This window comes from Lissotriton vulgaris, chromosome 1_1 (genome assembly GCF_964263255.1).
Source record: "Lissotriton vulgaris chromosome 1_1, aLisVul1.2, whole genome shotgun sequence".
Taxonomy (NCBI): Eukaryota; Metazoa; Chordata; class Amphibia; order Caudata; family Salamandridae; genus Lissotriton; species Lissotriton vulgaris.
Window position 1 is genome coordinate 653,904,102 of NC_141685.1, and position 72,089 is coordinate 653,976,190.

Genomic DNA, 72,089 nt, shown 5'->3' on the forward strand with positions numbered 1-72,089 from the left:
GCAGACAGGGGAGTTGATTCATAGGGTGAAAGTAGTAGTACATCTGGGAATGTGGCCACGGCGGCACCGTAGTCGCAGTGTCCGTTAGCCCCTGCTTACTGATCCATTTTGACAGCCACTGTAACTGTGAGCTAGGTAATTCAATCCCATATTAGTGACTGCTAGTCCGCCGCTGCACGTGGACGGATACATTTAGCTTAACGCTATTTGCGGCCTGCCTTTGTTCCAGGTGTAATCACAAAGGAAGCCTTCCAATCTCTGGAGATTTTTGTCAGGGACACATATTGTGAGGTGGGAGAATCAATATACCAGTCGCGGTAGAAGTATACTTTTTGTCAAGCTGACACGACACATCACACCCAATGGCAGCGTTATCCAAAAGTGGACTTGCGCTCTGTTTGCCGTTATTGGCTGCACCAGATTGCCCTCATTTACATCTGTGGGTATTCTGAATATGTATACGCCTAAGTAGTTGAACATGGATGGATACCAAGCCAACGTGGGTCCATTAATAGTGAGAGCTGTGTCAGTCACTCCACTGGTAAATGAATACACTCCAGACTTCGTCCACTTCACTTTGAGTCCAGACAATTGTTGAAAGAGCTGGAAAAAGTCTACTCTGTCTGGTGGTATAGCCCGCATGTCTCTGACATATAGAAGTAGTACTTCCGCAAATAGCGAGACCTTGTGTAGCTCGTAGCCTAATGGTATACCCCAGTCACCACCACTATCTCAGAGTAATGCCACCAGGGGGTCCATAGCTAGGTAGTAAAGAAATGGGGTCAACGGTCAGTCTTGCCGTGTCCCTTGTCTGAATCTTAAGGCATCAGAGATTAACATCCCTGTCTTGACCCGTACCGTAGGACGTTCATAAAGGACACTGAACATCTGTATGTACTCATCCCCTATATCATATGTACGCAAGGCCGTTGCAAGATAAAGGCCCCTCTAGAGAATCAAAAGCTTGCTCCAAATTGAGAACTAGGCCCCCAGATTGCAGCCAGTCGGGTGAAGCATACATGTGCACACTTAACAACCTTCGTATGTTGACGGAACTGCTTCTTGTAGAGACAAATGCATTCTGGTGGTGGTGGATTAGTGTCTTTACTAACGGGGCTAAGCGTTTGGCCAGCGCAGAGTACAATATTTTGTAGTCTGTACTAAGGAGTGCTAGGGTGTGATAGGAGCCGAAGAGTTGATGCTCTCAAACCGGATTAAGTAAGGAGACAATGTTCGCCTTGTTTTGGGTGGTTGTGAGCAGGGAGTATTTAATATCGGCTGCGTATAGAGCCAGTTACTGTGGGAGTAAGATGTCTTAGTGTGCCTTGGAATATTGGGTGGCATAACCAGCCGTGCCTGGTGATTTGACAATGCCTAATGAATAAATGCTGTCTCTAACTTCCTCTGGTATGTGTGGAGCATGTAGCTCCTCTTGCTGCTCGGGAGTGTGCTGCAGTAACTTGATTCCTGCCTGGACAGACTGAAGTTAAGCCGGCATGTACTGCGCTTGGGACTGGTACAACTGTGTGAGATGTGAATTCCTCATGTATGGCTGCCTGGGTGTATACCACAGTATCCTGCATTATAGGTACAGACGTGATTGGCAGAGCAAAACGTATCCTGCTGGATCAGTCATGAGGGGAACTTGCCTGCCTTGTCACCCTGCTGATGGGTTTTGCAGAGTGTGCTGCATAATTTAAACCATGTCATCTGTCCTGTAGCCGAGAATGATCCTCTTGCTCTCGGGACAGGGTGTCCATGGTGTTCATAGTCTCCTCCTGCTCAAGTGTGTCTAAGCGTTGTTCATTTCTGAGCAGGGCCTTCTCCAGCTGCTTGTGCATGCCTGCGTACGTGTGTAGTCAGTGGCCAGGTATCACCAGTTTGAAGGCGTCCCATTCAATTTGTGTTGTGGAGGCCGTTGCAACGTTGGCATCAAAATATTTACCAAGGGCGTTGGCTAATGACCCATGGAAGGGTGCATCTAATGAAACATCAGGATGTAGTCACCAAGTGTGATTAGGGGTATGATAATTTCGAACTGAAGATCTAGAGTATGGGGATCATGGTCCACGTGGGTCCAGCCCAGTTTATGCATTGAGTCTACATAGGGAAATGGGGTAGCAGATGCCATGAAGCGGTCGAGGCATACATGCAGCCTGTGAGCTCCTGAGTAATGGGAGTACACTCTGTCAGTCGGGTGTAGGTGTCTACATGCATCAGCCCGGTGCCATTGCCTAGCCCAAACAGTCAGTGCACTCATGGCATGAATTGTGTTTGTGCATGGGGGGGTGAAAGGTTTTGTCCAGCCCTACATCCAATACACTATTTTAATTACCTCCCAGCGGCCTAGGGACATTGTGCCATTGAGCTAGTATTAGCAAAATATGATTGAGAACGCCCCCTGTTCCATGTTGGGTGCATACAGCGAGGAAAGTACTACAGGCCAGCTGTCTATTATGGCATGCACTGCTACATACCTGGATTTGGTGACTATTTTGAAGTCCGTGACTTGAAAGGGGACCCCCAGTCTGACCCATCTTAGTTCCACTCATGCATACACTGAGTATCCCTTGGCATACAACTGTCACAGCCAATGACGATGTAAATGTGGCAGTTCAGTTTTTGACAAATGATTTTCCTGTAGCTGTGCTATCTGTATATGGTGTTGTTTGAGATAGGAGTACATTTCATAACAACTTGACGGAGTGTGTATGCCCCGCCCATTTAATGTGCCCATTTTAAGGGAGTTCATAGTAGGTGAAGAGTGTAAACAAATAGAGAGCACATGTGCATGTAGACTTTGCAACCAGTAAATGTGGTCGCAATGTTGGCTACCCTGGCACTAAGTGTTTGAAAGCTGACCTTCTACAGATGTTAGATGGCAATGCAAACAGTACAAAAAAGGATAAGTAATACAAAAGGGCGAATTTGCAACAGTCAATCATCCAAACCTTGTACCAAGGCTACAATGACAGAGGGGTGTGTGCTACGCACCGCGTGATGGACAAAGGAAATGCAAGTGTCTTGATTGGTTCTTGGAATGGCCACAGCTGCCAGGCAGTTGCAAGTTGGCATGTGCCGCACGGTGCAACATCCCAGCCCGATGATGCATACAGACATATGGAGAACGTGTGAGAGCGCAGCTTGACGAATGAGAGGACCCTCAGGGTCGTCATGGAGTCAGTGATCGTGACACAGCCAAACTGCAAGTATGTTGGAGTTCACAGGGATTGTGACATAAGACAGTTCAGGATAGGCATGCCATGACCGCTGGCCCCAGTAGTTAGAAAGTGTGTGTCACCCAATTGGCGCACAAGTGCAGCTTCTTAGGCAATGTAGCTCGACATTTGTGGAGTGACATTAGGCAGTTTGTGAGACTATTCAGATGCCTGTGGGTCTTTGGAGGAGTTATTCTTGCTGATCTGGTTCTGTCGGCTCATGGTAGAGGCAAGGACATCTAGCTGAGAGCCTGTGATGTCCGCTGTGGCCTTGAGTACCTTGCGACATTCAATATACGGTTGGTTCTAATCTGGTCCTGCAGATAGTGAGGTCTTAGATTGCCTCCGCCTTTTACCAGCATGGCTGTGGCGGGAGGATGCATTGTGCGACTGCTGTTGCGGATTAGTGGGCACAGTCTCAGTGTTTGCAGAGGCATATGAGTCCACCCATTCTTCCGCCTGTTCTGGTGTTTGAAAAAAGTGAGTATTTCCCTTTGCTACTACACGTAGACGCGCTGGGAACAGGATAGAGTACTGAAGCTTGTATTGCCTAAGACATTTCTTGACTGCCTTGAATGAGTATTTGTGTTTTTTGACCTGTAACGTGTAGTACGGTATGAACATTTTGATTGATTGACAACCTGAATGTCTTGTAGTTTTCTAGTTTATTGCATTATGGCATCCTTGTCCCTGTAGTTGAGGATGCGGATCAAGAACGTTGGTGGGTTCAAACCCGTTGGCAATGGTCTTGTACTCACCCTGTGTGCGCGTTCTACTACGAAGCAAGATGGGAGAGTGCCTTTAGGTGGCATATAGAAGGGACGAATCTCAGTGTACACAGCTGGATCTTTCCCCTCCTGGCCTTCCGGGATGCCCACCATGCGTACGTTGTTGTGTTGTTTCCGTCTTTCGGCATCCTCGGCTCTGTTTTCTAGCAACTCAACATGGTTGAGTAAGTTTTGTATATGTAGGTCTGCAGCTGCAACCTCCTGGGCAATGTCAGCAATGTCAGCTTTTGCAGGAGTGGTGTGATCTAACAGTTTGTGATGATCTGCACGTAGATGTGTGAGGTCTATAGCCACCTTTAACAATTTTGTTTTCTAAGGAAGAGCATACTTGCTTTAGCGACTCATCCAGCTTTTCAACTGCTGCTAAAAGTGCATCCAGCTTGCCAGAGGTGTAATTCATTGTGGTTTGCATTGCCATTTTACTTGATTTGCTCTTGAAGGACAAAGGTGAGGTCAGTGTGCCTCCTGCTCCCACCCTGGCACGAGTGCCATGTGACATGTGGCTGGGGTCTCAGCCACATGTTGCCTCCTGGCGTGGACTAGGTGGGGCTTCAGAATGTCCACCCGTCGCAGAAGAAGCAGTCACACCAGGGCAGCACCATACAGCAGGGAGTGCAGGCTGAACTATAGGGCACCTGGAGATCTGCATTACAGGCGGGACACCAGGTTGGCAGGTTGGTGGACAGTGTCCAGCTGGAGAGTGCGGTGTTGTTTGCTAAAGGGGTGGAGGCCTTGACTACACTACAATGGCAGAATGAATATGCAACCGCTTCCATCTGTGGGCGCAAAACTGTGCTTCGCATCCGCAATGAGAGTCTGGTTGGCTGGCAAAGTGTCTGTTACAAGTCACTTGTTGTGTGGTTGCAGTATGGCACGGGTACTGAGCGTCTGTTTCCGCAAGTATCAGTGTTTCTCTGGCATCGAGTCCTCCCCCTCACAGTTGTGCACCCACGCCAAAGGGAGAGCAGTTGGTGAGTGCCCGGACAAGGCCGCAGTCATAGCTAGTCCACACAACAGAGGGGAGAAGTGTGGGTGGAAATGAGGATGTGCGGAGACTTTTTTTGTGTCGGGGCCAGCAGAGGCACCGCGATATCACCCAAGCACACAAGATCACAAAGAAGCTTCGGCTATCTCCCGGGGCTGACCACCAGACCAGCAGTGCCCAGGATCAGACAGTAAAAGGTAAGGAGAGGTCGGGGTGGGGGCGGGGATGTCCTGATGCACTGCGACTCATCGGGACCCACCACCGGTTTGTCCCAAGTCTGTGTCCCCACATTCACCGAGCACCCGTTTAACAGCAGGACTCTTGGAGGATTCCGTAGTCCATCTAGGGGTCACTTTCCCGACTATGGGAGCGTAGTGGTCCATCACGGGATATAGGGTGTGACAGGCATCAGTGCGCAGGACCACTCAAGCACACCGAGGGTTGGCATCAGGGTCCAAGTTGCTACAATGGTCTGGTCCGGTGGAGCAGATGTCCAGGGAAAAGTTTGCACTCCCCTGTGCATTGTGGCCCGAGTCCTCCTCCCAGTGGCACCGTAATGGTAACTGCACCACTTGGCACAGCCTGGTGGGCGGAGCTCATCCGTAGCCTCACGTAGCCAGCGACTCAGATGTTATGAGCACACTCTGCTGTTCAGGAGTCCCTGGCTCAGCATTGCAATGAGTAGGCCTTGATCTTCCTTTAAATTAGCTTCAGGGCTGCAGCGTGTAGTTGTGCCGCCGCTCATCAAGAAGTGCAGCAGGTCAGGAAAGAAAGGATGCATGTGCCCATTGAAAGGAAGCTCCCGGCGGCGCTGTACCCAAGCACGTCTGCACTCTATTAGCCACCACACATGTCACGCCATGTTGGCATATGTCACAAGTGGGCTATCAGTAATGATTTATTTTTTTACATGTGCTACTCACCCATGGGGGACACATGACAAACGGCCATCACTTTCTGTACCAGGTGTGTGTGTACCTGCATGTGTATTGTCAGATCTTGATGTTACGTAGTGGTTTATATGCAATGGGAGATGTGTCTCACTGGTAGCTATGAATGAGCCAGGTGTCTGTGTGTATCCTCACATGGTTGTCCAGCTGTAGGAGGTGTCTTCACCCATGCATGGTTCTCTTTTGGAGATGTTGGTGTTTTTCTTGTGTCTGTGGTGGTGGTGGTCCATCAGCTTTGGCAAGCAGCTGGTCAACACATTTATAGTACACCTTATTGATCTGTTTGTGGTAATGGCTTCCAGGCTAATGTCTTGTGACAGACAGATAAATGGTGTGACCCCGTTTGACGCCCCAGTTCCCTTTTTTGTCCAAAATGTGGCACAATTTTCATATTGTGGCACATCTCACGCCCCATTTCCATATTTGCCCCCAATTCCACACCCAAATTACATATTGTGCCTCATTTCAGGCCCCATTTCAATATTTGCCCCGAACTCCACACCCGAATTTCATATTGTGCCACATTTCACGCCCCATTTCAATATTTGCCCCCAACTTGATGCCCATATTTCATATTGTGCCACATTTCATGCCCCATTTCCATATTTGCCCCCACACTTGATGCCCAAATTTCATATTGTGCCACATTTCACGCCCCATTTCCATATTTGCCACCCAACTTAATGCCCAATTTTCATGTTGTGCAACATTTCACACCATATTTGCATATTTCCAAACATTACATGCCCTCTTTGCAGCTCTTACCAGATTCCACACATACATCTTCGGGGCATATGATTGAGAACCTCATTGTCATTATCGCCATCTGAGCAGCTGTTAACCGCCAGTAAAACAGCGACAATGGGCTTGCTAATATGCGTAATATATTTCCAATACAAGCCCAGGTTAGATATCTTGCACATCTAACCCGGGCTTCTATAGGAATTTTAACAAGCAGATTAGCAAGCCCATTATTGCAATTTTAGGGACAGTTTCCTGACGCTAAGAGAGACATTTTTTTACAAGGTTCTGGATAACATGCCCCATTGTATATTGGAAGGTTGTATGCACTATTAGCATCACTCCTTAATTTGACATTTCACACTACGTACACCTTCCAATATACCATGATTTGGGCAATGACAACAGAGTCTAATTCTCATCCTCATCACAGATAACACCCTAGTTTGCTTGTATTGAACTTAGGGGACACAACATTTTAACATTGGCTAGCATAAGTAGCACAATGAAGACTCTAGTCTTATACATTTGACACACTGCAAAGCATATCTGTACTGTGGACACATTCCCAACATCAATGGAGTAGTGTTTTTTCTTACCACACGTAACCGTTTTATGAGTACAGTGCCCATGGCAGACAGTGACACAGAGACATGGTATGTATTTTTGACATTTTATTTGACACACAGCACGTGTGTGGTCATCTTGCTATGACATACATCGGAGGGGGACCGTCACAAACTGACAGTGTCAGTCAAAGAAATTGTTTATAATTCTGTTCCTTCGTGCAAGTCCATCTGCATTTGTTGTGGTGTGTACAGCTCCAGCCTCTTCTTTGTCCTCATCTTCATCTGGTGGTGCAGGCACTTGTATCCATGGAGCTTTTGTAACACAAATATGTTATGCAACACACAACATGCCATGATGATTTTGTTGACCATTTCTGGGCTGTACAGAAGGATGCCACCTGTGATGTCCAAGCAACGAAAATGTGACTTTAACACGCCAAATGTGCGCTCCACAATGGACCTTGTGCCTCTGTGTGCCGCATTATACTGCCTCTGGCCTTGGATGGTGGGGTTTTGTAGGGGTGTTATCATCCATGGTCTGAGTGCATTTCCTCGGCCCCCTGTGACATATAAGGGAAAGATGAACACATAATTGGCTGTGCTAGATGTGTTGTTGATGTAGATGGATTTGTGTGTTGACATTTATGTTATGTTGTTTCTCGTGTTGGCCATGTGTTGCTTCTGAATGCTTTAGTGCATGTTAGCAAATAATATTGTCTCTCTGCTGTTACTCCCTCCAATGCCCAACATCTAATTGGTGCGCAGCTCAGCTGCATTAGTGGCTCTTCTCCCATCTGCCACTGACACTAATCCACCAAATGCACTGTCATTACCATTTGCAATGTAGGATGCAGTAGAACACACAACACACAGTTGACACTCTGTGCTGCTGCAGCTGGCCAGCCTGCAGCCACGCACAACACATGCTGTTTCCTGTCATGAGCTGACACAAAACAACAGTTAGCTACTCCTTACATGCATGGACCAATGTGGGCTTGTTCGCTTCACCAACACCACCAACTTCAGCAGATGCAAGACCCTCCACTCCCTGTACTACGTGCTCCTTCCTGGCTTAGACTCCAACTCATATGCCATGACTGCTCAACATACATTGTCCATGTTGACATATGACATGTTGTCTGACATTAGGCTGACCAGGGTTGTCACCACACTGAGCCACAAGGCAGGCACACCTTAGACTTCTCGTTATGCACACCTAGGGCCAGCACATTTGCACCTGTCCGCACCTAGCCAGGACCAGGCACCAATTTCCTGCCAGTCGTACAACCCATCAAAGCATTGAGTACACGGCAAATGAACTGCAGATCAGGACTCCAATGTTTGGAAATGCATGGCAGCAATGCATCCTGGGTGACAAGGAAACTTTAAATGGTGAACACTGCAACAAGGAGATCTCACACTTTATTACGGTCACACAACTGGGTAGAGACCTGTGTTTCCTCCAGCTGAAATGTCCATCCATTGCCTAACATAAATATGTAGACCACAACATACTCAAGGGACAAAAGCCCAAATGAGATGCTCATTGCAGAGACATTGCTTGTTGATAATTCCACCCCTGACATCCTTGATGCTGTACCCAAAGGCTATGGGATCACAAGACAGGGTCAGGTAGGGCAAAGAAGGGGTGGTGTAGTAATAAGTTACAAATTATCTTTCACATGCTGAATGAGACAGACATGTTCAAATGTGAAGGATATTTTTCCACACTCACCATCATTGACGATAACAACATAGCATGCTTCCTGATTTCCCGCACCACTGGCCCTGGATATAATTTTTTTCAGTAGCCGTAGGTATTCAGTGAGACATAGAGCAATCTGACACAATGTATTAATCATCTTAGGATATCTCAACATATACTTTGATGATGTTGAGAAATCAGAGGTACCAATAGTCTGATGGAATCATGGTGCTCTATCTGACACAAATGAGACATTGCTCACACACACCAATCAGGCCACTTCCTGGATAATATCTTCAATGACATGACAAGCATGGAATTTTAAATACTCATGGCCAGTTCCATGGTCCTACCACCATACTATCCCTTTTGACATCCCACGTCACTATGTAACAACATGCAAACACAATGACACAGTGACCCACAGGCAGTGGGATGATTTATGACAAAGACATTTGCACTGGCTTTACATGTAAATGAACCCATATTGGGTAAGGGCACTGACATGGCCAACAGACAAGCAGAAACCTGGTTCACAGTGGCACTCAATGAGTTTTCACCATGGTCCACTGACAATGCCAGGTGAGCTATAGCCTCTGCACCCTGGTTGAACTAAAACTTACAATAGGCAAAAGCAAAGATGCAAACAGCTGACACGCATATGGCATAACAACTGTCAAAGTTAAGGAGGCTTACAAGCAGGTACAATCACAGTGTAACAAACTGATAGGGCGGTCACCGCAACTTTTTTGACATGGAAATTGATATGTCTGAATACTCATCTGCAAACATGTTTAGCTTACTGAAAGTCTTACAATGAGATGTGAGATAGACTCAGCCCCCTCATACATCTGAGGAGTCCTGTAATAGATTATTCAATTCTTTGTCAGGAAAGGAGACAGAGATTTCTGTCAACTTTCCTCTGGAGGCTCACCAGGGCATTGACACCATACCCACTATGGATATGCCAGTCTAAGGAGTAAACTTAGACGAGTTTGGAGTGCTAGCAACAGATGTGATTAGCAACTGTTATCATAACAGGCTCACTGCAGGATCCTGCACACACTGAAATTTAGATGCAGGTAAGTCACTGCATCATGCCATTAATGTTATTACTGTTCTCCCACTCATTCCAATAATAAAAAGTCCCCTTCAAATATCAACAAGACATGGTCTGTCCATTGAGATGAAACCTCACATTGACCATGAAGTGCATTAGTTTTTGCGGCCCATTTCAACGCTACCTTTCATGGTGAATAGTTGCTGTACGAGGTTAATCTACAGCTCACTAACCATTGCACTGAGAATGCCCCACTACACATATCCCAATCTTGTTTCCAAGCTGCACTCTCCACTGAAACTGCGTTGCTCTTACCTAGTGAAACCCTGGGACAACGAGCAGCTGTGGGTCAAACTGATGCACAGATCTGGTTGCTTTTCAGTACAGCATTTGACACCGTCTCTCATGGGCTAATTCTCCTGTGACTGGAGTCATGTGTAGTCAAGAGCTTAGCCCTTAGAGGGAAGAGTTATTTCATTACATCAAGGGTGTTCATATGTTACAAGCAAGATTCTCTTCTGACAGTACTCCCCTCCTACATGGAGACCCTCAGGACTCAATATTGAACACAAAACTGTTTGATCTTTATTTTTAACCGCTTTCCAGCATGGTGTGGGAGCGCTGGGTCTCAATTTTATCATACGCTGATGATACTCTGCTTATCTTCACACTGTTCCAAAAGCCAGACCTCATCGCCTAACAATTTTCCACGTGTATGGAGGCTGTTACTGCATGGATAGCTAATCACTGCCTAAAACTTAATGGCAGTTCAACAGAGGTGATGATCCTAGGAGGAGCGTCATTTGTATGGGCATCTGCCTGGTGGCCTCATACGCTTGGCCAACTCCCAATGCACAAAACAGATGGGAATTACTTTCTTACATGGCATGACTCCAAATTTCATATGAGAGACAAATTAGGAAAGGGACATGGGCATATTTAGGAACACTGCAAGTCCTGAGTCAGGTCCGGGACCTACTTCCCATCAAGGCCAGCAAACCGTAGTACATGCAGTGCTCACATCTCATATTGATTTGGGGAATCTCTTGTACGTTGGCGTATCAAAGGGTTGACCTGAGAAAAATACTACCTATTGAATATGCAGCAGCTTGCATTGTGAATATCCTACCACAGATTGGGTCATATTATCAAGTACGATTCAGAAAAGGGGGTGGTGATGAACAGAGTGTCTGAATTAAGCAGACCACTCTTACCCAGTCCAAAGATCAGGGCTTGATCCATCACCGTTATTTATCTCAGTGCACCATCCCAGCTCAGAACCTGGCTATATGCAAATCAGTCTGTCCCTGGCCCAGTGCATCATGGGAACAGGGCAGACTAAACTACCAAGCCAATTCTTCACCAGAAAGGAGACAAGCTACCGGGGACCGGTTTCTGGCATTTCAGCCGTCTTCGGCCCGGCTTGCTTGAATCCTGATGGTGCAGTGAGAAAGGGACTCATGTCTGAGTATACCCTGCCACACCTATAGTGGCCAAAAACGATTCAGAAAAGGGGGTGGTGATGAACAGAGTGTCTGAATTAAGCAGACCACTCTTACCCAGTCCAAAGATCAGGGCTTGATTCATCACCGTTATTTATCTCACTGCACCATCCCAGCTCAGAACCTGGCTATATGCAAATCAGTCTGTCCCTGGCCCAGTGCATCATGGGAACAGGGCAGACTAAACTACCAAGCCAATTCTTCACCAGAAAGGAGACAAGCTACCGGGGACCGGTTTCTGGCATTTCAGCCGTCTTCGGCCCGGCTTGCTTGAATCCTGATGGTGCAGTGAGAAAGGGACTCATGTCTGAGTATACCCTGCCACACCTATAGTGGCCAAAAACTATTCAGAAAAGGGGGTGGTGATGAACAGAGTGTCTGAATTAAGCAGACCACTCTTACCCAGTCCAAAGATCAGGGCTTGATCCATCACCGTTATTTATCTCACTGCACCATCCCAGCTCAGAACCTGGCTATATGCAAATCAGTCTGTCCCTGGCCCAGTGCATCATGGGAACAGGGCAGACTAAACCACCTAGCCAATTCTTCACCAGAAAGGAGACAAGCTACCGGGGACCGGTTTCTGACATTTCAGCCGTCTTCGGCCCGGCTTGCTTGAATCCTGATGGTGCAGTGAGAAAGGGACTCATGTCTGAGTATACCCTGCCACACCTATAGTGGCCAAAAACGATTCAGAAAAGGGGGTGGTGATGAACAGAGTGTCTGAATTAAGCAGACCACTCTTACCCAGTCCAAAGATCAGGGCTTGATCCATCACCGTTATTTATCTCACTGCACCATCCCAGCTCAGAACCTGGCAATATGCAAATCAGTCTGTCCCTGGCCCAGTGCATCATGGGAACAGGGCAGACTAAACTACCAAGCCAATTATTCACCAGAAAGGAGACAAGCTACCGGGGACCGGTTTCTGGCATTTCAGCCGTCTTCGGCCCGGCTTGCTTGAATCCTGATGGTGCAGTGAGAAAGGGACTCATGTCTGAGTATACTCTGCCACACCTATAGTGGCCAAAAACGATTCAGAAAAGGGGGTGGTGATGAACAGAGTGTCTGAATTAAGCAGACCACTCCTACCCAGTCCGACGGAGGCTGAAATGCCATAAGCCGGTCCCCAGAAGCTTGTTTCCTTCCCAGTGTAAGAATTGGCTTGGTAGTTTGGTTTGCCCTGTTCCCAACATGCACTGGGACAGGAACAGACTAATTTGCATATAGCCAGGTTCTGAACTGGGATGGTGCAGTGAGCTAAAAAACGGTGTTGGATCTAGCCCTGATCTCTTGACTGGGTGAGAGTATTCTGCTTAATTCAGAAACCCGGTCCATCACCACCCCTTGTTGTTAAATATTTTGTCCACCCTAAGCGTGGAAGGGTATACTCAGATGTGAGTCCCTTGCTCATTGCACCATCAGGATTCAAGCAAGCCGGGCCTACGACGGCTGAAATGACAGAAACCGGTCCCCGGAAGCTTGTTTCCTTCCCAGTGTAAGAATTGGCTTGGTAGTTTGGTTTGCCCTGTTCCCAACATGCACTGGGACAGGAACAGAGTAATTTGCATATAGCCAGGTTCTGAACTGGGATGGTGCAGTGAGCTAAAAAACGGTGTTGGATCTAGCCCTGATCTCTTGACTGGGTGAGAGTATTCTGCTTAATTCAGAAACTCGGTCCATCACCACCCCTTGTTGTTAAATATTTTGTCCACCCTAAGCGTGGAAGGGTATACTCAGATGTGAGTCCCTTGCTCATTGCACCATCAGGATTCAAGCAAGCCGGGCCGACGACGGCTGAAATGCCAGAAACCGGTCCCCGGAAGCTTGTTTTCTTCCCAGTGTAAGAATTGGCTTGGTAGTTTGGTTTGCCCTGTTCCCAACATGCACTGGGACAGGAACAGACTAATGTGCATATAGCCAGGTTCTGAACTGGGATGGTGCAGTGAGCTAAAAAATGGTGTTGGATCTAGCCCTGATCTCTTGACTGGGTGAGAGTATTCTGCTTAATTCAGAAACTCGGTCCATCACCACCCCTTGTTGTTAAATATTTTGTCCACCCTAAGCCTGGAAGGGTATACTCAGATGTGAGTCCCTTGCTCATTGCACCATCAGGATTCAAGCAAGCCAGGCCGACGACGGCTGAAATGACAGAAACCGGTCCCCGGAAGCTTGTTTCCTTCCCAGTGTAAGAATTGGCTTGGTAGTTTGGTTTGCCCTGTTCCCAACATGCACTGAGACAGGAACAGACTAATTTGCATATAGCCAGGTTCTGAACTGGGATGGTGCAGTGAGCTAAAAAACGGTGTTGGATCTAGCCCTGATCTCTTGACTGGGTGAGAGTATTCTGCTTAATTCAGAAACTCGCTCCATCACCACCCCTTGTAGATAAATATTATCTAGTACAGCATTTGATTTGTTGCTGAAAACTGCCACTAAACCGGCGATAATTTTGACACTGGTCTTCTTTTGATAATATGCCCCTCATACTTTTGGCTGCCAGACATTGGGGCTTGTTGCCAGTGGTGCTGAGCACTGAGCCATGGGATGCCGCCTTTTGTAAAAGGCTAATTACATGGCTCTTTGCAAAATGCATTGGGAACTGACAGACATGCAGGCTGTTTCTTCTAAATTGCTCCACCATCTGAGTATCTGCTATTATCTCACGGACAAACCAGCGGGGTGAACATACACTTTACAAAGGATGCACGTGAGACTAATTTTGTTGCATGTACCTACAGGTGTACCCATATAGTGGCCGGCATATGCCTCGCCTGCCTCTGCATCCTCCATGCAGCCTTCAAATGTTTTCCCACATTGTTGTGTGCTACTGGGTCACACACAGTAGGTGATGTCAAGCTGGGCTACATTTGCATCCTATATGGCAACACGTCCACATCTGCTGAGGGATTCATCCTGCTTGTCCAGCACGACACATGCACGGTGGGACTTGCGTTTCAAATTTCTTTGTAAGTAATGTTTCTCCATCGCACATGCATGTTTCCAACCTCTCACCACATTTGCTTAGGGGGGGCTAGGGTCTACACCTTAGAGTGAGGTTGATCGGAGTATCTAGCTACAGTTCCCACAGTTCATGGTGTTAGTGTGTCTGGTGTGGGGTGATGTTGTTTGACCTGTTGTATGGGATATTGTGACATTGACATTTGCACATTTCTGTTTTGCATGTGTGTAATGTTGATGCAAGTTGTATGTTGTATTGGTACTTACCAACTAGGACTGTATTTCCATATGTCCCATCCTGGAAGCGCTGATTTATGATGGAATGTTGGAAGATGTACGAATCCTGCACACTCCCTGAGAACTTGGCTATGACATAGGTGAACAGTCCGCGGTGGTCCACTATCGCATGCACATTCATGGAGTGAGTGTGCTTTCTATTGCGATATATGTGTGCACTGTCTATTGCGCCCAGAACTTGTGGGAATCCTGCTATGGCGTAGAATCCTTGCTTGACCAGGAGCTGTTCCTGCACGGTGTTGGGGAAGTAGAGTTTCTGGGGTATCAGGCTGATTATGCCATCCAACACAGTTGGGAGGAATATTGAGAAGTATACCTGTGAGACTCCTCCAACTCTGGCTGTTGTAGGTTGAAATGTCCCTGAGGCCAAGAAATACAGCACGGCCAGCAGCTTAGTTTGAAGGGGGATATTAGTTATCCACTGGGTTGGTGGTGTCAGCTGAGGGCTATCTGGTTCAGGATGTATTCAATGGATGTCCTTTCGAGCCTGTTGTGGGCTATGACATCCTCTGGTGTCAAGTCACCAAGGCTGAGACATCTGCGCAGGGGCCTCTGTCATCTTTGGCACAGGTTTGGTGGTGGTCCAGGAAATGGTATCGGTGGCAGTGGTGGTTGTTGCCTTTGTGGGACTCCTAGCTGTATGATTAGTGCCTCCATGGCATCTGCAAGTCCCCAGCTTTGTGTCTGGGCTGGTCTCGCTTGTTTGACTCCTTTTATCTCCAGTTTTTCATTTTTAGAACTGGTTTCAGTAGTTCTTATTTATCTCCAGCTAAGGGGCCTCAGTGCGACTTTTTTTTATCGCTAAGCAGGTCCAGGCGATCATTGCTAATATGGCGATGGTATGTTAGAGACTTTTTTCGCTGGATTTTGCGAGGGTACGCCTACTTCGCATATCAGTAGCGATATTTATCGCTACCATGCATGGCAATAGTTGAAATGGTAGTTATTGCCGAAAAACTGTCGCTAACAGTAGTTAGTGACAGGTTGCTAATAGTGCGATAAAAATATTGCCGCTTTAGCGACAAAATGTGTCGCTAAAGCGGCGATATTGCCGTTGCTAATATGCCCCCACATTTGAATTGTTTCTCCTATTCCTGCTTTAGAAGCAGTGACTAAGGCAAGTGTACCAAATTCTAAAGTTTTACATCCCTTTGGATTCAATGTGCTACTTCTTTGGCATTGGCTGATGTCACATATATCTTTGATCCTGCTCTCCAAACACAGGAGTTTTTACAGTATGAACATGTTCATCCTCCTACGTTGTCCTTACTTCCTATGGAAGAGTACAACTGTATCATTTACACCGATGGCTCGGCTCTATCGGACATCGGGTCCAAACATGCTTCTTCTCCGGCTTGTGCTATTGTTGCTGGTTAGATTGTAAATGGTGAATTTAAGTCTTCCATTGTGCATATGCAAGCACTTGGAGAATGTACAGCACAATTGGTGGAGTTGCGTGCTCTTGTTCTAGCTCTCGAGTTTGCAGATCCTAATGTGAATACTCTTATTGTGTGCGATTCTTACTACTGTGTCCAGTATTTGAATGACAACTTATTCTTTTGGTCTCAAAATGATTCTCGAGACTCTAAGGGCCGCACAATAAATCATAAAATGCTGTTGGTTCTGCCACTAACACACGTTATTCATACTCTTGGCCATCAGCATGTGGGAGCACATCCTGTTGGTAATTCTTCGGCTGACGAGGCAGCCAAATCTGCAGGAGCCATGTGTTCCGTTGCAGCAGTTACAAGGTCCATGACTAAGATAGATAATGAGATTCTAGCAGTTAAAGCTGCTACAAAGGATGGAACTGCTGACCCATAGGGCTTCAGTTGGGTATCAGTCAGTCAGTCAGTTGGGTATCAGCTGATTCCCAACATGGACCGCAGACTTCGATTGATCATAGCAGAACATGAGGGCATGGCTTCTGCACATGTTGGAGTGCCGGCGAAAGTGTCTATTCTACAACAATAATATTGATGGTGGGGTTTATATAAACAAACTTGTAGTTATGTTCTTTCTTGTGACATTTGTCAACAAATAAAATTTTCTACGGTTTCACGTCCAACACAAACACAGCTATGTATATCAAATCAGACATTTGGCTGTATATATCTTGATCACTGCGGTCCATTGACTTCTGATAGTGCATATAAATATATTTTTGTTGCAGTTGATTCATGCACTAGATTCCTCTGGATTTGACCACAGCGCAGGACAGACGCTCAAAATGTCATTAGAGATTTATGTTTCTTTGTCGGGACGTTTGCCTGTGGCACCTTCCATTTGGACCAGGGTCCAGCATTGGCCTCTAAGGCGTAAAAGGACGCGATGAAGTCTTTGGGGGTGCCAGTGCAGTTTTCATCTCCATACAGGCCTGAGGGCAATTCTATAGTCGAGCAAATGAACCGTGACTTAAAGCATTCTTTGACAGCTGGAGTCTTAGGTACTGGCAGGAACTGGTTGGATCATTTGTATGGGGTACAATGTGCACTTTATAATCTCCCCAGAAGATGTCTGGGTGGGCGGACCCCATACAAAATCCTTTTTGGCATTGAAATGTTTGTGCCTGACCATGACAGTCTAGAAGTGGTGGCCGCGGCTGCCACTTTTGACATAGATAACCATTCCTCAATGTTGCAGGCCCTTCAAAAGACATGTGACAGTTATGCTACTGAACGTATACTCTCTTCCACTGACACAGCAATGCTGATTCCTTTTGCCGGCTGGCTTACTAATATTGACAATCTGGTACAAAAAAGGCTGGAAATCAAAAAAGAATGTAGTCCCTCTTACCGTGCACCGGTCCCTGTTCTTGGATTGAAGGGTGCTCGTTCAGTGATCCTACCACCTTTGCCTGGTCGCAAAGACAATAGATACATTTTAATTGATAATGTCAAGCTGCACCTTTTGGCCGATTCTGAATAGTGTGACAGCTGCATCTTCAACTAATCCCTGTGTCGTTGATGGTGATTTGGAATATCTGGCTAGTCTTTCACCTGCTGTGCCTTCATACACAGTGCCTTCCAACGTGGACGTTGAGTACACCTATCCTGCTGATGAGTTCCATATTGAAGTATTAGACAGTGCTTTGCAACATGATGCTGCGCTGCCGCCGGTACTAGACAATTGGTGCAAGCCGGTATTTTGAGGACTGTACAAGCTTCTCATATGACTCTTCTTCATCTTCTTCTGTGCAAACCCCACCATCAAAGACAAGTATTTTCATCTTTGGCTCAAAAAGACTTACTTGGTCCCACCCTGGACCTACATCCGGTTGGTGCTTATCCTGATTTTCCTTTCCTTTTTATGTCAATTGGATTTGTGACAGTGTTCTTCTTACTAATCAATGGTCATTATTTGCCAGAACGCTTTGATGTAAAGTAGGTCGATGGTATTCTGGCTCCCCATACATCATCTCAAAACATGAAATGTAATCAAGCACTTGTGAACATTTCAGCTTTCCTGGTTGCAGATGGCATTGTCTTGAATAAAGTGGCATTCGAAATTCATGGTCCGACGGAGGTCCTCAATATGCGTTTCACATCTTCTTAGGAGATGTGGTAAAACACGACATACATTCTGATGATTGGGATGTACAAACAGTACATTCATTGTTTTATGATTTGAAATATTATGCTGCTTTTAATGCTGAAGGTTTGTATTTAAATACTGCAAATTATGCTGATTTATTTTGTTATCAACATTATGGCCACTATTTCATGCAAAAAACAAACACATTAAGACCTACTATTAATTACACGCAGTGGGAACATTGTCTGAATCCCTTACGGGAAAGTTCACAAATACTTAAAAATAAGTTCACCTGTTTCACTGATTACACAACACGTCCAATCCAGACTACTATTTCTTTAAATTGAAATTGCTGCATCAATCTAAACTTATTTTGACTCACACAAAGTTAATATATTCAAAATCATTTAGAACTCAATTGGCCTTACATGCGTATGATCACTGGAGGAATACCATTGATTTAAAATCAATTTAGGGCTCTGAGATTTGGCCAGATTTGATACCAAGTCGAATATTCTTTTTTAAATGACCCGGTTCACCAAACAACTTGTTTGGGCCTGGCTCCTGCCAAAAATTGAACTACACCTTCTATTCCATCATTGGCTGAATATGATAGTTGGCATCAATACACAAATTATACAGTAGATGTCTTACATGCTCAGTTTTAAAATTACAGTTTCAATATCTCTGATGTTGACCCTTCAATTGGGTTGTTGTGGCAAACCAACTATAATGCTTTTCACCTGTGTTTTATAATGCAACAACAGGTTTCACACAAACTAGACCTGATGCCCCATACCCACATTCACACTCGGTCACCACATTTTCAGTGGGAAAATTGTGTTAACAATGGTTGGAACACTTCCCTCTGTTATCTGTCAAATAATAGCTGTCACTCTATCAAACGAAATTAATTTGGCAGATTTTCTCTTGGGTCCTAAATCTCCCAGATCCAAAAGATTTATCTATGCAACAAATAATGAATTATGGAATCTTTCTCAATTTAAAGCATCAACCCTTCTGCGCCAAATTAACAAAGCTAATTTGGAAAAAGTTCTTGCAGTAGTCAATAATAGCATAAATACACTGTCTTCCCGCATTTATACTTTACATAATATTGTTTCATCTGTTATTGATATTGTTCAAAATGATGTTTCTGTGTTATATCATGGTCAGAATCAATTATGATCTGTAATGCAATTTGCATTGACGGTACAGACACTCAAAATGGGGAAAGTACCATAGGATTATTTGAATGCTCCTGCTTTGTTTTAACCACATAATCTACCTGAGAAACAGAGATTCATGTCCATGAAAGATGCTACATACACGTATTGAACAATTGGCGCACCTGCCCTTTTCCGTAGCGGATATCGATTCCGCTGTATGGTTGATCCATGGCGTTATCTCTACACCTTTTTCACTGTTTCAATTTAAATCTTGCATGGAAAATTTACCAATTGGCAGTTTTGAACCATTGGGTAGTTCTTTCTTGCACAAATTATGGTCCCTTCCATTTACTTACAGATGTCAGCAGGAGGATACAGATGTTTTCCTTACAGGGTAAGACTGCAATTCCGCAGTAGAACACTCCCTAATTTGCAAACAAGTTCAGTCACACAGCGCTTGTAATGTGTCCGTACCTAATCTGGCTTGTTTTTTGAAAGGAACGCCAGTTCCGACAATAATTCCCGCTCTCACATTGCTTTCTAAAGGCAGTTATCTTATTTTGAACAACAATGACTGCTGTGGCTTACGGGCAGGCATCCCGTATATAGTAACGGTTTTACAGCGTATTGTTTGTTGTAAAAATGCGCTTTTCCCACCCCCACGTGAGGCTGTAGATGGTTCACTTTGGCTATCCTTTCCAAATTTGTAAAGTTGCCAGGAATGAATGCGTAAGTGTTGTTAATCTTATTTAAGGTTTTAATCTTTTTAATATTGGGGGCGGAAGGCAGGCGGGAGGTGCGCGAGCGGGAGGGGGGCTGTTGCCACGTAATGGAAATTTGTGGAGAGGCACGGAAATTGGTAATACGGAAATATATATATCTATATATCTATATATATATATTACCTACTGGCAGTCGCCAGTAGGTATATATAGTTAGGATTTTTTCTCTATGGGACTTTTGAAAATTCTATGTCTAATAACTTTGGCGTTTGTGGACGGAATCGGCTGAAATTTTCAGGAAAATGGCACATTTTGTTTCTGAGCAGCCCCTTAAAAATTTGGGGGGGTTTCATCAAGGGGGGGCCGAGAAAAAAGGGGGGGCCCAAACCGCGTTTTCTCCCATACGTTTTTCCATAGGGCGTTTGGCCTCACTTTTAGCTCGAACGGCTGAATGGATTTGCACGAAACTTGGCAAAATTGTAGGGACTGTTAGCCCGATGTGCCTTTGCTGGGTCTCAATATATGTGCTTCAGTGGATTTTGAGAAATTAACGTTTTAAAAAACAGATATATCTGTGACAGCGTCCCGGGTAGCGCTCCTGTTCGCGTACTTTTGGCGTAACGGAACTTTGAGAAGCGAAGCTGATTGGCTCTCCGGTGTCTGTCAACATTCTAAACAGTCCGGAGCGGCCGCCATCTTGTTTCTCGGTAGGATCGAGAGACAAGAGGAGGCCAAAACGAAGGGGCAAATGACCATAAGGGGGCATAGTAGATCCTCCCTGACCCCCTCGTTTTTTTTGCGTGGGGTGCGCCCGGTACGCGCACCGGAAAGAGGTCTGGGGAGCGTACTATAAGGAAACAACAATGATAGACTTTTAAAATATTGTATGTTTATTGATTGTTCGTTTTGTTGTTTTTTTTTGTTTTTTTTTATTTACGTAGCAACATGTAGGTACCAATGCAGAGTCTAAAAATAAATAAACGCCGTCTCCTTTGTAGATATCTTGCAAGTTGTTTCTGAAGTTATTGTGGTATATGGAATTCATACCATAGTCTGTCTGGAAAGCCGAAACAATATGGAGGCAGGAGATGATAAAGAGATGTTAAATACACATTGGAGATAATATAGTGGAAGAAAGGAAGTAACTATGAGCAAACTTACTATGTAACACAAAAAAGTGGCACAGTATATTTAAAGTCTAACTTTACATTATAATCAATTTGCTACTAGTTTACAAAATAGATATAAAAATGAATAATGTCTCAAACAATTTTTGAATTATTAAATAAAAATGTATTTTTCTGATTCTTTTTCAAAATTAAAAAGAAATTCTAATAATTCATTGTCAGTTTTATTTTTCATTTTCAAGTAGGAAATCTACTGCTTCCACACATTGCAAAAGTTCAAAGTCCCGTGAATCATCATAGAATTCAGACTTAATTTCTGTATCTGTTTTGCTTCCTGCAACAATTTCCAAGTTAGTTTTGTTCTCTCCTTCCATTTTTGTGCTGTAAAATGAATTTAAAAAAAATATATCAGTACTGATAGGGCACTGTTGGGTTTAAGTACAGACAGGTAGTTTGTTTTTTAAACAGTGATTATATCTTTGGGCAGTGTATGGTATCAGACTGGAAGTAGAAATATAAAAAAGTGTATGTGATAAAGCCTAAGTAAATTCATAATTATACAAGACAAGCTTAACTCCATCCATAACTATAACAGAGAAGTCTATCTTATTCTATAACTATTACAGAGGGATAGTATATAACTATCAGAAAATGTTTTCCTAATTAACTTATAGTTCACAACATACTTCAGTTTTTAAAATAACATCTTACCTTTCAAAAAGAAGTTTAAGTTCTCAGTTGAAATGCACTTCAGGAAGTAGTAGTCAAAATGGCTATGTTTCTCTCTCTTTCTTTTCATATATTTAGGTACATAACCAATCAAATGTCATGATATATTAGTAGAAATTGAAGTAACATTTTAATTGGTTGTCAATTACAACACTTCATATGTGTTTTGTGAAGTAATTTACCTCAGGGAATTTAGAGAGGTCTACATGCTAAATGGCTAAATGGAATTCCAACCAAATTTGTGAAAATGGTAGGGATTGGTATGTAGTATGAGCTAATGTATAATTGGTGAAAGTGTCTCCAGTGGTTTTTCTGTAAATTACTTTCCCACCTTTTTTGAGCGAGTGCTTGTCAGTGCGTGTCCCGGTACGCGAACCTGCAGCGTTACGGGAGTCCTCCATTTTGTGTTTCGGTAGAATTGAGATACAAGATGGAAGGTAAATAATGTTCAGAATGAGTAGAAGGGGGCACGGTAGACGTATCCTGACCCCCTAGTTTTTCTGAGGGTGGCTGAGGAGGCTCATATATGTCGAAAAAATAATTGTATTTTTCGCGCTGTTAGCTGCCGGTACGCGAACCGGGTAGCGAACCGGGAAGCGAACATAAGTGAAAATTAGTGAAAAAAGGTACATTCGAAATTTCAAAAGAGTAATTAAAGTTAAGGTAGCTCTGAAAAGAGCTTTTGGGTTCTGTGTAAGTTCTAGGTACTTATAAGTAGGTACCAATACACAGTCTTAAATTTTGTATGAAAACTCTCTTCCCCTCATCTGAGAACTGCACGCCATCTCCTCTGTAGATATCTTGCATGTAGTAACGCAAGTTATTGTTGTAGATGCAGCCTATTCCATGGTCTCTCATGTACGCTGAAACAGACTTATTTACATGCTTCCTCGATTTCTCAATTTGTGGACAAAATTGACTGGACCACCTCCATTTTTGTCTTTGGCATATATTGGAATATACCAAGGCAGTTTGAGGAAAAAGTGCCATCAATTGCTCAAAGGTGTCCTTTAAGAGCATTTCCAGACCTACCCCAGTCAAAGTGCCCAAATCATTTCCTCCACAGTGCACTAATATGAGGTCAGGGTTTGGCAAATGTAAAAAGGTTTTCACCAATGGTATCAATTGGTGACATTTTAATCCTCTTTGGCCAATCCATTTGATTTCCACATTTTGTAAATTGAGGTTGTGTAAATTTCTGTTATCAGCATACCTGTGAGCCCAGTGGATGTAGCTATGTCCAAGAATCCAGACTGAAAACATGGCTAGAGGAGTTTCTGCTGCAGTCAGATGAAGTGTGGGAATGAAATGGCAGTTGAAACAGTGGAGTTTGTAATGAAGAAAAACTGTGGAGTTTGAGTGCAAATGATTCATTAGCAGTGATTGGTGGATTTCCATTGCTGAAAACAGAAAGTTAGGGTGCATGGATGTGTTCTTTGAAAGATGTAATTTGAATGGTTAATAAAAAATGATGTTATGATAGATTGCAGTGGATTAGCAGGTGTACTGAGAGTTCAGAGTTCATTTGAAACATTGTTGTGTGAACTTGTAAACATGAGAGGTCTGGCAGGCGGTAGTTGCTATGGAAAAAGGGCAGAAAGGGCAGAGGGGGGAAGGGTGTTGATTTGAAAATAGTGAGGGAAGAGTTTTGATTGGCTGACATGAGCGATATGTGTGATGAATATCAGCATTTCAGTGCCTTTGTTGGTTCCAGCCAATGGAGTGCATACCTTTTGTTCTGCTAAAGAAAAATTGGTGTGTTTCTGAGACTGTTTTGAAATTCAAAAAGCATTTGTTAAGGTGAGTTATCGTTTCTTTATTTTAGATAGAGACTACTATGCTTTTTTGAGAAAATAAGAAAGCCAGCTGTGCATTTAAAATGATGTTTAGAGTCAAGTGTTTGCATTATGTTTTCAAAGAAGATTTTGCATTCTTTTACCAATTGTAATTGCAGATAATGTAAAGTATTAGTACTGACAAGGTGTGGTTGTACATAGGAGCTGTGCTGTGTTTTCAAATTATGATCAGAAAATCTTTTTCAAGGAAAAGGAATGCTTTTAAAAATTATGAGAATTTATTTACTTGCGATGTGACTCCTGCAATGCGTCGCTTTTGCGGAACAGATGCATGATGCATCTGTGTTGTTATTGCCCCATGCTGCTCTACAGTGTACATGTTAAAAGTGATGCATAAGTGGTGCAAGGGCCTTGTAAATACACCCCTATGTGTGCTTAGCCATTTCAAGTCACTTCCCCCTTGTTCAAGGGCCTTGTAAATACGTCCCCATGTGTGTTTGGTCATTTGTAGTCACTTTCCCCGTGGTGCAAGGTCCTTGTAAATACGCCCCCATGTGTGCACTGCTTGGCAAATTTTGATTTTGATTGTTTGAGTTACATAGCCATGTTAAAAGTGATTGAAAAAAAGGTGCAAGGACCTTAAAAAAACGTTTTCATGTGTATTAGGGCATTTTAAGTCAGTTCCCCATGAATGTAGGTATATAATTGTTTTACATAAAAGGTTTAAAAACGTTTTTTGAAATCAATTAGGTTTCTTGATATGTACTGCTAGTGTTTCGTAGGTTGTTTGGGGCATATTTACAAGGCCTTTGAGTCCCTTTGATGTAATTTTTCCAATTTTAATTTAAGACATTTCCCCTGGAGCAAGGTCCTTGTAAATACGCTCCCATGTATGCTTGGGTAATTTAAGTTTTGATAGGGTGTGCTTCTACATAGGATGTAGAGTACATCTGCACAATGAGATAAGTAAGCTGAAGAAATACAGGTGATGTGATTGTTAAATGTGCAAAAATATTTGCACGTTTTTCAATTATATCACTTGTGTATCCTAACATTACGAATCACATTGTGCAGATGAGGTTTAGGCGTGTTCAGGGAGATAGAGGAGGTCTGGCCTTTGTTCAAGAGTGCAGTGGACATGATTCACTTCATTGGTAGGTCTGTACATGTATTATCACCTCTGTACTCTTCAGCAAGTCTAAATTTCATCTGCAACCCTGAGTAGGCCTCACCTCAAACAAACTTCTAGATAGTCCACACCTTATCGTCATCCTGAATCAATCATTTAAAGTGTTAGGGGCAGATTTATGATGGCTGTGCGCCTATTTTGTGCTGCTGTTGCGTCACTTTTATAATGCAGCAGTAATTTACAAGATGCACCATGTTGCAAGATAGCAGCCCTGGGTCATGGAGGGAGTTACGGTGGGGCAGGGAGGTGGGGAGGGGGAGGGGACGGGTGGAGGGACCTAAACACTGGCATATGTATTATTGCAGGTAAGTACACAATTTAATGTGCGTCAAGTTTCATGTGGGCTTTTTGTTGCAGGGTGGGTAGTCATTTGCAAGAAAGCCCTGTAATACTATCACTATCACAGTAAAATTAAGAAGATTTCACTGAATCATCTTTATGGCATTGCTGAATCAAATCCTTACTGTTATTGATTTACTGTTTGGTAATAGTGGTTAATAACATTTTTTATTATATTTTACCACAGATTCAACTGCAGATTATTTAGAAATTAGACAATGCCGTCTAAGGATAGAATTTGAAAGGCTACGAAACGTCAAAGACAGCAGATTACTAAATGCTTGCAGCAGTCCTCTACATTAAAATCACCTCAACGCACGAAGAAAGCTCCGGGTAAGAGAACAAAATCATTCCTTAGAAACATTTGTAGAAACAAAAGTATAACTACAGAACAAGTTTTAGTCTAGAAAAAGAGAGCAAATTTAAATGGAAAGGAAAGGCCCGTCAAAAAAGTTTCTGCTAGAGGAGGAGATAACTCTGTGCATGGCAGTAGAAGGGAAAATACATTCAGGGACATTCGTAGGCGAATGTTCCGCAACAGGGTAATTGTCAATTTGCTAAAACAATTTAAGAAAGGCCAACAGAAAGTGGCATTTTATAAGAAAAAGAAAAATGTAGAAAAAATTATTGATCAGGCTTTCAAAATTAAGCGAAAGTTATTTATTTTGGTAATTAATAGAATTAGGAAACTAAACAAGGTAATTTATGTTTTCAAATCAAATAGTAGATGGAAGAGAGTAGTTAATCGAAGTAATTTTTGTGAAGTTTTCTCAGGAGAATGGATGCTTAGTTCAAATAGTGAGGCATTTTTTAATGAGGAGAGTTATTTTCAGGACAATGATTTGGTGCATGCAGTTGACAGCAGTGGTCGATCATATGAGGTAAAAGATGGTCATCCGGTTGAAAAAGAAAAACTTGTGTCTGCAGATGCAGAAGAGGTGTTAAGTGATGAGGTTTTAGGGAGACGTCCTAAGGAACCAGTGTACACCTGGAAGTGTAGTTTTATTTGCAGTGTGCGACAGGATTCCATCAATTTGCTTTGTGATTTTGTATGGACATTTAATAAGAAAAGTTTAAAACAAAAAATAAAGTTGTTGCAAGAATTAGATCCTTGCAGAGTGAGACAAGTGACAGATTTGCATGGTCATTCACTGGCTTGTCTTTCCAGGAGAGTATGCCAGAGTGTTTTTCATCATTTCAGGATGCTAGCAGTGCATCATAATAAAGTGAGGAAATTAGTTAGAATGTTGTATTATGCTAAGAGTCCAGCAATTATGCTTAAACAATTAAGCACTGCTCTTTTGCATGGTTCTGAAGTAGATGTGAAGAATGTTTGTCAAGAAATTGAGTTCTATTACTTTGCTGGTAAAGAGAACAATGTTGAAATTGACCCACTAGAAGAAGGTAATGTGGAAAAGAGTGTACAGATTTTCAGTACACATAAGTTTCACAAGGAAATGTCCACGTTTATGGTGAAATCAAGTGAGAGGCCTAATTTCACTTGTGTGTGTTGTCGACGGACTTATTATAAGAATCAGACTAAGTTAGTGGATTTATATGCAAAAAGTGATATGGAAAACAATAGTGAATGGAAGGATTTTGCCACATACTTGATGGTAGAAAATTGTTTTGATTTGGGAGCGGACCAACGTATGTGTACTTATTGTTATAACAAATTAAACCAAAACCAGATGCCTGCTAGAGCGGTTTATAATAATCTGGAATTGGTTGACATTCCTTCTGAATTGAAGGATTTAAATACTTATGAATCTATTTTGATTCAAAGTGTCCATCCCTTCCAGGCTATTGTACGAATGGAGCCAAAGACAGGGAAATTGCCTCCATCAGATTTACAGAGAGGATTAAAGGGAAGAGTTGTTTATTTGCCTTTAGATTTGAAGAAAAACATTAATACATTTGGAGTAGAGAAAGTGGAAAAGGAACCTCTGGTTATCATAGTTAATGGTGTTCCGACAAAGAGTAAGAAAATCTGGCAAGATTTAGTGGATGTTAGGAAAGTCAAAAAGGCAACATTGTATTTGATAAAAAATAATGAGTACTACAAGAATGTATGTGTTGCAGAAGAGGAAGTAAGTGAAGAAGAGGACAGCGATTTGTGTGCTGGACAAATTGAGAAAGTAGAAGCCTCTAAAAATGAAGAAATATATGAACATTATAGTGTTCATCCTTTGCATTCCAAGGAAGTCATGGGGAATGCTATTGAGTTGTTTCAAATGAAACAAGCCAAAGGGAGTCCCATTAGTGTTTGGGAGGAAAGTTTGGAAGCTCGATGTTTCCCACAGTTATTTCCCACAGGTCGAGGAGGACGATATGATGAGCGACCTGTTCAAATTCCTGCTTCAGAATACCGGACTTTACGATTGTATGCAGAACATCCTAGGTTTCGTCAATGCATTCCCTATTTGTTTCATCTACTGTTTGAAAGTGATCTCTCTGGATTGTCTTATGCAGTGAACCACATCTTGAAAAGTGGTGTACAACTGCGAAATATCTCGGCAAGGGACTTTATGGATAAAGTCAATGTGCAAGACAGTATTTTGGATTCTCACCTGATTAATCTCATGGCTTGTCAGCGTGGTACTAATGAGTATTGGTACCACCGTCATGTTGACTTAAAATGTATGCTGAGGAACTTAGGAACTCCCATATGGTTCCTCACTCTCAGCTGTGCTGAGTATGGCTGGGAAGACTTACTTGAATTTCTACGAGAGGCAAATGGAAACATTGAAAATATCAAATTCAAGACACCCGGAGAACTGTGCTCTTTGGATCCAGTGAATGTATGCAGATACTTCAATCATAGATTTGAAGCTATGATGTCTTTCATCATGAACAAGAAAAATCCACCTCTTGGAGAGGTGTTGGATTTCTTCTGGAGAAAGGAGTATCAACAAGAGGTGCTCCTCATATACATATGCTACTATGGATCAAAGATGCACCCAAATTTGGAACAGATCCGGATGACTTAGTGATGAATTTCATAGAACAGTATGCTACATGTACTGTTCCAAAGACAAACGAAGATAAAAGTCTAAGAGAACAAGTTTTACGGTTTCAAAGCCATCGTTGTGGAAAGTACTGTCGTCGTAAATTCAGAAACAAGGACAAGTACTACACCAAATGTCGTTTTGCATTTCCACGGTCGGTGATATCAAAAGGAAGAGTTAACAATTTGATGTCTTCGCTGCGACATAATGTGATGAGTAAATCACCCAAAAACACATACAATTTGAAAAGAAACGAAGAGTCCAAGTACATTAACGACTACAACCCAGTGATTTTGTCCATGTGGAATGCTAACATGGATATACAGTTTGTGGCTGACAACTGTATGGCTGTGGCTCGGTATGTGACGTCTTACATCACCAAAAAAGAAAAGACAGAACTGAAGGATATGTGGGAGGATATTTCCCATGAAAAGAGCCTCAGTAAGAAGTTGTACAGTTTGAGTCTGAAGATGTTGTCGCATTGAGAAATCGGAGCTTACGAATGTTCTGACCGGTTATCTTCAGCAAGTCTCTATACCAAATCTAGGAGTATCATTTGGGTGAGTCTTGGTCTTGCTGCAACGCGTAATTGAGTTCTGAAACCTGTATGGGAAATTGAGTATTTGGCGGAGAAGGAGCCAAGCAGTACAGATATTTTGAAGACCAAAATGTTGGATACATATTATCCAAATAGAAGCAGTCACCTGGAGAATGTTTGTCTGTATGATGTTCTACAAAATTACATTTTCAAGAGGAAAATCAAAGAAGATATTGATAAAGGAGTGTATGCTGTAATTGGAGGTGAGGGATGTCTGGTCAAGCAAAGAAAATGTCATTTGGTAAATCATCGAAAATTGAATTGCGAATCTCCAGATAGAAAAGAGTTTTTCTATTTAGCTCTTTTGCAACTTTTCAAGCCTTGGCGTGTAGAAGAGGAACTGCTTGGAGATTTCCTCTGTTACGAAGACTCTTTTAATGCAGCCAAGGAGTCCATAGAATGTCCTGTTTTTCCAAAATATCTAGAAATGTTGAATGCAGAAATCGAGCAGGAAGCAACAATTGCAGCTGAGATTGCAAGATACAGTTCTCAGGACAGTCAGAGTTCTGTTTCATTGAGTCAGGATCCACCAGGAGAACCAGTTATCGAAAATGAAGCTGCCACTGCTATGATTGAAGTGGAAAGAGCCATGGCACATGCTCAGAAGGATGCGGTTAACTTAGAAGATTTGGAAAGACAACTCAACGTTGAGCAGAGGAAAATATATGACGAAGTTACCAACCAAATTGAGCATGGATTAAGTCATGAGAAGAAAGAGTGCTCATGTACGTCGTTGAAGCCTGCCCGACTGTACGTGAGTGGAGAAGCAGGAACTGGAAAAAGTTTCCTCATTAAAGCAATTTCATGTTATCTGCAGAAAAGGACTGAGTCATCGCTGTCTTGTGTTGTCACTGCTCCAACTGGACTGGCAGCACATAACATTAAAGGGATTACTTTGCATCGGCTACTGATGCTGCCAGTGGAGCATGATAACAAATTACAATACCACAAGTTATCTGGGGATGCTTGTTGTGAAGTATCTAGAGTCTTGAAGAAGATGAAACTTCTTATCATTGACGAACTAAGCATGGTTTCCAATGTCATGCTTGCCTTTGTGCATTTGAGAATGCAGGAAGTTCTTAAAACAGAGTATGATGTGTTATTCGGTGGCAAACACATCATTGTTTTCGGTGGTCTTCTGCAGCTGACACCAGTGAAAGTACAACCAGTGTTTAAACTGCTTACACATGAAGATACCAAGAAGTGCCTAGGGAGCATTGGCAACGTTAACATATGGTTAAACTTCAATTATGCTGAGCTGCGTGAAAATATGCGTCAGGCGAAGGATGAAGATTACAAGAATATTCTACAAGATGTTAGAATCGGGAAAGTGACTGAGCGTAGGAAAGAAGCTTTACATGCACGATTACTGTCAAATTTGTATCCAGAAGAAGACGTTTTGCCAGAGGATATTTTTCAGAAAATTACTGAGAAAAAATCTGGAATACGTTTGATGCCAACTCTTGCAGAATGTTCCATCTTCAACAACAAAATGTTGAATTTAGAAAACCAAGAGATTGTGAAACTGGAAGCTATTGACAGAATAGAGCATATGGGTACAACAATTATTTTGTCTGAGAATTTGAAATCTAAATTGGATTCATTAGAGAAGACTATATCTAAAACTGCGGGTTTTGAAAAGACTCTGAATGTGTGCTTAAATTGCCGTATCATTTTGAGAAGAAATTTAAATGTTGAAAGAGGACTGGTAAATGGATCAATGGGTAATGTTGTTGATTTTGAGAAATACAGAAGTAGAGATGGAATTGAATTTTTAAAAATTAAATTTGATGGCATTGAGGAAGTACAGGTAATTGGTCGTTGCACAGCTAGGTTTTTGCTTGTAAAAGACTTATATGTTCGCCGTAAGCAGTTTCCTGTTTGCTTGGCATATGCGGTGACAATTCATAAATCGCAAGGTTTAAGTGTAGACACTGCTTTAGTGAATATTGGCAGTTCTGTGTTCAAAGAGGGTATGGCTTATGTAGCATTGTCACGAGTCAGAACTTTATCGGGATTGTACTTGATTGACTGTGATGTCACAAACATTTGTGCGGATCTGGATTGTGTTAAGTAATACAATAGGTTAAGAAGAGAGTATGCGCCACATTTGCCTCAATATCCTTTGTTTGAGAAACGTGTGGTAGGCCGGAAACGAAGAAATATCAGTAATAGTAGGGAGGTTGAAGCAAAAAGACCAAAAGTCGATGAACCAAAAATTGTAAGCAGGAATAAAATGAATTCAGTTGAAAATGTTGTTGGTTTTCAATTTGAAAATAGTTCTGGTGTCAACTGCTATGCTAATGTAGTTGTTAATGTTCTCTTTTCACTAGAGACTTTAAAAGAACAGATTGTGATCAATTCGGAACAAAGTTTATGCTGTTTGTTGAATTCTGTGTTAGAGAAATGTAGCGCTGATAGAACAAGAGTAGAAAGTGTGTCTGAAATTCGTTATCTGTTAGACGAATGTTCAGGTCAAACACAATTCTCTGAAAATATTCAGCAGGATTGTCAGGAGTTTTTAATGTATATGCTTAATGTATTGCAAGATGAAGGTGTAGATGTAGATTATCTGTTTGGCCTTTCTTATCAATGGCAGCAGGATTGCGAGAACTGTAGGCTATCAAGTACTACTAGTGTAGACTCAGAAAGATTTATATATTTAACTTTGCCTGACAGTAAATCAGTATCCTTCAATAAGCTAGTAAAGGCAGCCGATCAAAACATGGAGTGTAGCCAATGTAAGTCTGCAATGCTGTCCACATTAATTATACAAAGTTATGGCCAGTATGTCATTTTAATGTTCCAACGATGTAGGCCTGATGGAACTAAATTGACAACTTTAATTAATAATTTTGTGGCTTCGCAGTTTTCAATATCAGGAAGGACTTTTGTAACTACAGCAATTATATATCATGACGGTCCTTCAACTACTTCAGGACATTACACAGCTTATGTAAAATCTGGAAACGGCTGGTCATTCTGCAATGATTCTGTTTTAACTTTCAAAAAAAGATTGCCTTTCCACCTTCAAAATTCTTATCTGGTGTTCTTACAACCAAAATTTTAGGAAAGGAATCTTGGGATTTGTTCTGAGGAATTTCAAGAGGTTCTAATGGCTCCTACTCTATATGGCCTTGTGGATAAGTGTAGTACAGAGCGAAAACTTTATAAGCTAATTCAAGCACCAGATCAAAATAAGGAGTAGAGGAAATTTAAGTCTGCAATGCTGTCCATATTATTTATGGAAACTTATGGGTGAAATGTCATTTTACAATTTCAACTACATAAACTGGATGAAAAAAAGTTGTTAAGTCTAATTAAAAATGTTTTGGCTACACAGTCATCGATTTCAGGAAGAACATTTGCAACTGCAGCTATTATATTTTAAGATGGTCCTTTGACAACATCAGGATATTACACAGCTTATTTGAAATTAAAAAAAGGCTAGTCTTTCAGCAAACATTACCAATTGAGTATGAAGCAATGTTGCCTTTTGACTTGAAGTGAGAATTTAGGGTAGGTAACTGGACTATAATGATTCTAGGTGTTGCTGTAATTTAGTGTGCTGTTTTAAATTGCTTTGTATGTCTCATTTGTCTTAAATCGATGGAGTTTACTGAACAGACGAGCCAGTGCTGTGGTCTTGCTGCAGACGTTGCATTGGCTTCCCATCCGCAAACGGATTGCCTTTAAGGCATTGACTTTGGCCTATAAAGCTCTCCATGCGGTGGGAGCAAAGTACCTCCAAAAGAGACTTGCCTGTTACCATCCGGCTCGTTCTCTGAGGTCAGAATCTCTTTTCTTGGCGGTTGTCCCGCGAGTGAAGAGAGCCCGCCCGGGAGGCCGCTCTTTTGGACTACTGGCGCCACAGTTGTGGAATGCACTGCCGCTCACACTCCGGGGAGCCACCAGCCTACTTGCTTTTAGAAAAGGCCTCAAAACCTGGCTGTTTACCCAGTAGGCCGTCTTGTTGTTTTCCCTTTCTGCTTCTCGTCTTTTTTTACTGTGTTATGTAATTGTACTGTAGCTCTCCTTACTCAAAGCGCCGGGACACTCTTTTTGAGTAGCCGTGCGCTATACAAAAGCAAATATAACATAACATAACATAACATAACATAACATTTATCTTTCAGAAAGTGGCGGGCAGAAAATAGTAACAGCACAACAGAGTATAAGCTGTTCATAGGACATCCTTTGACGTCATAGAAAGTAAGTTACTTTTGAGGAGTTCTGATTTCTGATTAGTTATATTATTTGGGTTTTTTAAACACAATCATTTTGATTGTGTTTTTTTTTCCCCGCTGTTACATGATGAATACCTTCAACTCACTGTTTTCAGTGAAATTTGATATATTCTGAGAACAGCAAAAATAAACCATTAAATATGTATAATTAATTTTGTACTTTGAATTGTGATTTATAATATGTATTCATCTTGTCTCATGCTCACTCTTTTTTTACTACCTTCTATTAATTTAACATTTTTTGTTCTTTCTTACACAGATTAGAAGTATAAAAATGACAATTGACTACGTTTACGACAATTATAAGGTAAGTGTTTAGTACTCTTTACGTTACATCTCTATCACATTTAACTTTTATTAGTTCCACTGCTTCATTTCTTTAACCCTTAGTTTCCTGCCTTTGCTACTTCCCTCATTTCTTTTTCTATTACTTAATTATACTACTCTTTCCACTCCTTTTCTCAGTCCCTCTTTCAACAGTAACTGTGTGTTACTCCCTCTATTTGTCTTTCATTTAACATTACTCTCTGTTTACTTACTCTTCTTTTTTAAAAAAAAAAAGAATTTTTAGTTCGCTTCCGGTTCGCGTACCGGCGCGCGAACCGGGAAGCGAATCAAAAGAAATAGAGGTTGCTAGAATGCTAAACATTCTAGCAATTTTTTATAAACGGAAGGTAGTTCTGAAAAGAACTTTTTTTTATTATTTTTGTTGTTTTATATTTTTTTTGTTTTTTTGGGGGGGGGAAACGAAAATGATTCATTAGAAAGGGCTCAACAGGAGCAACAAAAAAAAAAGAAAATTTAGTTTCTGGGATGTTTTGTACATTGATGATGTTCATAAGCTCTATTGATTAGAGTTACACTCCTCTCTCCACAGGAAATTAATTTGCCGCAAGTTAATCATGTTATTTTCATTTGTCCAAAGTTCTTCTGAAGATTTGGGACCGTTTCCCTTGCCTCTGATTCCGTCACTGCCACTTCATTGGTGGATGTACTGGCAGGTCGGGGGTTATCCACCAAATCTCGTATTTGGGCAGCACTGTAATTCAACGGGTGCCACCTCTCCATATGGCGATGCATGGTATGATTACCATACCTATATTTTTTTTTGGTTCCTCTGGAGAGTACATCGTGGCAGATGAGGCAGGTAACGTACCGGGCATTTACCTTTTTTTCAAGTGGAGGAAAGGAAAAAAATTGCCAAATGAAATGTTCTTTTATATGGAACATCCTTGGCTGTTCTTTTAAAAAAACCCTTGTCCCTTGCTCCTGTTCCTCTTCTTCCTCTTCTTCCTCCTCTTGTTGGAGGATGACCTGAGGAGGTGGTCCACTCTTTCTTGGAGGTGGTGGTGGTGCTGGGGTTCCACCAGCTGCAGCTACTACAGATGCCATGACTGAACAAGCAGAAACAGTTCTTTCTCTCATAAAAATCAGAGTGAGGAAAAAATGGTGGGACTTTCATCATTTGGGAAAAAAAAAAATTCTAAACCAATGAAAAGTGTTAATTTTACGTCATATGATCAAGCCTTCCATCATTAGGAAACTAAAAGTAAAATGAACCAATGAAAAGTTTTATAAACTAGTCACATGACCTGTTATGCTTACGTTACGTGCTCCACGCCGCGCCTCGGATCGTTTCCGGGGCTCTGCGTTTCGCGCCTTGGTTCGCGTTCCAGAGCGCTTCCGGGTGCGCTAACGCAGCGCGTCATAAGGCGCATTACGCAGTAACGCAATACGTTGCGATTACGTGACGCGTCACGATGTGACTTTCTAGCGCGGTACTTGCACTATCGGAACGTTTACCGGTTCGCGGACCGGCAGCGAAACAATAAAAAATAATTTAAAAAAAAATTAAATTAAAAAAATATAATACAAAAAAATACAAAATATATTTTTGAATTATAATAAGAATACATTTTACAGCTTTTGATATTTACTATTAAAAAAAACATTGAAATTCACTGTCACTGACCATGTCATGAATGATGTAATATGTGACATCATCAGCAGTGAATTGCGGGTGCGCGATATATAGTTAGTGCAACTAATTATATATGGGAATTTCAATAGTTTTGTGCGAGTAAAATAAGGTTTTGTAAATGCTAATCGCTAACTATATATGGTCTATAACCTATGGTTTTTTCAGTGAATTTTCAAGGTTTTGTAAATGCTAATTCCTAACTATATATGGTCTATAACCTATGGTTTTTTCAGTGAATATATATATATATGTATATATATATATATTCACTGAAAAAACCATAGGTTATAGTCGATATATAGTTAGGAATTTGCATTTACAAAACCTTGAAAATTCAATGAAAAAACCATAGGTTTTAGGCCATATATAGTTAGGGATTTGCATTTACAAAACCTTATTTTACTCGCATAAAACCATTGAAATTCCATATATAGTTAGATGCGCTAACTATATATGGTCAGTGACATCACTGATGACATCACTGATGACAACTCAAATGACATCACTGATGACAACATCCAGTGACTGTATGTTTCTGTAAAGTTAAAATATGTCTTACATATTGAAGAATGAGTGGATGTATAAATGTCTGGATGAAGGATTTAGTAGGTGCATGACTGATTGTATGAGGGAGTGATTAAATGTGTCTCACTGAGTGCATGGATTAGTGATTAAACTGTATTAATTTGTGCATCATTATATCTGTTGTTCTGTAAACTGCTGCATGTGTTGATCAGTAGCTATATGAATAACTATATGGGTTATTGATTGGTTGCTCAAGTATTTGTATGGGAGACTGAGTATGTGTGTGGGTGGCTGGGAGGTGTGTGACTCTGTGCATAGATGTGTAAGCAGTTGATTCACTAGGTGTATGAGTTCAAGAGTGCATGTGGAAACAGCTATATGGGCGGTTGACTGTGTGCATGAGTGTATTGGTGAGTGAATGGATATCTCAGTGCTACATGTCAAAGTAAGTACATATGTAAAACACAGTACATGTGAGAGTTAACATATATAAATAACTGTGCATAAGAGCCAGTGAATGTGTGAGTGGCTGTATGGATCATTGTGAACATGTATCAAAGATTGTATAAGAGAGTAAATATGTGTTAGAATATGTTTCAATAAGTAAGGTGTGTATAACTGTATAGTAGAGGAATTGGAGGTGTGTTTGATTCTTTGCATGACTGTCTAGGTGTATGAGTAACTCCATGGATGAGTGACAGTCTGTGAGTGTCTGTTTTCACTGAGTGTATCTAAGGATATATCAGAGTCTGTAGAGGTTCATCGTATTAACACATGAATGATGTCATCTGTGATGTTGTCAGTGATGTCATTTGAGTTGTCATCAGTGATGTCATCTGTGATGTCATTTGAGATGTCATCAGTGATGTCATTTGAGTTGTCATCAGTGATGTCATCAGTGATGTCACTGACCATGCCATGAATGATGTAATATGTGACATCATCAGCAGTGGATTGCGGGTGCGCGATATATAGTTAGCGCATCTAACTATATATGGAATTTCAATGGTTTTATGCGAGTAAAATAAGGTTTTGTAAATGCAAATCCCTAACTATATATGGCCTAAAACCTATGGTTTTTTCATTGAATTTTCAAGGATTTGTAAATGCAAATTCCTAACTATATATCGACTATAACCTATGGTTTTTTCAGTGAATTTCAATGGTTTTTTAATAGCAAATATGAAAAGCTTTAAAATGTCAAGTACGTGATAGATAAAAACATTTTCGTATTTATGCACGCTGATGTGCTTTGAACGCTGCCCCCCTCCCCTCTTTTCTCTTAGTAGTACTCTCTCTTTGCAGATAGTGAAGAGTAGTTAACGCAGGCCTTTACCCCCGTTGTAATCCGTCCTGCCTGCTTGTCTCTCCATTTGATTGATTATTATCCAAGCATTTACTGTTTTACAATTGATTCTCTTTGGTTCATTCTCTATTTACAAACAAGCACAAAGTCGCAATACTCTGTTTAGTCTTTGCAGATCGTGAAAAATCGTGTAAAAAAATAAAAGTAATCGAGCAAAATCAGTAGGCCACTAATTGGATCTCTTTTTGACCTCGCTAAAATAGAAATATTATAAACAACCCTTCATGAGAAATACGAAAATAGTGAGATGAACTGAGCTCCACACCATGAGGGCTGCAAGACAGCTCGGCTCCGTCACCCATCCCGCCCAAAATAACGACAAACCCTATGCAAATATTAAAAATATAGACAACACACCAGCAAAGAAACAGGGTAAAACATTTTATTAAATAACTATTTACATAACGTTGGTTTATAAGATGATGTCAGTAGTGGACCGATGTGTGAATAGGTCGGAAGCAGCACAAGGCGCCAAGATCCGGATGGAAAGTCCTGGATGTTGGGTGCCATAGTTCAGAGTTCTGAGTTTGAGCCTTTTTCAATGCCTGTGCTTTGTTGTTTCCCCTCCATCAAAAACAAAAAAAAAATATAAAACTGTGCAAAAATACAAAAAAATCAAAAAATGTTTACAAAAGCAGTGCTTGTAAGACTGTCTGAAGCTTATTTCCACCTACTGCAGCTTCACTATTCTCAAAGTAAGTGAGGGTCGTTTGTGGACCTGACTGCATTTGAAAACAATGTTATATGGTACCTCCCTAAACCGCTTGACGGAGGCCCCCGAGGGGCGGTGTGATGGCATGGACTCGGAGAAGACGCTTGGCTCCGACCCCCTCCCCAAGTCTTATAGCACTGGTGTAGCCTGAGATCGCCTCCGACATAGGCGGCCGGCTCCCGGGGTCCGGCGGAACTTTTTGCCTTTTGATGACTCTTCTATTCTGGACTTTGTCCCACAATCCGTTTGACCTGAAGACACGCTGTAGTGGGGCGCCCCTTTACCGTTTTAGTTGCCATTCCGCCCGCTTTTGCTACACTGTGCCTCTTCCGCCATTCAGCTGTTTACCGCCCGCTCTTGCGACTACAGCGTCTCGCTCACCATGTAGTTAAGTTGCTCCCGCTCTTGCGGTGCAGCGATAGGCGGCTGCCACAGGACTCTCAAAATGGCGGCCGGCTCTTCGGTTTTGGGCCTGGTCCACTAAAATGGCCCTGGGACACCTTGGAACTCGGACGCTTCCCTGATAGGGCTTGGGTCTCATTCTCGAAAGCGTCCCCTCAGCCGTGAAGATTCTACAAAAGTCTTGGGGGCCCCGACTCCCGCAGGCTTCCGGTGGGGAGCGGGTGCCATGATTGCTCGCGGAATGACCACGACGGAGCTACGAGATGGTGGTGCTCTCATGCTGACGCCAGCTTTAGTCTGAAACATCCAGAAACAAGGTGGGGCTTTCATCGTTTGGGAAAAAAAAATGTTCTAAACCAATGAAAAGTGTTATTTTTAGGTCATATGACCAAGCCTTCCATCTTTAGGAAAGCAAAAGTAAAATGAACCAATGAAAAGTTTTATAAACAAGTCACATGACCTGTTATGCGGCATAGGGCTACAAAAAGCGTAGAAAATCCGTTGGCACGTGAGGCGGCGTCAGTAGCGGACCGATGTGCGAATAGGCCGAAGGCAGCACAACGCGCCGAGATCCGGATGGCACCGAGGTGGTGTCCAGCAAATTGCCGCACTGGTGTGGCCATCCTACAATGCTGCGCCGAAAGACGGCATGTCCAGCTGAGTTCCGGTCACTCTTGCGGTACAGTGAGTCGAACGCGCCGAGATCCGGATGGCACCGAGGTTGTGTCCAGCAAGTTGCCGCACTGGTGTGGCCATCCTACAATGCTGTGCCGAAAGTCGGCGTGGGGTGCCCCGTTGGCTTATGAGGTGATGTCAGTAGTGGACCGATGTGTGAATAGGGCGGAACCAGCACAAGGCGCCAAGATCCGAATGGCAAGTCCTGGATGTTGAGTGCCATAGTTGAGAGTTCTGAGCAGTGCTTGTAAGACTATCTGAAGCTTATTTGCACCTGCTGCAGCTTCACTGTTGCCCAAGGTGGTGTCCAGCAAATTGCTGCACTGGTGTGGCCATCCTACAATGTTGCGCCGAAAGACGGCGTGTTCAGCTGAGTTCCGGTCAGTCTTGCGGTACAGTGACTCGAACGCGCCGAGATCCGGATGGCACCGAGGTGGTGTCCAGCAAGTTGGCGCACTGGTATGGCCATCCTACAATGCTGCGCCGAAAGACGGCGTGACCAGCTGAGTTCCGGTCACTCTTGCGGTACAGTGACTCGAACGCTCCGAGATCCGGATGGCACCGAGGTGGTGTCCAGCAAGTTGCCGCACTGGTGTGGCCATCCTACAATGCTGCGCCGAAAGTCAGTGTGGGGTGCCCCGTTGGCTTATGAGGTGATGTCAGTAGTGGACCGATGTGTGAATAGGTCGGAACCAGCACAAGGCGCCCTGCACTGTTGAGCTTTTTTCAATGCTTGTTTTTTGTTGTTTCCCCTCCATCAAAAACAAAAAAAAAATATAAAACTGTGCAAAAATACAAAAAAATGTTTAGAAAAGCAGTGCTTGTAAGACTGTCTGAAGCTCTTTTGCACCTGCTGCAGCTTCACTATTGCCCTGGTGTGGACAAAGATCGCCTATGACTTAGGCTGATTGAGAGTTTGTAGAAAAATGGCTTCAGATTTTCCACATATTACTCTTCAACATTCTTCCTAAATGTAACAATGTGAGATTCACTAGGAGAACGGCTGTTTATCTTTCCTTTCAAAATGCTGCCAACAATATTTTCTGAATGGAAGACACCATCTTGTAGCATAAAGGGCCGAAAGGGGTTCTGGTCTGGCCGATTGTTGGTGGAGACATTTTGACTATATCTTGGACCTGCCCGGCCTCGCCCAAAATGGCGCCGGTATAAATGGGACTCGTAACTCCTTGCCCGCAAATGTATATCTAGAAAATTTTATTGTAAGTGGCCCTGTCTTATTTTAATTACAAAATGTACGTCCACCGATTCCGCAACTGTTAGACACCTTAGTTCTTGCAACCTAATGGCCCGCTCGTTACGTTCCTCTACAGTGTAAATGTCTCCTCATCATATACGATTTCAGTTTGCTCCGTGGCCGGCCCACGTGGTTATAGGCCCGTATTTGTATACTGACATTTTCACAATAAAGCTTTTTAAAACAAAACACGGTAGTAGTATTTACATTGGTAAAGTTTTTACTTTTAGTCACTGTTTTCGAATCAGTAAAAGGCAAGTGAAATAAAGCAGTCCAATTACATGACGGATAAAAGGTATAATATGTAGGAACGTAGTAAAGATAAATGGTCAAGGGCAGTTGTGTTTTCCACTCCTGCAACATAAAGTGATCGATAAGAATCTGATAATCAGGCGTATCGGCGACTAAGACATCAGGCCGAGTCTCTTTTACTCAACGGCTCCGTCATGGAACGAAGAAACGCCCTTTTTCTCGAAAAAGGAATATATTTTACTTGCAGGACAGTTGAAATTTTTCCGGGAAAGTACATTAGCCTGGAATATTATAACATATATGTTTAAAAAAAAAAAATGTTCGAAAACAATAAAAAGCGTAATTTTTAGGTCATATGACCAAGCTTTTCATCATTAAAATAACAAAAGTAAAATGAACCAATGAAAAGTTTTATTAACAAGTCACATGACCTGTTATGCTTACGTTACGCGCTGCGCGCCGCGCCCCGGATCACTTCCGGGTGCGCTAACGCGTCGTGTCATATAACGCATTACGCGACAACGTAGGTCAAGAATATAGTCAAAATGTCTCCACCAACCAGCGTTCGGAACACAACCCCTTTCAGCAGTCCAAAAAGTTCTGTTAAATGACAACAGAGGGGACAGGCAACAAGAACCATCAGTCAAAGAGGGGAGGGCAAGTTCTTCTCTTCCGGGTCATGTTGGGGCGCTACCGGAACTGATCAAATTGGTAGTCTACAGTGTTTCTGGATGTTTCAGACTAAAGCTGGTGTCAGCATGAGAGCATCGCCATCTCGTGGCTACGTCGTGGCCATTCCGCGAGCAATCATGGCAGTCGCTCCCCACCGGAAGTCTACGGGAGTCGGGGGTCCCGGTGACTGTTGTAGAATCTTCAAGGCTGAGGGGACTCTTTTAGGAATGGGGCCCATGCCCTAGCAGTCAAGCGTCCGAGTTCCACGGTAGCCCAGAGCCATCTTTAAAACACGAAAATGTTTTTACCTACCACGTACTTGACATTTTAAAGCTTTTGATATTTGCTATTAAAAAACCATTGAAATTCACTGAAAAAACCATAGGTTATAGACCATATATAGTTAGGAATTAGCATTTACAAAACCTAAACTGATGACATCATTCTTGTGTTAATACGATGAACCTCTACAGACTCTGATATATCCTTAGATACACTCAGTGAAAACAGACACTCACAGACTGTCACTCATCCATGGAGTTACTCATACACCTAGACAGTCATGCAAAGAATCAAACACACCTCCAATTCCTCTACTATACAGTTATACACACCTTACTTATTGAAACATATTCTAACACATATTTACTCTCTTATACAATCCTTGATACATGTTCACAATGATCCATACAGCCACTCACACATTCACTGGCTCTTATGCACAGTTATTTATATATGTTAACTCTCACATGTACTGTGTTTTACATATGTACTTACTTTGACATGTAGCACTGAGATATCCATTCACTCACCAATACACTCATGCACACAGTCAACCGCCCATATAGCTGTTTCCACATGCACTCTTGAACTCATACACCTAGTGAATCAACTGCTTACACATCTATGCACAGAGTCACACACCTCCCAGCCACCCACACACATACTCAGTCTCCCATACAAATACTTGAGCAACCAATCAATAACCCATATAGTTATTCATATAGCTACTGATCAACACATGCAGCAGTTTACAGAACAACAGATATAATGATGCACAAATTAATACAGTTTAATCACTAATCCATGCACTCAGTGAGACACATTTAATCACTCCCTCATACAATCAGTCATGCACCTACTAAATCCTTCATCCAGACATTTATACATCCACTCATTCTTCAATATGTAAGACATATTTTAACTTTACAGAAACATACAGTCACTGGATGTTGTCATCAGTGATGTCATTTGAGTTGTCATCAGTGATGTCATCAGTGATGTCACTGACCATGTCATGAATGATGTAATATGTGACATCATCAGCAGTGGATTGCGGGTGCGCGATATATAGTTAGCGCATCTAACTATATATGGAATTTCAATGGTTTTATGCGAGTAAAATAAGGTTTTGTAAATGCAAATCCCTAACTATATATGGCCTAAAACCTATTGTTTTTTCATTGAATTTTCAAGGTTTTGTAAATGCAAATTCCTAACTATATATCGACTATAACCTATGGTTTTTTCAGTGAATATATATATATATACATATATATATATATTCACTGAAAAAACCATAGGTTATAGACCATATATAGTTAGGAATTAGCATTTACAAAACCTTGAAAATTCACTGAAAAAACCATAGGTTATAGACCATATATAGTTAGCGATTAGCATTTACAAAACCTTATTTTACTCGCACAAAACTATTGAAATTCCCATATATACAAATGCAAATTCCTAACTATATATCAACTATAACCTATGGTTTTTTCAGTGAATATATATATATATATATATATATATATATATATATATATATATATATATATATATATATATATATATATATATATATATATATATATATATATATATTACCTACTGGCGGTCGCCAGTAGGTAGTTATAGTTAGGACCTAGTTTCCATAGGAAATCCTCAACATTCTATTTGGAATAACTTTGGCCCTGGTTGAAGAATCTTAGCGAATTTCTCAAAGAAGATGGCTCGGTCCGCTGCGCTCCTTCCCTAAAGGTTTGGGGGGGATTGGTCAAGTGGGGGCTGAGATAAAAGGGGGGTCCCAAAACGTGTTTTCTCCATGTTATTTTCCATAGGACCTTTAGACTCGGCTACAGGTCGAACGGGTGAATGGATTTTTAAGAAATTTGGCAAACGGCTGCGTGCGCGAGCGGAATTTTGCTGCGTGACGTCTGTTAACGTTCGATTCGAAGGAAATCAGGAAGTGTTGACGCCATTTTGTCATTGCGAGTAAATATATTGTTGATTTCAAAGCGTTGGAATATGGAAAGGGGAGAAGGTAGAGATTGTTTTGCTGCGTAGGTTTTCTCAGGGTGTGCAGTAAGGCCCTTAAAGGCAAAAATATATATATATATATTTTTTTTAAAGTTGCGTGGTGCGCGCACTCGGTCGCGCACACCTTTTTACAAGAGTGTGAAAATGGAGATAAATCAGAATTTTGAGTGCTTAGATATAAGGTGGCTCTGAAAAGAGCCATTGTGTTAATTGAGTGTTTTCTGCATTTATAAGTAAGTACCGATGCAGAGCCTGATGTTGCAGAGGAAGATTCTGTTTCCCTCATTCGTGAAATGAACACCGTCTCTCCTATAGACGTCTTGCATGTGGTATCGCAAGTTGTTGTGGTAAACAGAACCCATGCTATAATCTCTGAGGAACGCAGAAACAGATTTATTTACATGTCTCCTTGCTTTCTCAAATTGTGCACAATGGTGATTGGACCAATTCCATTTCTGTCTTTGGCATATATTGGAATATACCAAGGCAGATCGAGGAAAAAGTGTCATCAATTGTCGAAAGGTGTCTTTTAGAAGCATTTCCAGACCTACCCCAGTGATTGTGCCTAGATCGTTCCCACCACAGTGCACAATTATAAGGTCTGGTTCTGGGAGATGCATAAAAGTTTTCACCAATGGAATCAATTGGTGACATTTCAATCCTCTTTTGGAAATCCATGTTATGTGTACATTTGGTAAGCTGAGGTTGCAAATTCGTCTGCTTACTGCATATTTTTCACTCCAGTGAATATAACTGTGTCCTATTAGCCAGACCTTCATTTTCAAGGGATTTGTAGTCGTCCTCCGATCGGTTCTGGAAGTGGAATGGTAGTTAGAAGTTGAAATTCTAAATAAAGAAAAAGGAAGAGGCTGGGTGTGGTTTAAAAAATAAAAATGATTGGTTGATTGTAAGAAGTGGAGATTGAACAGTACGTTGCATGTTAATGTTTATGTTAAACGAAAAGTACTATTGGGTGTGAAAAAAAAAGGCATGTAACAGAGCTGTGGATTGGCAGGTGTTTCTGGAGGGAAAACAGTGTTGTTACTTTGCTGTAGAACGTTGAGATATGAACTTTTGACCTGTGCCTTCAGCCAGGTGCAGAATGAGGTGTTACCATGGAAACAGCCAGAGATGGCAGTGGGTGATGGGTGACTTTTATGTGACATTGAAAATATTGTGAGGGAGAACCAACTGAAATGTAAATGCTTACGTTACGCGCTCCGCATTGCTTCCGGGAAGCTGCGCTTCGCGCCTCGCGCACCGGAGCACTTCCGGGTGCGCTAACGCGGCGCGTCATATGACGGATTACGCAACAACACGATACGTCGTTGGGGCTCCACCGGAACTGATCGAATTGGTAGTCTACAGTGTTTCTGGATGTTTCAGACTGAAGCTGGCGTCAGCATGAGAGCACCCCGTGGCTACGTCGTGGCCATTCCGCGAGCAATCATGGCAGTCGCTCCCCACCGGAAGTCTGCAGGAGTCGGGGGCCTCGGTGACTCTTGTAGAATCTTCAAGGCTGAGGGGACGCTTTTGGGAATGGGGCTCATGCCCTAGCAGTCAAGCGTCCGAGTTCCAGGGTTGCCCAGAGCCATCCTTGCAGGCCAGGCCCAAGTCTGTGGAGCCGACCGCCATTTCCTGAGCTCCGTGGCAGCCGCCTGTCGCTGTATCGGAAGAGTGGGTGCAATTCAGCCGGATGGCGGGTGAGACGGTGTAATAGCAAGAGCAGGCGTAATTCAGCTGGCCGAGCGAGGCACTGTGCCGCAGGAGCAGGCGGAACTCAGCTGGCCGAGTGAAGCGCTGGGGTGTAGCTAAGAAACCTCCACCTGGTGAGGTGGGAGAGGCTCGTTCGCGCCGCCTCTCCCTTCCAGTGCACCCCACGCCGTCTCCTGGCGCAGGTATATGTGATAGTCGGACCAGGGCACCGCAGGACGTGTCTTCAGGTCAAACGGATTGTGGGACAAGGTCCAGAATGGAAGAGGCATCAAAAGGCAAGAAGTTCCGCCTGACCCCGGGAGCCGGCCGCCTATGTCGGGGGCGATCTCAGGCCATACCAGGGGAACAAGACTTGGGGAGGGGGCAGGAGCCAAGCGCCCCCTCCGAGTCCGCGTTCCTTGGACCCTGAAGTATGGCACTCAACATTCAGAAGTTATGACATTTGTGCAAGGCAGGGACATCGAAGCCTATCAGGGACCAAGTATATCCAGAGTCCTTCCTACAGAAGGTGGTGGGGGTGGCGGCATTAGCAAGGCATCCCCCCACACAACTTGTCGGACCCTGAAGTATGGCTCTCAACATCCAGAACTTATGACATTTGTGCAAGGCAGGGACATCGAAGCCTCTCAGGGACCAAGGATATCCAGAGTCCTTCCTACAGAAGGTGGTGGGGGTGGCGGCATTAGCAAGGCATCCCCCCACACAACTTGTCGGACATGACCTCTGGATGTACTGGGTGTTCAATTTCAGAATTGAAACTACTAAGAAGCAATTAGAAGTGTTGTTTTCATGTTGCAGTAGGCTGCCATGTAAATAGTTATTTAATAAAACGTTTTATCCTGTTACTTTGCTGGTGTGTTGTATATATTTATAATATTTCATAGTGTTTGTCGTTATTTTGGGCGGGGTGGGCGGCGGAGCCGAGCTGTCTTGCAGCCATCATGGCGTCGAGCTCGGTTCCTCTCTCTAGTTTCATGTTTTTTCTAACGATTTATATGTTATAGTTTGCTAGCACGATACAGCGGATAGTCCGCATTTTATATATATGTCCTTTTTATTAGGGGGGTCCTCCGGTGGAGTCGGACGATCTACCTCTAATAAACGGTCCGGGTTGAACCAACTACCAACAAACGGGGCAGAGATAGGCATGACGGGTTACAAAGGGGACAAAAGTGTGCACTACCTATCCTTCATTATCTGCAAAAACTAAACAGAGTATTGCGACTTTATGCTTATTTGTGAACAGAGAATGACCCAAAGAGAACCAATTTCGAACAATCATAGGCTATTGGCAGTGGGCAGAGAGGCCATGACACAGAAAATGGCTGTTACTTACGTGCATGATGGGGCCTAAAAGGGACTAGATGGCGTGGCCACTGTTTCGCGACTTTCACTTTACTTTTAACAATGGTTGTGGTGAACATAAAGGAACGCCGCTTATGTATACCTAATTTTAGTCATTTTCCACAAAAAAGCTTTTGATATGTGCTATTAAAAAACCAAAGAAAATCACAGAAAAAACCATAGGTTATAGACCATATATAGTTAAATATCTGAAGTCCATCTCTGCACGCGATGGAGATACAGGTCGTCGATCAGAAGATGTGCTGGCCACCTCTAATGGTAATAGCGTGGCCAGGGCTCTTGTCGTTGCCTCTGCAAATTGCAGAGGGTGCACTTGTTTGACATGCCGCACCATGGTATGTATGGAAAAGGAATATTTTTTTGCTGGATTTCTTCTTGAGAGAACCAAGTCACATATCGTGCAGGTTACTTTTGGTGCATTCACTTTCTTTTGATCTTCAGGATAAGTGAAAAATTGCCAGATGAAAGATTTATTTTTTCTTATTAAAGGTAGTCGATCATTTTGGTCAGATTCGGAAGATGAATGAGATACGGTAGCCATTTCACCAAAGTCTTCCGAAAGATGTAGGACGTTGTTCTCTCTTGAGAGTAGAAAAGATAGTGAGGGAAGTGGGTGGAGTGCTGCGTGTAAATTCCAGAATTGAAACTATTAAGAACCAATTGAAAGTGTTGTTTTCATGTTGCAGTAGGCTGCCATGTAAATAGTTATTTAATAAAACGTTTTACCCTGTTACTTTGCTGGTGTGTTGTGTATCTTTATAATATTTGTCGTTATTTTGGGTGGGGTGGGCGGCGGAGCCGAGCTGTCTTGCAGCCATCATGGCGTCGAGCTCGGTTTCTCTCACTAGTTTCATATTTCTCATGAGGGGTTGTTCCTAATTTTTCTATTTTAGCGAGGTCAAAAAAAGATCTCATCAGTGGCCTACTGATTTTGCTCGATTCCTTTTGTTTTTTCTAACGATTTATATGTTATAGTTTGCTAGCACGATACAGCGGCTAGTCCGCATTTTATATATATGTCCTTTTTATTAGGGGTGTCCTCCGGTGGAGTCGGACGATCTACCTCTAATAAACGGTCCGGGTTGAACCAACTACCATCCTGATTTTGTATATCTTCTGAGCTGGATTTAAGCACACAATTGTTAAAGTATGAAATGTTTTATATTTCTAAAAAAAATACCAAGGTGTGTACATCCAGTAACGCACGAAAGTTTAAAAAGACATTCGGCTCCATTTACTGAAAAGTTTCATAAGAATAAAAAAGAAGTCTAGGTACAGTCTCTTTGACGTACTATAAGTTCTTTGAGGGGTGTATGTAGAAATTCAATAAGTTCAAATCGCAAGGTTTTTACGAAATATATAGGCCGGTGCGCGCACTCGGTGGCGCACGAAAGCCTGGAAATGCGATATCCATTTTATTGACAACTGTTGCCGAGAGTGCGCACACCGGGTCGCGCACGAAAGTTTAGTAAGGCTATTTTTATTTACAGACAAATTTTAATGTGTTTAAAAAAAGGCAAGGTACAGACTTTCGAATTCTGTATTGCTTTACAAGGAGTCTCTATGCAACTTGAACAGTGAAGAAAACGGCTTGTTTTCGAAAAAAATATTGCCAGAACTTTATTGCCAAAAGTATAGGTTGCATACACGACATTTTTCTGAATTAGCATTTTAAAAACCAATGAAATTCACAGAAAAAACCATAGGTTTTACACACGTTATAGTTAGGAAGTAGCATTTAAAAAACCTATGAAATTCACTGAAAAAACCATAGGTTTGAGACATGTTATAGTTAGCTGGAAATTTTACTGACATAAAACCAATGACATTCCACGTTATAGTTAGTTGGACTCACTATAACTTGCGCGTGCAATGCACTGCTGATGACGTCACATATTACATCACTCATGACATGGTCAGTGACATCACTCATGACATCACTGATGACACCATCCAGTGAATATGTGTCTTTCTGAAAAATAAATATTAGTGAGTAATGTTTAAATATTTAAATATATATATTAGTGTTTCACTTTGTGTATAAGTGGCTACATGTGTTGGTAAGTAGCTACATGCGTATGTATATGGGTTATTAGATGTTTCTCTTAGTATCAGTATGAGTGTCTATATGGTTTGGTGGGGGTATTACTTAGCACATAGATGCATGAGTGACTGACTCTCTGTTTGTATGTGTTTTGAAGACAGCATATGTGCAGGACTGTATGGGTGGTTGAGTGTGTATATGTGTTTGTTAGTGAGTGAATGACTGTCTCACTAGTGTCTTTATCAGTAACGACATATGTTTTAATCTAGTATATGTGAATATTGATGTATTTAAGTGAGTATATGTGAGAGTAAGAGATTGAAAGAGTTCCTGTTTAAATAAGTATGTGTTTCTATAAGTGATTGTTTAAGAGAATAAATATGTGTAATTTTCAATAGAAGTAAGGTGGAAGTGTGTGTATAACTCTATATTCAAATAAATGGATGTTCAATAGTTTATTTGCACGTGTGCGTATGTGTGTGAGTAACTTTTCGATGATTGTCGGAGTGTAACAGGATGTATAGGTGTATCACTTCATATGATGAGTGAGTATATGTATGAGTGGATGTGTATATAGATGGTGGAATTACTGAATTACTTGTTGTAACTGATATGGGTATCTGTATTTTTTTTTAAATTTCAGTTTCTATTTTTGAATATGTGTTTTAAGGGTTACATTACAGTGAAAGGAGGTCTGTCACTATGTCACAAGGATGGTGTCATCAGTGATGTCATGAGTGATGTCACTGACCATGTCATGAGTGATGTAATATGTGACGTCATCAGCAGTGCATTGCACGCGCAAGTTATAGTGAGTCCAACTAACTATAACGTGGAATTTCATTGGTTTTATGTCAGTAAAATTTCCAGCTAACTATAACATGTGTCAAACCTATGGTCTTTTCAGTGAATATATATATATATATATATATATATATATATATATATATATATATATATATATATATATATATATATTCACTGAAAAAACCATAGGTTTCACACCGGTTATAGTTAGGAATTAGCATTTAAAAAACCTATTAAATTCACTGAAAAAACCATAGGTTTCACACCAGTTATAGTTAGCTGGAAATTTTACTGACATAAAACCATTGAAATTCCCACGTTATAGTTAGTCGGACTCACTATAACTTGCGCGTGCAATGCACTGCTGATGACATCACATATTACATCACTCATGACATGGTGAGTGACATCACTCATGACATCACTGATGACACCATCCAGTGAATATGTGTCTTTCTGAAAAATAAATATTAGTGAGTTATGTTTAAATATTTAAATACATATATTAGTGTTTCACTTTGTGTATAAGTGGCTACATGTGTTGATAAGTAGCTACATGCGTATGTATATGGGTTATTTGATATTTTTATTAGTATCAGTTTTAGTGTCTATATGGTTTGGTGGGGGTATTACTTAGCACATAGATGCATGAGTGACTGACTCTTTGTTTGTATGTGTTTTGAAGACAGCATATGTACAGGACTGTATGGGTGGATGAGTGTCTATATGTGTTTGTTAGTGAGTGAATGACTGTCTCACTAGTGTCTTTATCAGTAACTACATATGTTTTAATCTAGTATATATGAATATTGATGTATATAAGTGAGTATATGTGAGAGTAAGAGATTGTAAGAGTTCCTGTTTAAATAAGTATGTGTTTCTATAAGTGATTGTTTAAGAGAATAAATATGTGTAATTTTCAATAGAAGTAAGGTGGAAGTGTGTGTATAACTCTATATTCAAATAAATTGTTGTTCAATAGTTTATTTGCACGTGTGAATATGTGTGTGAGTAACTTTTGGATGAATGTCGGTGTGTAACAGGATGTATAGGTGTATCTCTTCATATGATGAGTGAGTATATGTATGAGTGACTATATAGAACTGTTGGTGAATGAGTGGATGTGTATATAGATAGTGGAAGTACAGAATTGCTTGTTCTAACTGATATAGGTATGTCCATTTTAAAAAAATTTCAGTTTCTATTTTTGAATATGTGTCTCAAGGGTTACTTTACACTGAGAGGAGGTCTGTCACTGTGTCACAAGGATGGTGTCATCAGTGATGTCATGAGTGATGTCACTCACCATGTCATGAGTGATGTAATATGTGATGTCATCAGCAGTGCATTGCACGCGCAAGTTATAGTGAGTCCGACTAACTATAACGTGGGAATTTCAATGGTTTTATGTCAGTAAAATTTCCAGCTAACTATAACTGGTGTGAAACCTATGGTTTTTTCAGTGAATTTAATAGGTTTTTTAAATGCTAATTCCTAACTATAACCGGTGTGAAACCTATGGTTTTTTCAGTGAATTTCATAGGTTTTTTAAATGCTAATTCCTAACTATAACTGGTGTGAAACCTATGTTTTTTTCAGTGAATTTCATAGGTTTTGTTAATGCTAATTCCTAACTATAAGTTTCACTTTATAAATAAGACTGTTAGCACTCTAGTTGTTCTTTTTAACACTCTGGTACATTCTGTCATTGGGCTACAGTTGGGCTACATCTAGTTGAAATTTGGGCTACATTTACAATTTTTGGTCTCTGGTGGCCATCTTTGGGCTACATTGGGCTACTTTGGGCTACATTTGGGCTACATTTTGGCTCTAACATATATTAAGCCCAATGTAGCACAATACATATTTTTATAAAGTTAATTTTTTTACAAACCACTTCAGAATAGGGCTACCTGTCCCTACAATTATCCCATTTTTTTTTTAAATTTTTTTGGGGGGAGCGCTCCCAGAGCGCGCCCCGGAGTGCGCCCCGAAAAGCGTATTTCTGAAAAGCGCCCCCTGGCGCGCTCCGGGGAGCGTCCCGTGAGCGCCAATATCGCAAACGAAAACATGATCGTGACGTATCGCGTAGCCGCGACCGCGTGATACGCACGGCGTAAGCGCACCCGGAAGTACTCGAGCGAATACGATCGTGCAACGTAGGCGTCTGACACGCTTACGCGGCGCGCCTCTGGCCGCGCCCCGCGGCGCGTCGCGTAAGCGCGTCGGGTCATGTGACCAGAAAATAACACTTTTCATTGGTTCATAACAGTTTTGGTTTCATAATGATGAAGCCCATGGTCATGTGACCTGTAAATAACACTTTTCATTGGTTCAATAATTATTTTTTTCTAAATTTAGAGAAACCCACCCATTTCTCTCACTATTGATTTGCACTTGGAGAAAGCAAGAGGTGTTTTGTGAATTTTGAACTCATACTTTCCTGATCTACAACAATGACTGCAAGGGAGTCCTCCAGCAGTGATTCAGATGGATTTGTGCAAGAGGACCCTCCTCACCAGAAAACAAAGAACCACTTCATCTGGAAATTTTATGACATCCCTGAAGGACAAAAAAAAGTTAATGCAAGTAAAGTAACTTGTAAAATATGTGGAAGTATTTTATCCAGAGGCAATCCTCTAAAAAAATACAGCTTTGGAAATGCCAATTTAATTAGGCATGTCAAAAGAAGACACCCCAACAATTACTCCAGGGAGAGTGTCAGGGAGCTGGCAGAGAAGGCACGAAGAGATGGCAGCAGCACCTCCACTGGTGGAGCAACACCTTCAGGTTCAACACGTGCAAGAATGGTCCCTAACGTCCAGCCGGTATTTGCAGGAATAAAATTTTTATGCAAGGACTGTGACGAACTACTCTGTTACGGGGAGCAGAGCGTTGAACTCATTGCAATAAAGAAACAGGAACACCAATGCTCTCCCCGTCCCTAAATTTTCTCATTTTTTTGCTCCTGTTGAGCATTTTTTGAATCCCTGTTTTTGTTTTTCCCCTGAAAAAAATCCAAAAAAAATATAAAATCGTTTCAAAAAGTATAAAAAAAATATAAAACAACAAAAACAAAAAAAAAGTTCTTTTCAGAACTACCTCCAATTTATAAAAAAATGCTATTTTTTTTTTTAAAAAAGTGTCATTCTTTTTCTCAATCGTACGCTCACCGGTGCGCGTACCAGGCGCTCCCTCGGCGCAAATTTAAAAAAAAAATTTGGGGGGCCCCGTACGGCTTTTTTATGACCCCCACATCAAACCTAGGGGGTCAGGGGGGGTGTACCCTGCCCCCTTTTGCTCATTTCCCCCTTTGATTTTTACCACCTCAATCCTACCGAGGTACAAGATGGCGGCCGCTGCGGACTGTTTCGAATGTTTACAGACACCCGAGAGCCAATCAGCTTTCCGTACGCAAGTCGCGTGGCGCGCTTTGAGCGCTCCCCTGCGCGCGTACCGGGGCGCGGCTCTAGATATATATATTTTTTTGAACCTAAATTACTCAAAATCCACTGGAGCACATATCTTGAGACATAGCAAAGGCACATCGGGCTACCAGTCCCTACAATTTTGCCAAATTTGGTGGAAATACATTCAGCCGTTCGGGCTAAAAGTGAAATCGACCGCCCTATGAAAATTAACATGGGGAAAACGCGTTTTGGGACCCCCCTTTTATCTCGGCCCCCGCTTGACGAATCCCCCCCAAACTTTCAGGGAAGGACCGGAGCTTGACGAGGCCATTTTGAGGAAATTTTCAAGCAGATTCGTCAACCTGTGCCAAAGTTATTCCAAATAGAATTTTGAGATTTAACATTGAAAAAAATCCTAACTATAACTACCTACTGGCGACCGCCAGTAGGTAATATATATATATATATATATATATATATATATATATATATATATATATATATATATATATATATATATATATATATATATATATATATATATATATATATATATATTCTTTTTTTTAATTTAATAATCAGATTTATAACCAAGTCAGGGGACTGGCTATGGGGGCCTGTTTTTCGCCAGTTATGCGTGCCTACATATGGGCTACTGGGAGGAACAGGTCCTCAGAAAGGAATATTCGGAAATTTTAAAGAGTCAGGTTTTATGCTGGTACAGATTCATTGATGACATTTTTTTAATCTGGAAGGGAACTGAAGAAAGTGCTCAAAGTTTTGTGAAATGTTTTAACTGTAATTCTTTTAACTTGGGTTTTACAGCATAAATGAGCATGAACACCATTAACTTTTCAGATGTGGAAGTACATTTTAAACCATCTGGTGAATACGAAATTACATAGAAAGACAACCTCTGGAAATACAATCTTACATGCTAGCAGTCACCATCCTGTTCACTTAATCAAGAGCATCCCTTATGGGTAGATGCTACGAATACGCAGGATATGTAGTGACGAAAATGACTGCAAGATAGCACCACTAGTAAGTAAGAATAGATTCCTGGACAGGAGTTATTCTGAAATAATGCTGGATACTGCTATCAAGAAAACAATGGGTCTCAATCAAAAACAAGCACTCACGGAGCGTAAAAAATCACAGGTTGCACAAGATGAAACCTCCACTAGATTGATTTTAACATACAGTTTGCAACACAAAGCCATAGGTAAAATCATGAATAAGAATTGGTAATTGGTAAAAAGTGACCCAGTGTTAAACAATCAATCCATCCGGTCACCATGCATAACTTTTAGGAAGGCTCAATCAATTAGCAATGCCTTGGTTAAGAGTAGTCCGGAGGTATTGATGGCTAAAACCTGGTTAAGCCCCGGGAATGGCTTTACATGCTGTAAAATATGTAAAGTATGTAAATATGGGCTGAACACAACAAGCTACAGCAGACCATTCAAACCCTATCCAGTCCCAATCAATAAGAGTCTGAACTGCAAAACTGAATAAGCAGTTTATGTATTGGAATGTACATGTAAGTTACGATAAATAGGGAGCACTGAATTACAAGTACATAAGCAAGTGCTCCAGCATCTGAGAGCTATCACTAATAATGACGTAACGTACCCGGTTGCACGCCATTTTAAAGAACACCATGGCAGCAATCTTGATGACTTGAAGTATTTTGTCATTGATACCATCTTGCCCCAGAAATGGGGGGGGAACCGGGAAGCTCCATTAGGTAGGCTGGAAACCCAATACATTTTGGAACTGGATAGTAAGATACCTCAGGATTTGAATTTTAGTGAAGATTTTTATACTTGCTTGTAATCTGTATTACACTTATATATTGGATTTAGATGAGATAATAACTGTTCATATCCAATTGCTGCCTTCCAAAATGAATGTTTCTTTTATCTTCCTATTTTTTCTGTTTGCACATTTGCACATTGGTAGGTCACGGCTGTGACCACCTGAATATCACAAGATTTCTTTAGCACAAGCACTTTATGCCATTTACATTCATGGAAAACATCAATAATTATGGCCCACATGGGCAATATTACACAGAGTATAATGTTTACATCCTTCCCGTCTTGCAAATTTGCACATCATTTATGAACCAGAACAATTAAGTAATGGTATATGGTTGTTGCTATGAACTAAGAGGTTTTAAAAGAACTCACTACGAGGGTCCGTTTTAAATATGCTTTTATCATATTTAATGCCTAATTATTTATGAAATTGTTATTAACACGTATTTATTAACTTTTATTATAAATAGCATTACAACCAAGGGATCAATAGTGTACTCTGTTTTCCACTGTGTAAATAATGAAATATGTTTTTCATGTTTATGCCTATTGCGTGGTTAGCTTTGCACTTGAACTGTCACTTCAAAAATGGGAGGCACTCCTCATGCGGGTCATGTGATCAAGGGCACTGTGTTGCCCGAAACACGTCATGGCGGTGGTGTGAGAGCTGCATTTGACAGGCTGCGACATCCGTCCCAATTTTGGGGACCTTAACATTCTTTGCTTTTTTTTTTAAAGAGACATTATGTTATGGCAAAAAGTCTATTGATTCGATTTGCAGGCGCAAACAGGAGCACCTTTGCTCCTGTCGTTCACTTTCTTTTGGTTTATTTGTTCCCGTTGCAGACTGTTTTGTTTGCGCAGTTCCTTTTTTTCCTTTGAAAAAAAACAAAAAAAATAAAAAAAATGTTCAAAAAATCAAAATAATTACAAAACTACAAAAAATACAAAGAAAGTTATTTTAAGAACTAACTTCACTGCTCAAAAAAAGAGCTATATTAGTATGATAGTGTGTAAAAGTTTTATTGAATGAATGTTTAGTGTATAAATGAATGAAAGAATACATTAGTAGTGTATGGTGAATGTGAAAGTGCAGAACTATAAGGAAGTGCTACAGCATAACTCTATAAGGTGTTTACTTACAGTATACTGTAGTACTTCCAAAGCACATGAATGTAACATATGTATATAAATATGTTACAAGTCTATGCTTCCCTCTGCACTGCTGGTGAAACTGCCTGGGTGAATTTGTAAGTGTTATTATTTTAATGCAGTGAATGGATTAGTACATACCGCTAAATGGGTCACTACAACAGTGTAACAGCAGTGACAGACTGCTTGATGAAAGTGTAAGGATACTGACTGAGGAATTGAAGGTGTGAAAGACAAGTGAGCATGTAGATACACGACTGCAATCATATTGCATAGGGATTTGAAGCAGGGCATGTCCTAAGGCCTACTTTGCTGCATGAGTACTTGGGTACTGACTGAATGATTACAGTTCTGCGAGGAGAGTGTATGACTGATATTAAAACTGCTTTAGTTCTGGCAAAGTGAATGGATTAGTACATATTGCTGTATGGGTGACTACAACAGTGGAACAGCTGTGAGAGTGTTTGGTGAAATTGCAAGTATACAGACTGGGGAATTGAAGGTGTGAAAGAAAAGTGAGCAGATAGATACAAGACTGCATAGGGGTTTGAAGCAGTCTGTTCCCTAAGGCCTACTTCGCTGCTGACTACTTGGGTACTGACTAAATGATTACAGTTCTGCAAGGACAGTGCCTGACTGAATTTATAAGTGTTTGAGTTTTAATGCACTGAATGGATTAGAACAAACTGCTGAATGGGTCACTACAACAGTGCAACAGCAGTGACAGACTGCTTGGTGGAAGTGCAAGGATACAGACTAGAGAATTGAAGGTATACAAGACAAGTGTGCAGGCAGATAGAAGACTACAAGCATAGTGCATAGCGGTTAGAAACAGTTCATGACCTAAGGCCTACTTTGCTGCATGAGTACTTGGTACTGACTGAATGATTAGAGTTCTGCAAGGAGAGTGCTTTACTGAATTTATAAGTGCTTCAGTTTTAGCACAGTGAATAGATTAGAACAGACTGATGAATGGGTCACTACAACAGTGCAACAGCAGTGACAGACTGCTTAGTGGAAGTGTAAGAGTCAATAAGAGTCTGAACTGCAAAACTGAATAAGCAGTTTATGTATTGGAATGTACATGTAAGTTACGATAAATAGGGAGCACTGAATTACAAGTACATAAGCAAGTGCTCCAGCATCTGAGAGCTATCACTAATAATGACGTAACGTACACGGTTGCACGCCATTTTAAAGAACACCATGGCAGCAATCTTGATGATTTGAAGTATTTTGTCATTGATACCATCTTGCCCAAGAAACGGGGGGGGGGGGACCGGGAAGCTCTATTAGGTAGGCTGGAAACCCAATACATTTTGGAACTGGATAGTAAGATACCTCAGGATTTGAATTTTAGTGAAGATTTTTATACTTGCTTGTAATCTGTATTACACTTATATATTGGATTTAGATGAGATAATAACTGTTCATATCCAATTGCTGCCTTCCAAAATGAATGTTTCTTTTATCTTCCTATTTTTTCTGTTTGCACATTTGCACATTGGTAGGTCACGGCTGTGACCACCTGAATATCACAAGATTTCTTTAGCACGAGCACTTTATGACATTAACATTCATGGAAAACATCAATAATTATGGCCCACATGGGCAATATTACACAGAGTATAATGTTTACATCCTTCCCGTCTTGCAAATTTGCACATCATTTATGAACCAGAACAATTAAGTAATGGTATATGGTTGTTGCTATGAACTAAGAGGTTTTAAAAGAACTCACTACGAGGGTCCGTTTTAAATATGCTTTTATCATATTTAATGCCTAATTATTTATGAAATTGTTATTAACACGTATTTATTAACTTTTATTATAAATAGCATTACAACCAAGGGATCAATAGTGTACTCTGTTTTCCACTGTGTAAATAATGAAATATGTTTTTCATGTTCATGCCTATTGCGTGGTTAGCTTTGCACTTGAACTGTCACTTCAAAAATGGGAGGCAGTCCTCATGCGCGTCATGTGATCAAGGGCACTGTGTTGCCCGAAACACGCCATGGCGGTGGTGTGAGAGCTGCATTTGACAGGCTGCGACATCCGTCCCAATTTTGGGGACCTTAACATTCTTTGCTTTTTTTTTTAAAGAGACATTATGTTATGGCAAAAAGTCTATTGATTCGATTTGCAGGCGCAAACAGGAGCACCGTTGCTCCTGTCGTTCACTTTCTTTTGGTTTATTTGTTCCCGTTGCAGACTGTTTTGTTTGCGCAGTTCCTTTTTTTGCTTTGAAAAAAAACAAAAAAAAATAAAAAAAAGTTAAAAAAATCAAAATAATTACAAAACTACAAAAAATACAAAGAAAGTTATTTTAAGAACTAACTTCACTGCTCAAAAAAAGAGCTATATTAGTATGATAGTGTGTAAAAGTTTTATTGAATGAATGTTTAGTGTATAAATGAATGAAAGAATACATTAGTTGTGTATGGTGAATGTGAAAGTGCAGAACTATAAGGAAGTGCTACAGCATAACTCTATAAGGTGTTTACTTACAGTATACTGTAGTACTTCCAAAGCACATGAATGTAACATATGTATATAAATATGTTACAAGTCTATGCTTCCCTCTGCACTGCTGGTGAAACTGCCTGGATGAATTTGTAAGTGTTATTATTTTAATGCAGTGAATGGATTAGTACATACCGCTAAATGGGTCACTACAACAGTGTAACAGCAGTGACAGACTGCTTGATGAAAGTGTAAGGATACTGACTGAGGAATTGAAGGTGTGAAAGACAAGTGAGCAGGTAGATACACGACTGCAATCATATTGCATAGGGATTTGAAGCAGGGCATGTCCTAAGGCCTACTTTGCTGCATGAGTACTTGGGTACTGACTGAATGATTACAGTTCTGCGAGGAGAGTGCATGACTGAATTTAAAACTGCTTTAGTTCTGGCAAAGTGAATGGATTAGTACATATTGCTGAATGGGTGACTACAACAGTGGAACAGCTGTGAGAGTGTTTGGTGAAATTGCAAGTATACAGACTGGGGAATTGAAGGTGTGAAAGACAAGTGAGCAGATAGATACAAGACTGCATAGGGGTTTGAAGCAGTCTGTGCCCTAAGGCCTACTTCGCTGCCGACTACTTGGGTACTGACTAAATGATTACAGTTCTGCAAGGACAGTGCCTGACTGAATTTATAAGTGTTTGAGTTTTAATGCACTGAATGGATTAGAACAAACTGCTGAATGGGTCACTATAACAGTGCAACAGCAGTGACAGACTGCTTGGTGGAAGTGCAAGGATACAGACTAGAGAATTGAAGGTATAAAAGACAAGTGTGCAGGCAGATAGAAGACTACAAGCATAGTGCATAGCGGTTAGAAACAGTTCATGACCTAAGGCCTACTTTGCTGCATGAGTACTTGGTACTGACTGAATTTATTAGAGTTCTGCAAGGAGAGTGCTTTACTGAATTTATAAGTGCTTCAGTTTTAGCACAGTGAATAGATTAGAACAGACTGATGAATGGGTCACTACAACAGTGCAACAGCAGTGACAGACTGCTTAGTGGAAGTGGAAGGATACCGACAAGGGAATTGAAGGAATAAAAGGCAAGTGTGCAAGTAGATTAGAGTTCTGCAAGGACAGTGCCTGACTGCATTTATAAGTGCTTGAGTTTTAGTGCAGTGAATGGATTAGATCAAACGGCTGAATGGGTCACTACAACAGTGCAACAGTAGTGACATACTGCTTGGTGGAAGTGGAAGGATATAGACTAGGGAATTTAAGGTATAAAAGACAAGTGTGCAGGTAGATAGAAGACTACAAGCATAGTGCATAGCAGTTGGAAGCAGTTTATGCCCTAAGGCCTACTTCGCTGAATGAGTACTTGGATACTGACTGAATGATTACAGTTTTGCAAGGACAGTGCCTGACTGAATTTATAAGTGCTTGAGTTTTAGTGCAGTGAATAGATTAGAACAAACTGCTGAATGAGTCACTACAACAGTGCAACAGCAGTGACAGACTGCTTGGTGGAAGTGGAAGGATAGAGACTGGGGAATGGAAGCTATGAAAGACAACTGTGCACGTGGAAAGAAGACTGCATACATAGTGTATAGGGGTTTGAAGCAGTTCATGCCCTAAGGCCTACTTTGCTGCATGAGTACTTGGGTACTGACTGAATGATTACAGTTCTGCCAGGACAGTGCATGACTACATTTATAAATGCTTGAGTTTTAGTGCAGTGAATGGATTAGGACAAACTGCTGAATGGGTCACTACAACAGTGCAAGAGCAGTGACAGACTGCTTGGTGGAAGTGTAAGGATACAGACTAGGGAATTTAAGGTATAAAAGACAAGTGTGCAGGTAGATAGAAGACTACAAACATAGTGCAGAAGGCTTTGAAGCAGTTCATGCCCTAAGGCCTACTTCGCTGCATGAGTACTTGGGTACTGACTAAATAATTACAGTTTGGCAAGGACGGTGCCTGACGGAATGTATAGGTGCTTGAGTTTTAGTGCAGTGAATGGATTAGAGCAAACTGCTGAATGGGTCACTACAACAGTGCAACAGCAGTTGCAGACTGCTTGGTGGAAGTGTTCTCTATAGAGACTGGGGAATGGAAGATATGAAAGACAAGTGTGCATGTGGAAAGAAGACTGCATACATAGTGTATAGGGGTTTGAAGCAGTTCATGCCCAAAGACCTACTTTGCTGCATGAGTACTTGGGTGCTGACTGAATGAATACAGTTCTGCAAGGACAGTGCCTGACTAAATTTAAGTGCTTCAGTTTTAGTGTAGTGAATGGATTAGAACAAACTGCTGAATGGGTCACCACAACAGTGCAGGAGCAGTGAGAGACTGCTTGGTGGAAGTGTAAGGATACAAACTAGGGAATTAAAGGTATTAATGACATGTGTGCAGGTAAATAGAAGACTACAAGCATAGTGCATAGCAGTTTGAAGCAGTTCATGCCCTAAGGCCTACTTCGCTGCATGAGTACTTGGGTACTGACAGAATGATTATAGTTCTGCAAAGACAGTACCTGACTGAATTTATTAGTGCTTGAGCTTTAGCGCAGTAAATGGATTAGCACATACTGCTGAATGGGTCACTACAACAGTGCAACAGCACTAACATGGTGTTTGGTGCAAGGATACAGACTGGGGAATTGAAGGTGTGAAAGACAAGTGTGCAGGTAGATACAAGACTGCATACATAGTTCATAGGGGTTTGAAGAAGTCCGTGCCCTAAGGCCTACTATATATCAAACTACTGCATTTTAGTGTACAACCCTAACTCATTTTGCAGATACATTTGCAATTTGCTGCACTATTTGCACCAACATTACATCAAAAAATAAACACAATACAACCACAAAGAGGCACAAGGGGCTTGTAAATCGTCCCCCGAGTGTCTGCAGCAGTGTATGTATACTGACTCTGGAATTGTAGATTTGAAACACAAGTCTCATTCTAGACAAACAACACTATTAAATACCCTTGAAGGGCTAATATGACTGCACACATTCCAGAAATATAAATACTGCATTTTAGTGTACAGCCATGAGTCAATTTCCAAATACAAAAGCAATAACTGGTTTCTAATTCTATCAAAACTTGAAAAAAGGATAGATTTTTAGGCAGTTACATGTCCGCAAACACAAAGCATACAAAAATGCTTCTCTCAGAATAATTTCTAAATGCACACCGACGCACAGTGTGATTCTAGACAAAAAATATTAGACCTTGCATTTAACCAAAACACATTTACTAGTCTAGAAACAGTAGATGTATAATGCTACACCGCACACGTTTTCATCGCAAACATTCACATCGCCGTCTTTACATCGCACACATATTCACAAAGCATGCTGACAAAACGCAACCCATTACTTCGCTCCACCATTGAAATGTATACAAAACACAACCACTCATACACAAAAACCCTGCATGCTTTAACATCGCATGTTTCCCCCAATATAATACAAACTACCCCCAGCACGAGCACACCCCCTACACCCGTCCCCCTAAACCCATACTCCTAAATCCTTAATTAGGACCTTACACTACGGCTTCCTGACGGATGTACGACGTTACGATGCATACTTTAACAACGTATACCATTACAACGCAATTTTTACAACGCAGGATCCTTTACAACGAATGCCTTTGCAACGCATGACATTACATCGCAGATGCTATTACAGCACATGCCATTACAACGTAAGTATAGGTATTTAATTTTAAATAAAAATGTAATTAATAAATATTTAATTAATTTAATTTATTGAAATAATTTTTTTTTAAATATATTTGTAAATATATATATATATATATATATATATTTTAAAAATAGTGTAGGTGTTCAAAAATAACATTCTAACTCCAGGGGGTTGTAATAGTAGGGTAAGTGCTGGATAATGTAGGGGTAAAAATTACTATTCTAACTCCAGGGGGGTGTAAGAGTAGGGTAATTGCTGGATAGTGTAGGGGTAAAAATTACTATTCTAACTCCTGGGGGTGTAATAGTAGGATAAGTGCTGGATATAGTAGGGGTAAAAATTACTTATATTTTTTTATTTGTATAACTTTTTTAAATTAATATTAAAATTACTTAAATTACTTTATTTAAATTTTTAATTTTTTTAAAATTATTAATATTTAATTAATTAAAACATTTTTTTAAATTAAATAAATGTTTTATTTAAAATTATATACTTACCTATACTTATGTTGTAATGGCATGCGTTGTAATAGCATCTGCGATGTAATGTCATGCATTGTAAAGGCATTCGTTGTAAAGGATCCTGCGTTGTAGTAGTTGCGTTGTAAAAGTAGTCCGTTGTAATAGTTGCGTTGTAACGGTTGTTTACCCCCCCTGACCCAACCCTTAACCCGAGAACACATGCTCCGCAGTGATGGGTGTTCGCCGTTTGTTCAGTCAGAATGAAAAGCAGCACATTTCCATGTGCTATGAAACATCTTCTGCACACACCTGTCATACTAGCATTGATGTAAGTATGATCTTGTGCAGGTTAGGTTGGGAAACTGGTATAGGCTACAGCAGCATAAACATAAATTAATTTAAATTCCATAATGCGAGCGCAATTCTTTAAAGGCTTTTACAGCAAGCGAAGGAGAGCAAAGGTTAAATATTTTGTTCATTTTGGCCAACGGAAGAGATTTGTGAGGAAGGAAAGTGTGCAAATATGTTTGCTACCATGATTTCTATGTGACAGTTTATGGTTATTTTCAGCCTCTTTGAGCAAAGTGTCCTAGACTAAACTCGTCCTCAGTGCAAACGCTAGAGATTAAATATGTGAGGCAATCTGTCACTGTCAGGTGGCATCTCTATGTAATATCAGTTGCAGTTCTTGCAGTCAACGATTTGATTCCAACAAATAATGTTTCCCAACTCAGAAACAGCGTCTTGAGGATAGGCACAGAAAAGCAAAAAGATTGCAGTGTATATGATTATATGAATACTTAATTTTACTTTTAAACTGATAGAGAGGGACTTATCCAGCACAGTGCAAATATTTGAATGTGCATTAGGATAGCCAATACGTCATCCCTACATCCATCCAATGCCTCATCTATACATCCATCCTTCATCCATCCACCCTTGCATCCTTCCATTCATCCTTCATCCAGCCACCCTTTCATCCTTCCATCCATACATACATTCTTCATCCATCCACCCTTCCATCCATCCATCCATCCATCCATCCATCATTCATCCACCCACCCTTTCACACATCCTTCTATCCTTCATCCATCCACCCTTTCATCCTTCCATCCATATATAATCATCCATCCTCCCTTTCACCCTTCCATCCAGACATCCTTCATCCATCCACCCTTTCATCCATCCATCCATCTATCATTCATCCATCCACCCTTTCATCCTTCCATCCTTAAATCGATACTTCATCCATACACCCTTTCATCCTTCCATCCATACAAACATCCTTCATCCATCCACCCTTTCATCCATCATTCATCCACCCACCCTTTCAGACATCCATCATCCTTCAACAATACACCCTTGCATCCTTCCATCCATCCATCCTTCATTCATCCACCCTTTCATCCTTCCATCCTTACATACATCCTTCATTCATCCACCCTTTTATCCTTCCATCCATACATCCATACATCCATCCTTCACCCATCCACCCTTCCATCCATCCATCCATCATTCATCTGCCTTTTCACACATCCATCCATCCATCATTCATCCAGGCTGCATCTGCCATCTGTAAACTTCCCTATCCAGCATCATCTCTCACTCTCAAGCACTTATTGTCACATGTTGTAGTGGTGCTCCAAAGAAAGATATTTAGACACTGCGGAGAAGAGTAAAAGAAGTAGCTAGACTCTGCTTCAACTGCCGCCAACCGGGCCACTACACCACGGATCTGTAACAACATCAATTAAACACTATGCCCAGCAAAGAACATGGGTGCATAGCCCAAAATACTTAGGAAATTTAACCCTATACCCCTAACAAAAAGCTTAGGCCAAAGAAAACAAACCAGAGCATTTAAACCAGATTCAGCCAGAGGATGCATGATGCTGAACGACCCATGTATGTTAGAAACACTATGCCAAGGAAAGCACATGGGTGCATAGCCCAGCCAGAAGATGCAGGGTGCTGAAGTTCAACTGGAAAAGTTACTGCACGCATTCTAAATTTTTTAGTACTGCACTTTACTGTACAAAGGTGACTTACCAAACACATTTACTTACAAATGCTTTTATCACAATGGTTATCGAAATGCAGCCAAACTCAGAATGTGATTCTACACAACTAAACTACTCCTTGCAATTTAGAACGATAAACACAATACTCTAATTAAAAACAAAATGCACCACATTCATCCCATTACAAGTTAAAACCTCACCTTTCAAATTGATTTGTAGATTAAGAAGAATGTCTGTCACACAGCAGATATTCTTATACAGGATCTCGGTACTTCACTGTTCTTAAGAAAACCAGAAAATAGAAAGGTTTACTATCATACTACTCACATATACATGTAAATAACAAATCACATTTTTTCCCACATTAATTCAAAGGCAAACACACATTTCTATTGGTTGAACTATTGAACCCTATCCAACTGACATAACTTTGAACCCTATCCCCATTCTGCCTTCTGCCTGTTACCATAGAAACACTTAACTGAGCACAGAGGTCAGAATTTCATCACACAATGTTACTAATCAAAACACCAAGTATGCTTGACTTTTCAACATATCAGCTTATCTTATGTAATGTACCTTTCATTCAGTTTTTGTTAACCAATAGGAAACATGCTTTAAAAAAACAGAAACATGAACCCTCATTTTCAGAGTAGAATGTACTCAAACAACCAGTCATTTCTTATCTTTTTTCAAAACTGTATCTCATCCACCATTTTAGAAAAATCTTAGTTTTCAAACTGCCATTTCATTTTCAGAGACCATCTGAGTGCATCCAGACCTCTTTGTAACATGCTTGGAGTGTGGATTGTGGGGCACAGCTATATTTTCTGTAGCCAAAGGTACGCAGAAGAGAAAGGAATTCACAAATGCAGGCATTAAATGAATTGGACAGGGAGGGTTAAAATGGCAGCAATTGATGCCATTGGTTAAATCCTTTTTACATCTCCAACACCCTGACCTCATAATTGTGCAGTGTGGTGGCAATGACCTAGGCACTTTGACTGGGGTAGGCCTTTAATTGCTTATGAAGGACACCTTTGGAGAATTGATGGCACTTTCCCCCCAAACTGCCTTTATCCATTCTAATATATGCCAAAGGCAGAAATGGAACTGGTCCAACCAATATTGTCCACACATTGAGAAAGCTAGGAAACATGTGAATAACTCTGTTGATGCTTTTCTCAGAGGCTAAAGAATGGGGTCCATTTACCACGACAATCTGCGTTTCAATATGCATGGCATCCATATGAGAGATGGTGTACATTTTACAGATGAAGGGAATAGAGTCTTCCTCCTGAACTTTAGACTCTGCATCAGTACTTACTTGTAGGTACTAAAATCTCCCAATAAACACAAGGGCTCTTTTTAGAGCCACTCAACATCTAAACACATATGCTTGATAAATATCTGAAATGATTTTTTCTATTTTTTGATTTCATGCACGTACGGGGCACCTTATAAACCAGGTATCATACGGCATACGGTACGTGTACCCAACGCGTGCACACCAGAGGTCCCCAGGGCGACCACAAGCCTCCAGGAGGGAGGCCGCATGGTCCACGGGGCTGGGGGTCCGTCACAGATTCCCCAAAAAAATAATGTATTGCCCTGGGGAGTTTTCAGTCCAAGAGCATGTGGGGGGACTTGAGCCCCACCGCACAGGAATTTTTTATTTAAAAAAAAAAGAAGCCCCTGGGGGTGGTTGTCCCCGGGACTACAGGGGGACCATGAGCCCCCCGCATACATAATGTCAAAGCCCCGTGGGGTGGCGGCCCCAGGGGCTGCAAGGGTGCCGTGATGCCCCCTGCATACATAATGTCAAAGCCCCGGGTTGTGGCGGTCCCCGGGGCAGGGGGGCCCCTCTGAGCCCCCCATTATAAATAAGTACATTTCCCCCGGGGGCTAATTTAAAATAAAGCGGGCTTTGTTTTAAAAATATTTTTCAAGGGGTTCGCATACATTATATGATTACTCCACAATAACAGGATGTGCATGCAACTCCGACACTCGAACACTGATTTCCAGCATCAAGTTGTACAGTGTACCTGAACGAGGACATACATATATAAATAAGCTGCCCTTCATGTGCCAAAAACTACAACTTAAACATTTCACAACCCTATATTACTACAACTACAACACTCCACTGAATGTACAATAAACATTCTTAATCGCAGAAATACGTAATTTCTACCATATTTTATTTGTGCAACTATAAACAAATATACAGTCATTGATACCCCGTTTTGTCCATGTTGGCCAAGTAGTAGAACTTTACAGATATAATTACACATTTACTTTTAAGACCCGGGTGACGTCAGCACTACAAAACGGACATCCGAATCACATGAATCACATTTTCATATAGCTAACGACGTGACCACGCCCATAGCTACCGGAATCATGCTTCAGAGCCTCGCGCAACACTGTTGTACGTCAGGTCAGCCCACTCCGCTTACGCTACCAGGAAAACAGAACAACACTACATGGCCCTTATTTCCATTGTAGTGATATCTTAGTTCCAGGTCTAGTTGTCAGAACGGCACACACACTCCCTCATGGTTGGTATACACCCAAACCACAAGGATACAGCACATGCGTCACAACACACGTGACCCTACCCATAAAAAAGATGGGGCGCACGTGCTGTATGCCATTTTAGAGTTGCTCCTATCCCAAGTGCTGTGATGGCCCATCCTAGTGGTTCGGACGCCTCATGTAGGCCTGAACTACCGAGCAAATGGGCCTACTTCCACATGCCTGGCCTCTTTGGCCATTGAGTTAGTAGTACCCGAAGCACTGAGCGGGTGAAGGACCTTCGATGATGATAATTGGAGCACGAGTATGTCGTTAGCCATACCGATATCAAGACTCAGCATCATACGTCAGATTTCTTGGTGGCAGATCGGGACTACATGATGTAGAAGGTGTCCTGTCCACGAAAAGGTGAGCAGTGAGGCATGGGTGCGCATCGGAGTGAGTCGAAGGGCTGTAGCAGACTGGATACAAAAAAGCGACGCAGCAATTTAGACAAACGCAGTCCTATATAGTGTAGGAACGTTATTATGATCGCTCAAATGTCTGGAATATAAACTATACAAATAGTTATTTTAAATGTGAGAAGGAACGTGTGCGAAAGGGCGATGTTATTCAACTCCATATTAAGATAGTAACAATCACCAATCATAACATCTTTATTTTACCATCTGTTAGATGTAGAGCTTCAGGGTGCATTATGTCCTGGCAAGTAGTGAAAAACACACTGGTGACAGAAAGTTGAGCTGCGAATATTCTTTGCAGTCACTCTCTCACTTCCTCTCTCCTTTGTTAAAAAAATTACACACAATGTTAACTTCCTTTTTATCTTACAGGTTGTGTTTCACAAATTGGCGTCATCTCCCCCCAAAAATTCTACAAAGCTCTACTTTTGTGTATTCTGCGATGATGTGTGGCTATTGTAACAACGACTGACACATAGTTCACCCTCTTTGAATCACAACAATGGCACAAGGTGAGCAAAGAAGCTTGTTTCCCAAACGACAAGTTATCTGTGTAAGGAGAGAGTGGGTAGCATGCAGCAGGCGTGCAACACACTTTGTATTCATGGGGCTTAAGCCCCCCGTCTTGTGTGTCAGCCCGGGCGGAGACAGCTTCGCAGACTGGCAAGCATCAAATTGCAGCCGCACCCGAGTACTTAACAGGTCTTTAAAAGACTATTTACTTGTAAATGAGGCTTTTGTTGTGTGTTCACCCCTTCTTACAGCCACTCTGTCTATGGTTGGAAGAATTAGCCCCCTCAAATATTTTTCAGCCCTCCCCCGAAATTTGGCTCTAGTTGCCCACCTGGTGTGCAGCAGCTTCACTGTGTAGAAATATACAATTACCTCCGGGCAGTGAGAATAGATACGTTACAACAGTCTGAGGAACAGATCTACAAACTTCATGCGCCACTTATGTGTCACTTTTAACATGGGAAAAGTGGCACAAGGAGCTTGTAAATCTGCCTTTGACTTCTCAAGAAAAACACTCACCTCCAGACTCTGCGAGTCAATGGGGTGCAACAGTCTAGGTACGCAATATTGTGAACTTACCGCTATGCAGTGAGAGTGCATGGGATGTACTACTTTGGAAGAAAATCAGCGCACAGACACCTCCTTACAGTGGAACTTGTTGTAATATAGTATCCTGAGTGTACAAAAATGTAAAGAAAAATAAACGTGCACAGTCATAATGACTATGCTATTACTAACTCTTCATACTATCTTTCAGATCACTAAACTGGAGGGTGCACTCTGAAGCATCACGTGCTTGGACACAGAATGGAGGCAAAAGGTGAGCTATGAGTATTTTCTCCACTATTTACTGCTCCATCTATAACTTTCTCTCTCCCACGTTTTAATGTCATTTTTTCTCTATTTCTCTTTCTCACTCTCTCTGACATTGTTTCTCTTTCTCTTTTAAAGTTATGGACGCTGCTGTCCACTCTACAGTGTACAACCTTAGCTGAGTTCAAGTAGTGAACTCTGTTGGCCACAGTGAAGCCTGCTTTGACACGTAGTACACCCTCTTTGAATCATGCCAATGGCACTAGGTGAGCAAAGAAACTTGTTTCCGAAACAACATCTAGTTATATGTGAAAGTAGAGAGTGGGTAGTGTGCAGCAGCTTGACTGCATAGAAATATACAATTACCTCCGAGCACTGAGAATAGATAGGTTACATCAATCTGAGGAACAGATCTACAAGATTCTTTTGCCACTTTTGTGTCACTTTTAACATTCGAAAAGTGGCGCAAGGAGCTTGTAAATCTGCCTCTGACTTCTCAAGAAAGACACTCACCTCCAGACTCTGCGAGTCAAGGGGGTGCAACAGTCTAGGTATGCAATATTGAGAACCCACCGCTATGCAGTAGGAGTGCATGGGATATACTACGTTGGAACAAAAACAGCGCACAGACACCTCCTTACAGAGGAACTTGTAATATAGTATCCTGAGTGTACAGAAAAATAAAGCAAAAATATACGTGTGCAGTTGTATGGATTATGCTATTACTAACTCTTTATACTATCTTTCAGATCACTAAACTGGAGGGTGCACTCTGAAGCAGCACATCCGTGGACACACAACGGAGGCAAAAAGTGAGCTATGAGTATTTTCTCCAGTATTAACTGCTCCATCTATATCTTTCTCTCACAGTTTTAATGTACTTTTCTCTCTCTTTCTCTCTCTCACTCTCTCTCACATCATTCCTCTTCCTCTTTTAAAGTTATGGACGCTGCTGTCTACTCTGATGTGTAGAACCAAACCTAAGTTGAAGTTGTGAATTCTGCTGGTCACAGTGTTTACACAAGGTAAGCAGAGTGGCCTAGATATACAATGTCTCCAATTAAATGCATTAGAAATAAAAGAACTTATTTACAATCCCGTTGCGCCACTTTTGCGTCACTAACGCAGTAGGCAGTTCCATACAGACAACGCTTCAAAGCGGGCCTATAACAAAAGTGAAATGTACCAAGCATACTGCACACGTAAAATCCTAGTGTTACCTTGACTTGTAATGTTAGACCTCATTTAGTCACATCGATCTAATTTTAAACACTAATTTTCTTTTTTGTTTTGCAGAATACCTACCGTACGTATATTGGATTAACATCACATTTTGTTTATTATATTGTTTTGTTAAAGTTATGTTTCTAGTTCTTTATTGTATTGTTATCTTTAAGTTACGTTTCCAGTTATTTATTGTTGTTTTAATAAAAGTTATTTAAAAAAAAATGATATACATTTTTTTTGGGGGGGGCATAGCGGGCCCCATTAGAAATAATTTTTATAATTTGAAGTACTATGGTAACAGGCAGAAAGCCATTTGGAGGTAGGGTTGAAAGGTACTGGCTGTACAAAAACTGTTATATTTACCCTGGATCCTCTACAAGACAGAAAGGAAAGCAAAGTAAAACAAAACACTGTGTTCCAGATTTACAATCCCCTTGCGCCACTTTCGCGTCCAACTCCCCCCCTACAAAATTAATAGTGTGTGGGCCTCAATGACGCCCCTCAAACTTCGGAAACAACCACCCCCGGAGATTTCAGTATTGTGTAAGGGGGGCTGCGTTGCCCTCCACCTGGTACCCTCGAGAACCCTGGAGACCGCCACGCCCAGAGCCGGTTCCTGCAGTGTACCGGGGTGCTTATCCACGGGACACTGCTGTTTGCTATGAGAAGGTGGAAGTCTTGAAGCTCCCGCCCACCCATAGCAAACTTAGTTTGCATTTTGAAAGACAGAGCAGTGAAATCTGTTCTCACTTTCAAAATCCATACAAGATTGCATTTCCACATGCAAGTTAGCATCTCCCCATGTGAAAAAGCAATACCGGCTCCCGGAGAACACGGGAAGCTGGCCGGACCGTGGGGGCATAGTGGCTCCCCTCACGGTCCCCAACATTTTTTATTAAACCCGGGGATACGATCCCCAGGAATATTAGAAAGTTCTGATAGGGGCTTATTTTTTTAACTGAAAAAGTAAATAGTTGCGCACCCAGCTCAGTGCAGCCCCCTGTTGTGCACGCCCTAGATGCACAACTCATAATCCAGCAATATCAATAAAAACATTTTGTTTTTGCCTTGGGGGTCCTTGAGAGACCCCTTGAGCAGGCCTAGGGGGTCAGAGTGTTTCTACCCTGCCCCTTTACGTCTTTTGCGCACTTATTTTTCAGTTTTCTTGTGCCTCGATTCTACAGAGACACAAGATGTCTGCCAACACTTCTTGGTTTGGAGTGTTGACAGACAGTTGACAGCCAATTAGCATGCAGCTAGAGCTCGTAAGGGTACGCGTATAATCCTCGGTCGGTACTTCGTGCAAACGCACCACGGGCGCGTTTGCACACTGATGAAGGAAGGGGGCATGGCCTGAGGCTACATGTCTGCAAACACGCCCTGTGGAGCATTTTATGTTAGAGAATTAATTCCTTTTCAATCCTGCAGGTCCCTGGGCGCCAACTAGCCCACCAGATACCTCCAGTATGCACCAGTGGGCTGCGTTGCAGAGAAGTGTTCAGAGGCCACGCCCCTCCGTGGCGCTTATTGAAGGTAACTGGTGGGCTAGTTGGCCCCCAGGGACCCTCGGGATTGACAAGGAATTAATTCCCCAACTTAACCCCTTGCATGCTGATGACGGCCCCCATCCGTCATGCACTACGGCGCTCGTGTGCTTATGACAGCTGGGGGCCGTCATAAACCCGCCCACTCACGATTTTGCCGCACAGGCGCAGAATCGCAGCAGCATGCAAGGTGTTAAACCGTGCCACAGGTGAACTCAGGTCCCCCCTCTACCTTCACCACCATGCAAACGCTCCCTGTGGCACGTTTTAAGTTGGGGGACTAACTCCACTCGAATCCTGAGGGTGCCTGGGGTGCAACCAGCCCACCAGCTACCTCTAGTAAGCGCCACAGAGCTGTGTTGCAGAGAGATGTAAAAAGGGGCGTGGCCTCAGAACACCACTCTGGAGGTTCCTGGTGGGCTAATTGGCCCCCAGGGACCCCCAGTATTCAAGGGGAATTCGTTCCCCCTCTGCAAAGGCACCAGGGGGCTGCTGCATGAAGTGGGCGTGGCCTCCAGCGAGATGCCAGTGTTTTTGTTTTTGGTTTTTGTTTTTTGCCCTGGGGTTCCCATCCCCTAGGGCTTGCCCCCTTATTCT